Here is a 72089-nt window from a genome sequence, read left to right as displayed (position 1 = left end):
TCACAATGTCATACATAACGACTAACTTGGCAATTCACAAACAAACTACAACCACTTATCAATACGAAAAATGAAATTTCTTAACAGAATGCAATCAAATTCCAAAAAAAATATGATTGACGAGAGAATGTTGTTAATATAGTAAATTGCTAGTTAAAATCCCGAATTATTATCTATCTTAATTAACATATAATATATATAATTATTAATAATTTAAATTATACTCGGCCCACGAATAGAACAAATAGGATCTTAACAAAGACCTGAAGTATTAGTGACGATGGAATTAGCAGGCTGAAATTTAGACTATTTGGATAATAACAAACATTAAGCCAAATATATCCAACAACAAACAGAGATAAACCTCAAATTACAAAACGAAAATCTGCTGGCATAATATTAGAGCATTTGACAAATTACACACATTTATCAATATTATGATGAAATCATCACGTAAAGCACTACATATAATTTTGCACTTTTGCCTGAGGGAGAATGTACTAGCCAAGGCCGTTTTGTTCTCAAGCTTTCTTAGGTTTATAAGCATGGCTATTACCTAAATCGTTGGAGTTATACGTACACAAACGCAGGCACTCTCTTTAACAATTACATAGCATAAACTTACTTTATATACTTTTTAACGTGACATAATATGTACAGTAGGTTTTAACATAGCTAAAAACATCTTCACTAACCCAAGAATCGGACAATACGATTAGTGCCGTATTTAGTGCATTTTGAAGTAGTTTTATTTTAATTTATCTTTTAAAAATAACCTTGTTCTTTAATGTCTTCCTCAAACTTTGACGTATACCATTTGCAAATTATTTATATAAAATATTGTCTGTACAGGAAATCCTATACAATAGATAAATATATATAAAATACGTATTATGCACCAAATTGACGAAGTTTTAAACATACAAACATACAATATAGAAAAACCTTTGGATTTGCTAGTTCTCTGGTGAAGGTTAGTGCCATTAGTATTTTTATAAATCAGACTTAATATGGCAACATGTATGTCATAACGTGGGCGTATTGTTAAAATTACTTGCATTTATAAACTGTCTATAGACTGACACTTAATTAGATATTATCATGTCAAATTTAAGATGAGTTTGAGTCCTTTCTCTCTGTCACATTTATTCTCTTTATTCTTCTCTACACTCGAAGTATATGTCACGGAATGCTGCGATTATCAGGACATGTTCTGATCTAGCTAATTAAACATTTATGTGTATTACAGCTTTGGCAAACCATTGAGATTTACTTTTGAAAAATATAACTTATTCTGTAATATAACGTATTCTTATTCAATTCGAGAGGATTTTTGTTTGGTTGACGCTTATCTTTGGATACTGTGCTCAGGACGGTACTAATTAAGTTAAAGGACAGTAGGACAATGTGGTGATGAGACTTTTGACCGAGTTGGGTCTAGAAGATTGTGATTAAAAATGAGATCGGTACCCTGAACCCACTGCTCGTTATAACGAAAACATAAATGTATTGAAATAAAACTATTAGTACCGTTTGTGTTCGCACTTTACCCAAATGACGCCCATTAAAATTTAAAAACCCACTAAATGACGATGTTCATATCGATGGAGTGATGATATGTCCGTCATATATTTTTGTAAAGGATGCTAATAAAATATTGACAATATTCTTTACTTATGTAGTAATAATAGAATTTAAATATACATTATTAGATAACTGAAATATTTTAAAATGTTTGATCCCTGTGGCAGCATCTCGGTTCCCAGTTGAGCTCTGGGCCCACCTGGTACTGTGTACCTGGTCCCAACTTAAATTATTAAAGGGAATAAAATCAAAGTTACAAGAATAAAATAAAATATGTTTATTTTGGAACATAAGATTATCAAAGTATCATTTATTCCACGTCATTAAATTCGAACCTGTAGGCATCCCTACTCATATAATTTGCTAATAATCAGTAATAATAAAACAAAATTTAACCATAACTGTACGTAAAGTCGTAGAAACCTAAAATCCGAGCTTAAAACAGAAATCTCAACGGTTGAGTGAAGTTTACAAGTTTCTCGGATCATTAACTCTGAAAATATTTTGTCCAACTTTGGAATTAAACAAAATTCTATACAATAATGACTTTAGTTTCGGCTATTTTAAGGTTAATAGGATTCAAATTGGCTTGTTAGAAATACTAAAATCGACAGAGCGTTAACAAATTAATTCGGTTCCAGGGTTTTAAAATGTTTTAGAATTATATGTATTTATTTAGGAATAATGTAGTATTATAACGATGGATCAACTTTTTATGACAAACGGGGCAAACGGGCAGAAGGCTCACCTGATGTAAAGTGATACCGCCATGGATGGATTCTCGCTGCTCGAAGGTTTACAAGTGCGTTGCCAACGGTACGAACGCTCTTCTCTTGAAGGACTTTAAGTTGGAGAACCGTAATTTTTGATAAGCGTCACTATAATATGTAGACAATATAATAATGTTTATTTATAATTCAATTGAATTGATTGATTCATTATAAACATAATATTTAATTTACATATTCAAAGCTTAACTCGAAGGTCTAGCTTCTATAATCGGTATTATTATTTACCATGTCATGGACAAAAGGGCGTAACAGGAAATTATGTGTATAAGAAGGGATCTTTGCGGTTGGAACCCTAGGTGTAATAATCCATTTTTATTTCATTGTGTGCAAGTTGCTCGCAAGGTGGAAGCATCTCAACCCATTGTGAGTTTGAATCAACAATGGGTTACGCTGAGACGCCTAAAGAGATCAATCTGAAGGACCGTCCCATGTCCAGAAGAAAGCCTGTGTCCTATATTAATTTATTAATAAAAGTCTAATATAAAATGATATACTTAGGGATATCAAAAATAGCTAACGACCTATACTCAGAGCTATCTTTACCGAAGGATATTGGGCGAAAATAGTTTATTCAAGTATTCTTGGACAGCAAAAGTATTATTTCGTCCGTTCGCAATGGATCTATTATCTTTAGCAGACATCTCGGTTTCTCATTTACATAAGCCTAGCATCATCCCTCGAAGCCTTGAGGTGTTTATTTGGAAATGTTTAGCGATATAGGATTCATAAACATAAATTTCCGGCTCCAATATAAGTATTGATTATCATTTGTTTATTGATAAATTTTGCCGCATACGGATACTGGGCAAATGTGATATGGATAAAAACACAAAAATAAAATATAATTTATTCATGTCACACAATGTACACTTATCTACGTGAGTAAAAAATTAATGGTTTAAAATTTGCAAACTCTTCGCCACGTAAAAACAGCAACAATTAATTATTGTAATTAAATAAAAAAATATTAATAATACAACCAAATTTTTCATCTTTATCAGCAAGCAGCATGTTGATTCGTACTTCCTTTAATTTTCCCTGAACATCACGTATTTTTGTAATATGAAACTGATACATAAAAATTATTGAAGAAAATTATGTAAAGACGATCTTTGAGAAAAAAATCAATAAATTTGGTATTTTTGTAAATACTGTATATTTAATTATGGTAACTAATGAACGTTATATTTTATATACTTACATAATATTTAAATTAGATATAAGATTGATTTTATGATCTGTTCTCTTTGGAGTAGAGACTCCAAATGACATAGTTTGTCATTTGGAGTCCAAACTTATGTATTTGTAATTTGTGATATTTTTAAATCTAATATAAATATATAATTAGAATAACGATCAGTATTTTCTTTCCGTTCTCAGTCGTATTGGTTAAACACTTAACTACTTGAAAAATATGACCTCTAAGTTTTGTGTACTTTAACGATGTTATAATCCAAGAGTAAATTTAAGAGATAACGGGCCGTAAAAATGTATGGGATCTTGGCGAATTTCATTGTTAATCGAAGGTTAACCCAGAGGTAATCTATTCTCATTCACAGTTCATTAGGTACTCAATCACATTTAACATTAGAATCATCTATAACAGGATGGCTTTTAATCGTATTAAAGAGAGAGAGAGAGATATGTTTGGTAGAAAAGAAATTACTCGGATCCTGATGATAGCATTCCCTGACTAGCTGTAGCTAGCTATCTAGTATATATATGTAAAGGAGTGAAAACTAGGGCTGTATGTAAATACATACGTGAATAAGTATGCTATCGTAAATAAAAAACAATTTTTTATGTCAAAAACATAAAAAAATAAAATTAAGGGATGAAAAATACATATTGTTCGATTTGCAGACGTAACCGATATGCAAACAAAATTTCAAAAGAATCAGTCGACTTTACAGTATTTGTTTAGATAATAAAATCTACTTTTGCTAACATATTCACTTAAAGTAGTTTCAACTATCATACGCTAACAAGGTGAAGCTACAGAGAAAATTCATAAAATCGAATCCGAGGATAACAGAGATTGTGTGCATAACCGCTTCGATCTGTGAGAGGACGATATCGTATTGAGTGCTTTACATCATACAATTAAAATAAAGTCCTAAACGTTTTTTAAACAGAACAGAGGGCAAACGAATTATTACCAGGAGTCTGGAGAAAGCATTGTATGTGGCATAGGTTATTACGGCTCATACGGTGATGACACGAGGCAGGAGGCTTCAATCCAAACTACTCTTATGTATGGTTGTAGCGCCCAGCGATCTATGCATTGATTTAATTTGGCTACAGTAAATTACCTTTGTGTTATGCCTACAACACTAGCAGTGCCATAAATGTAGATCGACAGAAATCCTCTACATACAGAGATATTATACATGTCCTGATTAAGTGAACAATATATGATTACGAATGGTGCAATACTGGACAGAGTACAAAAATATTAAAAAACAGAAACTTAAAATAAATTATGTTAAACAAAACATTAAAAGACACCCTCGTAAGATTTGCAGAACATATTACACCTATACAAAATGATACCACTACAATATAGTCTGTAAATTACTTTGCTTGATAACTCTAGAATGGCTGGACTGATTTTTATATATTTACGATTTTTAGAATGTAGAATAATGTCACGCAATGGAAAAGGATTCACATGAATATTGATTGTTTTGATTATTTTAATAAAGTAGTAGTACCTATATTTATTTTTGTATTTAGTGTATAACTTTCATAAAATCAATCAAAATTAAGTTCAGCTGACTGTTAGGCGGCACGAAGTTCGCAAAGTAGTATATAAATAATCGTGTCGTGACATATGAAGAAGGTTCTATGAATATGAAGGCAAATTTTACGACTCAGGTAATATTGGTGAAGCCTTCTACTATCACATTTGTAGGTTTAGTGAATGCATGCGAACGATCTCATTACTTTACCATAATGCTAACAATGTTATGTCACCGATCATGTAAACGCTTTGGGTCAATCGGTTTATTGTTTTTAGTTTCTCGATAATATTGTTAGAGTAGCAGTTACAAGCACGGATAGTGACGGCAGGTGGGAAATCTTCTACAAATTCTGCGAGGCCGTCGTGCATCGTAAAGAAGAAGCGGTGAGCGCCAGAAAGGTCGATCCTGCAACCCATCCACGTTGACGTTCGTGCAACGCATAAGCGGGGAAAAACAGGAGTTCATGGTTCTAAAAAGAAGAGACGCTGACGCATCCTTGCAAGTATTGCACACAATTTACCCGCGCTCTACAAACCAGGGTGATGGCCGATGCGAGTATGGCCCTTGCGGTGTCGCGCCGCGCGGAAAACATGAATTAATTGGATTAGTATAAAAGATAGCTCTACGGATTATATTCTCAATGAGATATAATATTAGAAAAACTGCGTGCGAACAAAGTACACATGTCAGATATATAATCATTTCACACTATATGTATGTATGTATACGTGTTCATGATAATATAAATAAATAAATAATCTACGTTTACTGCACAATACGTTCTGCGACAGAATTTCCATCTAAAGTTCTAAAATGTAACTACTAAACGAATACATCAACCAATGTTGTGAATGAAATGTATGTTTTCTCGATCTACCTTTCTCACATTCTCTGATTCTGTCTCATTCGCTACTCGCTGCAACGCTGCACATCTTCGTGACGCAAAATAAACGTGCGTTATAGTAAAAATAATAACATGGTCATTACAGGTTCTATCAAAAGTTCTTTATGTTTGTTCATTGCTGTTCTAGTGACGAATGGTTATCTAAGTAGCATAGTGGTCACGACTTTTCAAAGTTAGGATTGCATCTAGATTATTATTAAACTAAATTAAGAAACATCCTAGCTCCTACATAACAATTTAATTATTAAGAAAGTCCCTGAACTATTGTATTAAGTTTTTGTTGTTGACAAAATATATGACAAATTGACAGCCATTAATGACGTCATTTACAGCACGCGATAAAAGAAATTAAGTCTTATTATTTTTAACAACCACACAAGCCGAAGGCTAAATTATTTTAGCAAGAACATTTATATACTAGTCAGCGCTCAGTAAAATATATTTGAAAACTAAACACGTTCACTATAATTTACTTAAGAAACTCTTTAATTAGAAAATACAAGAATAAAATTTGCATAAAATGAAGTGAAGAGAGCGCTTTGTATATTTGAGATCGCTTCAGTAGTGTGAACTTAATTTTTAAATGATACTTTATTAAGTTTTAGTGATTTGACACGCAAACGGCTATTGTATAATGAGATAACTATGTTTTTATAAAATAAGGCTGCTGCCTGTTTACATTATGTTTAGTGATACCGCCCAACCGCCCACGGACATTCACTATGCCAGAGGAGCCGGGGCGTTGCCGGCCTTATAAGAATCATTACGCTCTTTTTTAAACGAGCTTAAGTCGAATTGGTTCGAAAATATCTCAATAGTTAACTAGTTCCACATATCGGCGATGCGCGGCAGGGCCTTAAAACTTTTGGCATTGTCTTTGTGTTTAGCAGTGTTGGGAAAGTGGCTTCAGCATGCGACTCTCATTCCGAGGTCCTAGGTTCAATTCCCGGCTGTCCAACAATGGACCTTAATTCTATGTGCGCATTATCATTCAGCCAAAAGGTGATAAATACACAGAAATCTAACACTCAGACCTTAAAAGGTTGAAACGCGACTGATTTGTTTTATTTTTATTTTATTTTTTTTCTTAGGGTTTATTCAAGTTCACATAAAATCTTTTAAAAAATAACACCCTTGTCCGTTACGGTCCTCTCTCGCTTCACCCAGTTTAATGACAATTATGCTTTTTTTATTATGCTATTTTTGAACTTTCAAAAGGTGGTGGACTTTGTGTACGTATCTACAACAAGGACTACTCGATCCGACCTTGCGATCCACGGTTGATCTTATTCATCCTTCCACATGGCCAAACCACCAAAGTAATTCATTTCTTACCATTACTTGCTATATACGGGCATTACCATGAGTAACTAGATAATAAGTTTAAAATTAACGCGGGGAATATCACTTCAGATGTTACTAAAAACAAGAAAAAGAAGCCTAACGTTTAAATCGTTGTATTTTTTAGATAAGAATTTTTACAAATATTGGTGTCTAACTAACTCTGCGCTGTCATTTTTCTAAATGTAAGATTTAATAACTAGTCTTGTCATTCATAATTATTAATCATAATTATTACTTGTCTACGGCATTCCTTACATAATTTATAAGTGTGTCATAATGAATAAAACCAATGAATAAACAATGGTAGAAAATATGAACATGAACAGAAGTACATACATGTCTGAAAGGATAATAAATGTATTTATGTAAATAAATATATAGATAAATAAATAAATAAAATTTAAGATGACATTTGCATGCCTATTTATATGTGGCGGATTTTTGTAATTTATGTAAAGTTAATTGTATGACTATTCTAGCAAATAAACGATTTGATTTGATTAATACATTCCATTTCCTTACTACAATCGTGGTCTGTGAGACCTTTATTTAATAGTATTGGCCTGTTTCACAATGTCCGGATAAGTTCCAAATAAGCTATTTATTGCTTATTGGTAGGATAAACAGTATTTTTGCGTTTCACGACTGTCAGATAGCGCGAAATTTCTTCTGAACTTTTATCTTCCGAATAATTTATGTGTTGCATAGCTATTTGGCATTTTATCCATACATTGTGAAACAGGTCCTAAATGTCTAATGTCATGTTTTCGTAGTAACGCCACCTATTGACGCCAATATATTTTTGCAATTTGCTAGATAACTAGTGTTTTTTTGGTATCTTAACGAACATAAAGTAATAAAACGATCTGAAATAAATTTGTTAGGTTTAAGATTGTTGGATTTTAAGAGACTTGTACGCAGTTAGATAAATATAGTCGCTCTCAGAGGTGATGGCCTTTGTAATAAAAACTTATAGTCGGTATAACTGGCGGGGTCTACGCGCACTACGCAAATTGTCTTTTATATGTCTATTATATTTTAAAAATGTATAAAATACATTTATATGATAATACGAAATATTGTTTGAAAATATGTTTAAGAATTCGATGACTTTGAATTACCTTTTTAATATTACACAGTTATTTAATTTAGATTTAAACACTGGATGCTTAAATAACTATGGTAAAGAAAATGTGGTTCAGTTTCCAGTCTATAGTTAGTGCACACGCGACGGAGCTTATTTTTTTTATAGAACAGGGGGCAAACGGGCAGGAGGCTCACCTGATGTTAAGTGATACCGCCGCCCATGGTCACTCTCAATGCTAGAGGGCTTGCGAGTGCGTTGCCGGCCTTTAAAGAATTGGTCAGTCGGCAGCTGGTTCCACAAAGTGGTGATGCGCGGCAAAAACTGCCTAGAAAAACGCGCAGTTGTGGAACGGTGGACGTCGAGGTGATACGGGTGGAATTTCGTATTCTGCCTCGACGTCCGATGATGAAACTCAGCTTATAATTTTACTCCTCATCCTTGCACCAGTACGATGGAAAACCATTTCCAGTTTGTGTCAAAGTCGACGATTGTCATCCTTCTTTGACTGACATCGATTTAGCGCAAAGAGATATAATATACACATACATAGGTGATTTTTTGTTTGCGGTTTCCAATACTTAGTGACTAAGAAGGGTCTCTAAAAACTAAATGTCTACCGCCGATTGTGATATAAGTACTTCATGAAAAAAAGTTAAACACTTGTGCTTACCAAATACCAAACGAAATTTGATAAAACATTTCTTAGCATAAATACAAATTTTAGAAGAAATAAACAATAAAAATTATTTATAATTGGTTCTATTTAAGTTGAAAACGAATATAACTTGTGCTGTGGTCATGGGAGATAACTAATTAGAATTTAATTTCTAATAAGTAAGTTATAGTTGCAATAGCTAAATGTACTCCCTCTTCCCCCGGACCGCCGATAGGTGTAGACGTGTAGTGGACCCCTTGTAAAAGTTTATTTAAATATTAAATTATAAATTTGGTAACACTAAATTCAAAGAAGAAAATAGGAGCGCATAAAATCACAAGAGGTAACCGGCGTGTGAAGATACCCAACGTGTGAAGACTACGTAGACAGAGAAACGATCCTGCCACCCTGGTACCTGAGATCGGCGACAACAAACCAGCGCCTGCGCAGCGAACAAGAAGTACGGGTAACACACCTAATTATTAACTATTGGTCATACGTGACCTTGAAGGCGACCACTCACCGCTAAGCTCCACCTTTCACAAGCGCCACTGGATAATTACCTAATTAGCGACACCCCTTTCGCTAATTACCTTGTGACTAATTGGCCCGTTGTAAGATACGCATTAGTGGTTACTTTGCTGTGCATTATTCCCTGGTACAATGTCCGCAACACAGTTAAATAAGTCGTTATCTGACAGTAACATAAATGAAGCAGGTATTGAAAGTACACCACCGAATTTTATTTCCATGCGAAATAGTAGGGTCAATAAAAGGTGCAGAGTAGAAAGAGAACAGGAAATGCATACTTCACCCGCTGAACCTTCGGATTTTTCTCAATTTAAATTATACATGAAAGAATTGTTCGCGTCATTTACGAAGACTCAGCAACAAGAACTTAGAGAAATTAATAACAATCTCAAGGAAATGCAATTAACTAACAGTAACATAGAAACATCAATCACGCGTTTGTTTGCTCAACAAGAAGAGTTTCAGAAGAAGATAGAATCACTAGAGGTACAGACTAAGAAAGATAGGGAGTATATTAATATCCTAGAAGATAAAATAGAGGATCTGCAAAGGACAACTCGGAAGACATGTATTGAAATTAAAAATGTGCCAAAGAACGGAAACGAAAATAGAGACGACTTAATTAATATGGTATTGTGTCTCTCAAAATCTGTAAATTTTAATATGAGTCAGCAAGACATAAAAGATATTTACAGAATCCAGAGTAGAAAGTCTGGGGTAAATAACACCCCCATAATTGTCGAACTAGCCTCATCTATTCTTAAAATGGATTTACTTCTGAAAGTCAAGAGCTACAATATTAAAAATAAAACAAAGATACAGGCTAAACATCTCGGATTTACCAAAAATGAAGAAACCCCTGTCTTTATATCGGAACAGTTAACATCAAAAGGAGCCCGACTATTTTTCCTGGCCCGAGACCTTACAAAATCAAAAGAGTACAAATTCTGCTGGACTAAACATGGCCGAGTCTTCGTCAAGAAAGATGAAAATTCTCGGGTTATCCTCATTAACAGCGAAGCCCAGGTACACCTTTTGCTACAGGAAACGTGACTATACTGTGAAACTTCTTTTTATTTCTTACTATTCTTATCGCTTATTTTTTGTGCATGTATTAGTATTAAGAAAATAATTATTAGTCTATTCATACTTAAAGTTTTAGCATTTATAATTAACCTACATTGTTTTGATAAACCAAGTAACAGTAGTTCAAAAAGTTGTAATCTACGGTATCTAAAAGTATTATTCAGTGTAAAATCCCTTTTTTACGGACATACATACACACTTAAACACACATACACAAAATCATACACACTCTTACACAATAAGTTTAACTGTCTCAATAGCACTATATGTACTCTCAAAACATCGTTATCCTGCAACGGTACTTACATGCAATTATTCAATAGAGTAAAGGGCAAGCTACGCCATTCTGCACGCGTAACTGAATATGGATAATCATTTAAACACCTTATGGGAACTAGATAATACAGAAATTAGTAACTCAAAAATAATTGACATCGAAGAATTTAGGAACTACGTTGAGCAAAATAATTTCACTGTCTTGACACAAAATATTAGAAGTATTTACAGTAATTTTGACGACCTTCAGGTAAATTTACAGCAAATGAATCATGATGTGGATGTAATGATCCTTACAGAGTGCAGACTAAATAATAGTAAACGCTTACCACTCCTCCGTAATTACTCTTCATATCATACTACAAATCAGCTCAATCAAAATGATGGCGTTGTAGCATACATAAAAAACAACCATCTCTGTCGGGTAACAGAAGTTTCACTCTCGCACGCCTCGGCTATACAGCTAATTATCGCCGAATACGTTATTATAGGTATATATCGTTCCCCATCACACGCCTGTGCAGATAATTTCATAACTTCCCTAAATAGTTATCTCGATACTATTACTACACCTAAGAATATTATAATAACTGGGGATATAAACATCAACCTAATAGGTAGAGAGTCTGAATCCTTACAACAGCGTCACAATAGATTAAATTATTTAAACATGCTGGCAGGACATGGGCTGCTTCCCGGGCACTGTCTACCTACTAGAGAGTCGAACTGCCTCGACCATGTTTTTCTGAAATTCGATAAACTTAAGAGCTCTGCTTTTGTGGCTGTCTTGACTACAACTATCACGGACCATGCCATGGTAGTATTAAACCTAGCACAAAAAACTGTAACTAGAAACTGCCATAGGTATTCAACTTCTATTGACTTTGAAAACGCGTGTAAAGACTTATTTAACTCAGACATGTCATTTTTCAATATTTACAATGATCCGGAGACCTTGGCTAATAAATTTATCCATGAAATAAAAACCATATTACTTTGTAACACTAAAACTAAGACAATCTCTAATAGCAAGCGAATTCTTAAACCTTGGATATCACTAGGAGCCCTACGCTGTATTAAACTTCGCAATAAAATGCAACTTAAACTAAAGAAAAATCCTTTTAACGTAATCTTAAAAATAACATTTAGACGCTTTCGTAACTTCTGTTCAAACTTAATTAAAAAACTTAAACGACAATTTCATAAAACTCAAATAGCTAACTCAGTTAAAAATCCTAAACAGCTTTGGATAAAAATTAATGAAGTAACTCAATTTAAAACCCCCAAATCCTCAAATACATGTCTACTGAATATTACTCCGAATCCGCTTGACTCACTAAACCGTATCAACCAATTCTTTGTTAAAATAGGGTCAACTTTAGCTGAGGACATTTTACTTAACTTCGGTAACCCAACAACTACAGACATTTGTTCTCGGGTGTCTTCGTTTGTTCTTCTTGAGACTAGTCCTCGTGAGGTGGATGCTATACTCATGGGTCTCGATTCTGGGAGCGCACCTGGTTGGGATGGTATACCCACAAAGTTTTTGAAAATGTCCAGAGACTTTATTGTCCCGCTCATTAGCCAGCTGGCTAATTCCTGCTTCAAAACAGGAATATTTCCAGCCGTATTTAAGAGATCGTTGATTACGCCTGTGCATAAGAGTGGGGACCTGAACGACGTCAATAACTACCGTCCTATATCCGTACTGCCATGTATCTCTAAAATATTAGAAAAGTTACTGAACAATAGACTGGTCAATTACTTAAATAAATTCAAAATTTTATCCAACACACAATACGGATTTAGGAAGGGCCTGTCTACACAAGATGCCGTGACTGCACTTACTAATGACATAATTGATAATGTAGACAGAGGTATTAAATGCGTAACAATATTCTTGGACCTTAAAAAGGCATTTGATACCGTTTCCGTTCCCATTCTTCTGCGCAGGCTGGAAGCCATAGGAATTCGTGATACAGCTCTCTCCCTTTTTAGAAGTTATCTACAAGGTCGAAAACAACAAGTTAAAATTAATAATTTGATAAGTGAAGAAGAAACCGTGGAATATGGCGTCCCGCAGGGAAGCGTGCTTGGCCCGACATTGTTCCTGATATATATAAATGACCTTTGTAATATTCGGAGCAATGGCGGACGGATCTACTCATACGCGGATGATACCGCGATTGTGTACACGGGAGCAACTTGGATGGCTGTGAAATCCGCAGCTGAACTAGGTCTGGCTGAAGTAGCTGGCTGGCTTAATACCAACTTACTTTCACTTAATGTTAATAAAACAAATTTTATATGTTTTACTGCGAATCAAAGATCTCAGCCGGGTTACGACTTTGGAGTTAGGATTCATAGGTGTGGTGATCCGATTGCCCAGAATTGTAGCTGTCAGACCATAGAACGTGTCAACTCTACCAAATATCTTGGAGTTACAGTGGACCAAAGGTTATCATGGCACTTACACATCGAAACAATTATGGCCCGGGTTAGAAAACTTATTTGGATATTTAAAAACTTACGCTACGTCATGCCCGCGTCATTGCTTAATAAAGTTTATCTAGCCCTGGCTCAATCTATTATAATATACTGCATTCCCGTATGGGGAGGAGCAACTAAAACTAAGTTTTTAGATTTAGAGAGATCTCAAAGGGCCCTTATTAAAGTAATGAACTACAAACCATATAGATACTCTACCGATGACCTTTACAGAAATAGTGGTTTATTGAGCGTTAGAAAATTATACATTTTGCATATCACCCTACGTATGCACAAAACACTACCATATAGTCCAGGTAAACTAAAGAAGAGACGTAAAGATATTGTAGCATACGCCCCACGCGTGCACACAGTTTTTGCTCAACGTCAATATACTACACAGGCTGCCTACATCTATAATAAACTGAATCAGAAATTAAATATATATCCGATGTTATTATATAATTGTAAGAATACCGTAATTGGGTGGTTGAAAACTATCACATATGAAGAAACAGAATTAATTTTGACGAGAATCAGATAAACACACACACACACACACACACACACACACACGCACGCACACACACACACACACACACACACGCACACACAAACACACAAACACACACACACACACACACACAAACACACATGCACGCACTCACACGCACGCACGCAAAGACCGTGCGTTATTATTTGTTTAATTTAGTTAGTTTTTAATTCAAAAATAAATAAATAGAAAAATAATATATTTTGTAACTAAGTTTGTCAAGTCATATTTCAGTTGTTTTGGTCCAAACATTGTAATCTATAATTTAAGGGAAGTTGCGAGGTTGCTCCATCACAAGTATTATTTAACTTACTGGGGCTACCTCAATTTTACATGTATGTTAATGTTTGTGATTCAATAAAATACTTTTTTTTTTTTTTTTTTTTTTTTTACTTATCACAAATATAAAACAGGCTACCATTTACACCTGAACCATAGACAATTAAGTGCTTGGAGATACACTTTTTCAAGGTCAATCCGCTACACCACATGATACATCTAATCCACAGACTACCATGCGGTATTAACACTGATTACAAAAATCATCAATCGAGGAAAAGAGGGATTTACCAGCTGCATACAGCTATTATTTAAATAAAAAAAAATTACATAACATAATAAATATAGTATCTTTCTGAATAACTTACAATATAGTAAAAAGCTTCGCAATTTGAATTTGTTTAATTATATTAAGATGTACAGGATAATAAAAGACGAAATAATAAAAATTATTTATGGTTGAATCCGCTTTTAATATGCATCTAGCCCCAGGGCGCTTTCAATTCAATGCTAGAACCGAGTTTGTCCACAGGATTATTTAAACAGTTGGAATATAATAAATACACGATTATAATGTTAATTCAAACCACTGTTAGGATATGTTACTGACCAATATAAATAATAAAATTAGTATATTTCGCTATACCAACAACGAAACAATACAACTATACAAACGCGAAAAAATAAGCCGAAAAATAAAAGTTATAATAATTTACATTGTGTCCTAAAACAGGAGTAGCAATATGTAGGGCACATATGGATGGCCAAGGGAAGGAAGGTGAAATTGACGCCCTAAAGAATGTGAATAGAAGATAAAGAGGCACATACTCAAGAGGCATGGGTACATTTGGAAAAAAACTGGATGAGGCCTTTGAACTTAAGGAATCAATGATATTATTTTTAACAATAACAAAATATATGTAACAAATCTTAACTATAATATATTTAATATTTGTAATTATTAATTTTTCGTGTTAAAATGTTTTTAGATTTTTTACAGCTTAGAGATGATTACAGCAAGCTGCAATGTCACTTATGACTAATTTTAACTATACTTAATAAAGAGAGACTACCATATTAAAAGAGGTAATAATGAAGTTAAATGTGATCAAGTACAGTGAAACTGTTAAATAAGCTTATGATGTGATTAGTGATCATGTGTCTGTTAGCGTATATTTCCGTGTTAATTAGGTTTTCTAAGTGCAATTAAACGCATCGGAAAACGAATAAATATTTCATTTTTCTATATCCGATCCCTTAGCTCGTATATGTTTTATTTGATACCTATAAATTAATTTAATTTAAACTAACATATCAAGTACCTTTTTGAAATAAATTCAAAGATATCCAACTAATGGAATCTGTTATCATATTATGCACTGTTTCAAATACACTGTGGCCACAGTTGAATAAGCAGCTGCAACGACGAAGATATTACGATATTATTTTCAGCATTTTGATTTAACGGATCATATTCAACAGTTGAAATAAGGAAATATATAAGTTAGACATTTGGAGAACTTTCGAAATATGTTTTAAGATACATAATATTTGTAATATTACATATATATCAGGGGGCAAAAGAGTAGGCAATCGATAGGGGAAAAAGGTTTTTAGGTTATTCCGAAAGTTAAAGGGGCGAAGGTCTAGACATAATTGTATTAGAAGCACTTCAGCCAACAAAGTGGCTGGATTTTGGAGAAAACGCAGGAGTATTTGTTTGGAAAAACAAAGATTTGATAAAATCTGTTTCATAGTTTAGATAAGAGTTATTTACATTTATGCAAGTAACGACTATACTTGGAAAAAAAGTTTTAATTTTATAATAATCCTGTAGTGCGAACCCACCCTAGAGGCTACACTCATACAAAGTCGACACATCACGTTTATGAGTTCAATCACACAGTTTTAAGCGTGAATATTAAACTTTTAACAATCTAGCTAACTTTTATTTCTGCGATAGTATTTTGTTGTCACAATGTTATTCATTTACGGAATGCGATGCTATGAAGTGCTACGTGGAATTTAATGAAATTCTGTATCTATAAAAGTTAAAATGGTCCAAAATTTATAACTTTTAGCCACTTGTAGCCAATAAATTGTCAGTCAGTTTGGGCAGTAATAAATTAGCCCCTTAGTTTTTCGTACATTCATAGTAATATTTTGTTTGGGAAAAGCGATACGTTTCTTTAATAAAATTCCAGAGGCTCTTTTATCTCTGCCTTGTAATTATGGCCTACTATAAAGTTATAGATTATCTAGATTATATATAGTTGATAAAAGGGCCTGGGACTAGTGCTAGACAGACTACTTTTAATTAATTTACGATCCCTTAGATAACAATATACTTATCCCTTTCTCGTGAATCATTCTAGATTTTGATATCTTCAACGAACGGCAATCGTTGTTTTGCCATATGTATGTTTATTTATTTTATCTATATTTAGTTCACCACAATGTGGGTCAATTAAAAATCTTCACATATAATTTTTTTTTAAATAAAAAGGAAACTTAACGAAGCCAATTATTTTGAGTGTAGAACAAAGAAGAAAAAAGAAAATGTAATAACTTGACGATGAATCATTCGTCATGATCGAAATAATTTTGTGTCAAAACTCTTCTTTCAGTCACCACACTCGTGCCAAACATAATATCCATGTCAATAGTTAACTCATCAAATCTGTTCGCTGCTCTATCCTTATCTACTTTAGGTACATGTCATAGAGTCAATTTTAGAGTTTTATTATATGTACGTAGGTATATTTATGTTGCTCAACAGCTTGGTGCAATAGACATTTAAAATACATTTTTTTAAATAAAATAAAAATAACTATATACTATAATAAAAGAAAATTAAGTTATATGCATGTAATTTTGTATTCAAATTTGTGCACACCCGGGGATCGAACCTACCACCTCAAGAATGAGAGTCATGAGAGACATGTTGAAACCACTAGTTCGACGCTGCACAGACTTTGGAGAAAAACGAAATGATTTCCGTGCAAGTTTCGAGTTTTGAACAGAAAAAGATGATACGACAAAGATCTCGTAATAATAAAAGATAAAAGTTTGACATTCTTTTGCTGACTTTTTGCAGGCATTATCTAGTTCTAGAACTTTTATCTAGAACTTATCATATATCACTCATCGTTAAGGCAGCGTTCACAACAAAACGGTTTCTTTCGACTGTTTTTCTTTGCAAACTGGTTTATTTGTTTAATGATTTGGTAATCCTAGAGCTAACAAAATATTTATATATGAAAACAAACAATTACAGATGCCCGAGATGGAATTCATAATATTCACAATAACATTCAAACATAACAAAGGGAAAATCAGTAAAAAATATTCAATACTTAAGAGTATAGTAGTTAGTTAAGACTAAGTAATACCTAATTTGGGTGTGATATGTGATGGTGTCAAAGTGATGTTTTGAACGCAAAGGTGTGGGGTATGTCCATGATGCATGTGATTTTGCGCTATGGATATTCTTAGTACTCCTTTAAAATTCCACGAAATCTTAAACAAGTGAAGGCTTAAATAGTGGTCGTTATATGTGCGGGCTAAAAAATCAAATCGAATCAAATTGTTCACGTAAAGTTCATAATTTGGATTTCTTGTACACAATCACAAATTCTTTAACTGTAATAGTTAGATAAAACTTCATAATTCTTTGTTATTTAGTAAATTACATTCATCTTAAAATTACAGACGCACGGCAATAATGTTTATGTCTTTACTACTAGGAAACCTTTCCGCTACTCAACTTCAAAATTGTACAATGAAACAAAACTTTTAACTGTAAGACAATTATACTTAATAGCAACCCAAAAATCGCACTTTCTTAGGCCTACGCTTTTTGTCCTTCCGGGGCCCTCTCATCTTTAACCACTTCAATTAAAAACAAAATTATCAATTCAAAAATCGCACTACTTACATTTACTAAAATATTTAAACAATATCTTGTTAGCATGTTCTAATATGATACAGAAAATATTCTTATTGTACAAAAATAGTTTAAATATCATATATGTAAAGGAAGGGACTGGCTGCCCATAATACAGGGAATTCTACTTGTCTACTGAGTCAACTACGGATTCTATTGTGTCAAATAAAGTTTTATTCTTTCTAAAATACTTGTAAGGCTGCGATTAATATTGGTAGCTCACAAATACAGAAACACCAAAGGTCTGTACTAATGTCGACGCGCTGATTAAGGGCGAATGGGCATAATATGTTTCACAGATAATTTGACGTTGTTAACAAGTGGTTGAGCCTTCTGTTCCTGAAATATCATTGATTTTGATCCTCAGTCTCGTTTTTAAACACCGAAATATGTTATCAGGTAAGTTAAATTTTTGCTTTCAAACCTGTAAATACCTATACACATGTGAAAATTGCCTACAATATTGCAGCGACAATGTGGAAACAGTAGTTCACCGATGATTACCAAACCAATTTTACTTAGGGTCCATCAGTTAAGTGGTAGTTGAGAGGCCGGCAACGAGCGAGCCCTCGGGCATTGAGAGAGTCTATGGGCGGCGATATCATTTAATATCATATGAGCCTCCGGCCTCATGATACATAAATGAAATCTGCTCTTTAAATAATATATTTGAAAGTAAAAGCCTAGGATGTTTTTCATATAAGTATTTATTGGCCCAATGAAAGAAAAGTCTATAAGATAAGATTACACCTTACATATAAGGTCCCAGATTTTAGAACAAATATCTGCAGTGGGATCGGCGCACCACAGCTCAACTATTCACGTAAGTTGAGCGTGAAATATCCGAGTTTTAACTAAGTTTGTAACTGCTTAGGACGTTGCTGAACGATGCATGAAACTAGACTAGATTCTGCAGATTGTTTACTTTTGTTTGCTTTTAATATTGAGTGCAGATTTCTCTAGGGAATTATGAAACCGCCAAGAGATGGAGCTGTTTATGTATACTGATTTGATAGTACATAAGATGATAACCCATGTTAGAACCCAAACTGACCATTAAGTCTTCACTAAAAAACTTGTTTTCCTTACAAACTTAAATAACGGGCAGAGAACAAAGGCTAAATTTATATATTTTACTAGCTGACCTGGCAAACGTCGTTTTGCCATGTATACCATTAATAATCAAAAATAGGGGTTGATCGTAGAAGGGTGAAAATTAGGGGTTATATGTTTTTTAATCTAAAATTGAAAAAAAAGTTTAGGGGTGGATTACCCTTAACATTTAGGAGGATGAAAAATAGATGTTGTCCGATTCTCAGACCTACCCAATATGCACACAAAATTTCATGAGAATCGGGAAAGCCGTTTCGGAGGAGTTTAACCACAAACACCGCGACACGAGAATTTTATATAATATATAAGATATATTTATCTGTTATAATGTTCAATATAAGTCGGTAAAGAACTATTAACATTTTTGAGGCATTACCCTCACGAGATGTCGAGACCCAACTTTGTTCCTGGATCATAATAAATCTTTTGGTTGGTTAGCGGTTTTATTTGAGAAATTAATGGCTGAGGAAACTTGTCCTATTTATAAAAATTATGTAATTTTCCTAAATAAAGAATCAATTTTACGTCAGATTTTTATTTTACCCAGCTCGGCCTTTTATTATTACAACTTCTATGACGCTGGCGTCCATGCGTTGCGTCATCTCTCTCCCTAAAATATGGCGAGGGGGTCGATGTCTTACTCATCAACGGTAGCACCCGTTTTTGGTGACTGATTGGACTTCAATTTGTGTGTGCGGTAATATTAGTAATTTCAAATATGTATGTGAGTGGTGTTTCCACAAGAATGTGTGTTCTCCTATTTTACCATTCCTCCTGTAGATGAAGTACAAATCTTTGTATCAATCTCCTTGCAAAAAATGTTTAAACCAAAAAACTTGGCGATTAAAAAGAGGGGTGCAGGATTAATTGACAGTAAATAAAAAAAACCCTGTTTTTTCTTTTCGTCTCATTATAAAACATATTTTTCTATCACATAGTTTATTAACTTCTCCAAAACTAAGTGATAGAAAATGGCTGCCATTTAACATTTACAAATTCAAAATTACCAAATTTCTAAGTGTATATTTATTTCCTCTCAAAACTAAATACTACGCTTTAAGTGCGTTAAACAAGAAATTAACTTCAATTCTACATTTCAACACAAAACTTTAATTTTTTTTCACAAAAATCTAAGCTATTTTAATATACTTTAGTATATATGTAGTTTTTGTGGACTTTTTTGCCTTTTTTGGCTGTGATGATCAAAATTCCCAAAATTCGATCTAAGAGTGTGTGTTCTGTTTTGGAATTATTGTTTAATATACTTTCGTAACGTTCTGACAATGTGAACTTATAGGTAAGTCTATAAAATACCACATCGCTGTACCTATAGTATAATGGGTCATCCAGAAATATAATGGTCCAATAAAATCGCCCAGCCGTCAGATCGCAGTGTCTCACGCGCCTCGTAAAAATAACACGATTTATAGACCCTACAATGTGCATTATCTATGTTGCATTCTATTGAAACTTAGACGGCTTCATCTAAAGTTAAAATTTACCTTTAGAATATTATATTTATACTACATACTAAAAAATACTATGACGTCATTGTATTCAAACTATATAGAGTAGCAAAGATTCATCTTCTACCACATTCACCACGGAGAGTTTTCAGAGGAGTTGTTCGGTTTAATACCAGCAGCTGAGTTTCATTATCAGACGTCAAGGCAATAAAATACCATCGGTATCACTTCTAATTTCTGATTTTGCCACGCACTTTGTGGAACCAGCTGTACTCTGAACTATTTCCGAACCAATTTGACTTAGGGTCTTTCAAATTAGGGTACATACTTATTCCTTAAAGAGCCTTGTAGTATTGAGAGTGTCTATGGGAGGCGGTATCATTTTCACCAGGTGAGCCTCCAGCCCGTTTGCCCCCTGTTCTATAAAATAAAGTTGATTTTTTAAAGACGCCTGTAAATACTACTGGAATATGCTTTCTTGTTATATTTTCAAATAACAGTTGGAGTAAATAAAGCAAATAAAACTGGCCCGAAGTAAGAACCTAAAATTGACCATGAGAAATAATTACGAGGTTATTTATCAAAACCTCTGTACCTCAACGCTCGTAATAAAAATTTATAGGCAATTTGTGGGAAAAAATACAGCCCGACACAGTCTTTTGTGTTTTACTAATGAAAGAAATTTTCTTCAAGACTGTTCTTGGCACTGCTTGTATCCGGTTTTCTTTGTGAATATTTATTTTTTATCAGTTGGTTTTGGCTTCAGCTTTAAAGGCATCTTTCTTTAATAAAAAACATTCTTTAGCATACGCTATAACGCTATTTTTGACATGGTTCAGTATATTCAGCTCAAGATAATGTTCGGGTTAAAACATGTCACTGTGCCATATAAGAAGGTCACGTATTACTGAACAGTGGTGGTCAGAAATCTAATTATAACCTGTGATCTAAACGGAAATCGAACCAGATACCTGATACTGAGTAGTGTTCAAGACAGTTTTTGCCGCCCATCACCGGAATGCCAAACCAGCCGTCCAACCAGCTCCACTGAAGTATCTGAAGTTTTTCCGATCCAATTCAACTTTAAGGAAAGAGCGTAACAATTCTTAAAAGGCCGGCAACGCACTCGCGAGCCCTCTGGCATTAAGAGTGTCCATGGGAGGCCGTATCACATAAGATTAGGTGCGCCTCCAGCCCGTTAGTTCTGTTTTATAAATAAAATTAGTCAAACATGTATAAAAAATGTTAAATCTAATTACATTAAGTTATACGTATAGATGATTTTATAAATGGTACACAAAAATTCAAAAGTAATGAATACATATGCCACTTAAAGCGTTGTGCTAAAATATCAACTACATACACTTTGGTAAACGTCTGAACGGGAGTTAATTATTTAAACTAATAAGCCAGATCAGAGCAATACCAGCTGATCAAGAATTGATGAATATTACATGTATGCAAATCCAAATAATGGAAGATAGTCAGGATTTACATTTACGCTTCTTGGTAGTCGTATAGTGATCATTTGTCATTGTAATAGGCATTATTCAGAGGCACGATCTGCCTCTAGCTTCACACACGTCGTCGACTTTTTAGTTCAAGGCAAGGCAAGGCAATCCAAAAAAAAAGTTTACTGTTTACCATAATGTTTTCCTTCACCGTTCGAGCGTATGTTAATAAACATAGAAAGAAAGTCCATTGGTGCATAACGGGGGTCGAACCTACGAGCAAGGATGAGCCAACACTGACAATTAAAAGGGTGTTTAACTTTAAATCTGGATCAAACATAACCTAAACGTAGGTCGTGTCCCAGCATCCGAATAAACTCCACGTTAGCACGCAATTTTCTATAATTCTATAGTTTTTGGTTGGGTTAACAAGAACAGACAAAAGACAGGATAACTAAAAAGTAATGTTAAAACGGAACATACGACGAACCGTTGAACTGCTTCCACATATTTATTTATTTATTTATCCTTTATCACCTTATACAAAAACACAAATAACAAAAATAAAAAAACAGTTACAAAAGTTATAAGGCAAAAGGCACATACACCATATGCGTCGATGAAAAGGTAATCTTAATAAGTATGGTAATGGAAGGCAATAATAACTCAAATTCTATAAAATAATTATTTTTCAAGTGAAACTTCTTGAGGCTCATAAGGTTATTTGTTTACGGATGAAACGTCACGAAGATGTGCAGAGTTTTTGTCGAAGAAAAGGGAAAGAGCGATTAAGAACGATTGAGAGAGAGTGAGAAAGGGAGATCGAGAAAAAATATGGTAGTATACACGCTATGGTTGATGCATTCGTTAAGTAGTAACATATTAGAACTTTAAATGGCAATTCAGTTGCCTAACGTCCGGTGCAGTAAACGCAAATTTTGTATTTATTTAGGTATATTATCATTAGCACGTATACAGTGTGTAAACAGTGTGAATATGTATTTACTCCTACAAATACATGGAGTGATCATATACTGGTACACGATCATCTATTGGGGCTTTTACCTTAGTAATAATTAATTTATAAAGAAGTTTCACTTCTGACATTTGTACTTTATTCACACACTTTTTTAAATTAGTTAGTTGTTATGTTAATTTTACGTGCCGGTAGTATATTTATTTACGCAAAAAACACTTGTTAAATACATTATGAACACTATACACGTAGTTACGTGTACGAACGCTTGATTATACGCAGAATAATTGAAAAATGCTTCAAGAAACAACAGGAAGAGGAAAATGTGACGCAATAGTCCTCGCTATCACGAAATACCTAATTAGAAATGTAATTAACTATCAGTGAATGAATATAGGTCTATTGAAGCAGAATAGGTCAATTGTCATACCAGGAATCTTTTAAGTGGGTAATTGTGCTGGAATATACAAACAAAAAAAAATCCTTTATTAAGTTGCTGGTCTTAAATATACATTTTATATATACAGAAAAATAAAAGAAAAATCAGAACTTGTCAATGAGAAATTAATGAATTAATATAATAAGACACATAAAGATGCTCAAACTGGCGGCATTACGGCTGTCTCGAGCTTGATTTAGCTTGCCTTCGTAGCTGAATCAAGCTCGAGCTAGCTAGAGGTATTGCAGTTGTCTGCAATAGCTACATATTGGAAGAGGCTTCACCCTTTGAGGGGTTCTCGCAATCCAACTAGAAAATATATATTATTTAATAAAGATCAAAAATTGTATAAGTTATTTTCATTTAAAATTTAAATAAGTAATAATAAGTTTTTTGTATGTGGTGTGTTCGCTATGTCTGTAGGTGTTTTGTTTGTGTGCCTTTAAATCAAACATTACTTACAGTTATGACACAGACACCAGGATATTTGGAGAAATATGAATATTGTTTCTTTAATTATGTTAGTTTCCCGAGTTAAAGATTTATTAATTAACAGATATAATCAGATAGCATACGTAACGTAACGTAACTTCTTAACCCAGCCTTATTACGAAGATGTACTTATGAGCGCGGTATTTCTTATCAAGGTTCTTCAAAATTTGATCTCAAAATGTAAGGATCCTACTTAGTTCTAATTCAGAGGCAGGTGTTGATAATTTGAAGTTAACAAAGTTAGGTTCTCAAGTTTATTAAAGCGTCATGTTTATGTTTATAAATTTTGGAGAATATTATTATTTTAGCTAGGTTGCCCTACATAATAATTAACTTTTTAATAAAGAATATGGCTTACAAAGTTGTTTGTATTGTGTATCTTATTAGTAACTTTAAGAAATGTATTAAAGAAAAGCTGTGTAAAAAGGCTTACTATAAAGTAAGTGATTATCTAGTTGATAAATGGGCCTGGGACTAGTGCTGGGCAGGCTACTTCTAATTAATTTGCTATATTTGTTTTAAGTATTGTAGAATTGTTGATGATTTGCTTTTTTTAAAAAGAGTACCGAGAGTTTTTTACGCCGGCTTTTTCTCTCGGCCAACACCCTCTGTCTTCTTTGCCGTTGAGTAGGGATGCCAAGAGGCTCGAATTTAATGACGTGATACCATGATGATATTCTTATGTTCCAAAATAAACGTATTTTATGTTTTTATTTTATTTTAAAGATAGTGAACCTGAACTTGGATCTAAAGCAAGTTGGTACATATATTTTTCTTAAATTTACCTTTAATATCTGGTCTTCGATTCTTTGTGCACCTGTTCCGTATCATCATTTCGAATAGGTGCAGGTGATCAACCTTCTGTATCGACTCTTTGGGTGGCATGCTTGGTTTCCTCAAGACGTTCTTTTTTGCGTTTATGTAAAGCCGAGCATGGAACCTACGACTTCAGGGATAACAGTTGCACGCTGAAGCAATCAATTATTCAATTAATGAATTAATGAAAATTTTACTTAGTACTAGCGGATCCGACAGACGTTGTCCTGTCTATACGTCTTTAATTTGAAAATTTCAAACTTTTTTTCAGAAGCTAAAACATTCTGGACCATTTTGATGAAAATTATTATTCAAATGTTATGACAATATCTAACGATCCAGCACATGGTCTACAATAACACAATGACAACAAAACTTTTTTTTAATTTGATCGCAGCGCTAACTGTCGGGACAGACTAAAATTAAAATTCGAATATTATTTAAAATTTGACAGTGCGATGGTAGCGCCGTCTGTCGGATCCAATGTAAAACATTCCAAAATCAAGAACTACTAATTAATTAAAAAAACCACGAACACACACAAAAAATTTCATCAAAATTGGTCCAGTCGTTTAGGAGGAGTTCAGTCACATACACACGCACACAAGAAATATATATATATTAAGATTGTCTTTTATTAACATAGTTTTTACACATTTAAATAAAACACTTTTTTACTGGATTGAAGCTATGTATATCTTCATGTTTTTTTTTAAATTTAAAATTATGTTTAAATAATTATAAGTTTACAATAATAAATAGTAGCTTCAATCCAGTAAAAAAGTGTTTTCTTTAAAAAATTTACTTACTCTTAGTACATAATGCAATATTTAAAATGCCCTAACTATTTTGTATCTAGTAATTGTTTAAATGGATACGTGCAGCAAACCGTTCGTTACATTTGGCAACGGTACTGCAATAACGAAAAAAACTGTAACTTTTCTTGCTTTGTAAAATACAAGCTTTTGTTCGGCTCTGCACTGGTAATGGGCTGAATTTAAAACAATTCCTTTGTTTTATTGTGCTAAAGTACAGATATTCCATTTTACAAATAGGTTTTTATGCCTATAGTTAATACATAATATAAATGATTTAAAAATTACACGCTACAGAGAATCGTTGGCCTAATGGGCTTGCTATCCACATGGACAACACGTAAAAACATCGCAAGGAAACCCAGGTAGTTCCAAAAACAGTGTGTTTCACACACTATTAAGAAACATGTACAGAAACCTGAGGCTTTAAAAGGCGAAAGAGCCACTAGTTGTTTGCTGTAATGTTGTAACAATATGTTTCCCAGTCTTACTGCTACCAGATACAGCTTGTAGTGACACCTACAATGCGGGCACTATTGATACTCTGAATAAATATTGAAGTGAGCTATTGGGCTTTTCAGGCCAGTGGTTTGACTGCTCGTGTATTTCTGTAGATTGAGATGGACATTACACCCTCTTCCAGAGGAAAAGAATTGTAAGATTCAGCCCAACCAACACCTTTTATTTTATGTGGATAAAAAATCGATAATGACTTTTAATGATTACAAGTGTTAGCAACACCTATCAACTATTTATTCAGATAATATTACAATAATGCTATGTCAAGATATTTTTATGATCACTTGATAACTATCGTCTATAAGCAGTTGCTTATAAAAAAAACAAGTGCCTACCCGCATCTCTTATGTGCTCAATTTACACTTGTAGGCACGAAGATATAATTCAGAAAGAAGCCAGCCTGTCTTAAACACAAAAGTTGAATGGGAAAGAAATATAAAATATTGATCAATGAAATAAGAAAAATCGAAGGCACTTATTCTACTTGTTTTAGTATTGTCATGCCATAATATTTTTTTCATAAATAATATGAATACAGAAATACAATAGTGACATATTTTTATTACAAGTTCTCCAATAAATGTTATAAATCTTAAGGGTGAAAGCCTTAAGTTTTGTCGTAAAAACAGATAGAACCTTAAAATTCCGTTACGCGGATAATAAAGTAAATCCTACAACGCATAAAATCCTTGTGACCTGTTTTGTGGGTGTTTTTGACACGTAATTCGACTTAGGTGAGATTTGTTTTTTGAATTTCGATATCTTTCGTTAGCTTCAAACGTTACAATGTTCTTTAGCATACATTAACATAGTAACAAACAATAATAATACATTGATAAATAGAAAATAAAGATAATTTCGGACTTCGAGGCGGAATACGAAATTCCACCCGTATCACCTCGATCCGCCGTTCCACAACTGCGCGCTTTTCTAGGCAGATTTTGCCGCGCACCACCACTTTGTGGAACCAGCTGCCCACTGAAGTATTTCCGAACCAATTCGAATTAGGGTCTATCAAGAAAAGAGCGTACAAATTCTTAAAAGGCCGGCAACGCACTCGCGAGCCCTCTAGCATCGAGAGTGTCCATGGGCGGCGGTATCAATTAACATCAGGTGAGCCTTCTGCCCGTTTGCTCCCTGTTCTATAAAAAAAATGCTACCTGTGGCGTACCCTTAATGCTGAAATTTCTTGCTGTATAGCGATACTTATTCTGTATAGCGATATTTACAAAAGCAGCAGACCTGGAGTCACCAGTATTGTTTCCCAGGCGTTAACTTCAATCTTTAATTAGTGCCTGTACACTTTAGCCTCGCGGCTGATCAGTCTTTTTTTCAAATATTATTTAAGACATAATAACTTACACAACATAAACATTTATTTCGTTGTTTGATAATTTATATAAGGTCATGATTATATGGCTGATTGTTCATTCAAAAATTACTTTCTATTGACTGATTCTTGAAAAGGATAATAGAAAGAAAGCAAAAACCTACTTTACTCAAGAATCCGAAAAAATCGTTAGTGAAACCTTCCTTGGAATGGTGAACTCAAGACACATTCAGGTTTGCTAGAACACTTCTATTATTCATCCCAAGTATACCACCATATTGCTTTCATGACCACCGCCTCCTTCTTCCACACTCCGTTTCACGTGTTATACCACCTCGAATTGTTTTAACAGCATATTACTCGTTTCTCAAAGGCCGACAAAGCACCGACTAAAGTTGGTTTCCATGGGCTGCGATGACTGCACTTTTTGGGCGTCCCGTAAGTTAGAAAAGGAGCCTGCGAGCCTTCTGACAACAAGAGTGTCCAGTGTCACTTAACATTACATGAGCCCTCTGGCCGTTTGCCTCATTACGTAAAAAAGAAGCACGATAGAGGGGCTGTCCAATAAAAAAAATATTTTAAAATCCTCGTTTACAAGTTTTAAATATATAGTACTCGCGTACATCAAATATTAAATCGAGATAGTTGTAGACAAAATCTAGTTAAAAATAAACCCACAGGGTGCAGTTAATGCTTTCGTGGAACCAGATGAAAGTTTAATTAGGTTTACATCTAGTTTTAGCAGCGCATGTTTCTAATCAAAGTGTCTTGAATACACATTACCTTGGGATTACATATTGTTACCACAATTCAGAACTCGCTGTTAAATTCCCTACAGCTATTTAGGAAAATTTGTGCCTGGTTCTCATATTTATAAAAAAACTATATTAAGTTTATGTTACTATGTGTGTGTGTATTTAATATTAGTACGACGAAGTGAAGACCTCCTCCGAATTCTTCCATTTATTGCTTCGCTACCAACCAGGTTTCGGGTGGTCGTCCTGAAAAAATTATACCGGGATATTAATATGGTGATTTTCTTTACAGAAAAGCATGCCCGTTTGGCATGAAGCTGATTGATGATCCATGAACTTTGACATTGCTGTAAAGAACAAGGATTTTTTGATTTGGAGGCTTGTATATAGCTACTGTAAGTTATCAAAATGCATTACAAAGTGCTACTAAAAAGCTTGATTTGTTACTAACTTTATTTCATGACAAATGTATATTTAAATATGAAAAGGAATCTCAAGCAATAAGCGTAAATCCTCTTCATTCAGATAAGCAAGGGTCCTGGCGGTACTATTCTCTAGTTATGAGAAATGCCTCTTTGAAACCGCTTCAAAGTTGAACCCCTAAGGAGGGATATTTTTACAAGGATGAAATGGCAAAGGTAAATTCAAAACGGAGCTACGTTCAAATTCATGTACGTGGCGTAGGGTTGACAATGCAATTTGGAAGAGTTGGTATAATTTTGTTTTAATAATTTAATAATTAATATATAATTGATTAATTTAATTACAAGGGTTGCTGACGTCCGTGCGAGAAGGGTGACGCTTTATCTGAATTTACAGCTCGTAATCCTCTTGTCTAATAAGCCAATGTCTTGTATTACACAACCATCAAATAATTATAAAATCCCGTTTTATTTAAACTCATCACAAATTCACAAATGAATTTTTTTATTTTTCTTATTGTCCTATATATAACTCAGCTACCTGCAGTACCATCGGTCGGAACCCCTTCAAAGGTAAAGGTTCCTCCAGGGTTTTGCAACTGACTCTGTCTATGGTTCTCTTTCTTCATTCGCTTCCTGCTACCGCTCCTATTTCCTCTATTTACCTTCTTTCCCCTCTTCTCCTTCTTCCCTTAATCCTTTCCATACATATTATAATTGTCTTTTAAGTCCACTTTTTATCTAAACTATTAAATTGAACATGATAAAAAAATTATGAGCTATCTATCGAGTTAATACTATTAATTAATAATTTAACAATAAAATTTTGAAATAATGTTTTAAGAAGGTCCATATGTTTATGATTTTATTTGATATAAAATACAATACTTTATTATATTTCTGCTTTATATCATAATAAAGGATTCTATGTTAAGTAGGAGTGATTTGTATGCTACCTATTAAATCATCGTTTTTACCAGCTACGTTCAGGCTAGTACCAGCCCTGACATCGGATTTAATCCTCATACGGATATTTCACGGATATTTATACCTAATGCGGAAGTAGACAATTTTATTTTCAATCTACTGAATCTGCTATTCAAGAGCTTTGAAAAATTTAAATATTTTAAACTTAAACAAATCGTTTCATACAAATCCGTCCAAAGTACCTTTTACCCAGTTTTAGAGCATTTCAATATCTTACCTGCTTCCATCTTTCACTATCCATGGTGGTGCTGTGAAACAACTGTCCACGCGATCCAAACATGGGTTTTTGGATGCTAAATATTTTATATCACTTCCTTTGGTAAGCGAAACTATCTATACTAATATTATAAAAAGGATAGATTTGTATGTTTGTAACGAAATGGTTTAAAAAGTACTGGACTGATTTTAAAAATTCTTTCACCATTTGAATGCTATATTGTGACTGATTAATATAGGCAAGAAAAATAAGGATCTCCTCTATAATTACAATGTGTTTAAGGTGTAATAAATATGATTATAAAATATTAAAAAAAAACATATAATAAATATCTACAATAAATGTTTAAAAAAATGCGAAGCCGGGACGGGTATATCATAATATTTTCAATATTTTCTATTAGTTATTCATTGGAAACGAAATATTATAATTAATGTTAATCTACAGAAATCCAATAACACTTGACCGTATTTATTTTAAAGCAATTTGAATCACTTTCCTAGCCGCTTGATCTATTCGCGTTGCGTCATGACAAGACGAAATTCCACTCGAACGAGCTGCCAGCCGATGTATTCGAGAGCCAATTCGACTTAGAGCCCTTGAAGAAAAGCACAACACACACACGACGCATAGATTATAATCATTTGTTCCCAAATACAGTTCCTAGTCATTAATTAGCTAGTTAGTATTCTAGTAATTAATAGTTAGTTTAAATGTATTTTTACCCACATATGTATAAAAGACTAGCTGAACTGGCAAACGTCGTTTTGCCATGTATATCATTTATGGTTATTGTGCCTCACTCGACATAGATAGGTATAGTGTGTCGCGGACTTTTTTGTAGATATTTATAAGATCTACAATTACTTAGAACATTTTATGGTTTTATCTTTAATATTTAGGCAGGGTACGCAAAATAATTAACTTTTTTGGTTGATTTTTTACACCTTGTGTCCGAAAAACCCTAATATCTTACGGAACCCTATTTTTGTTCAAAATTAAATAAAACCTATATTACACGTGGATAATGTAGCTTTCGAATGGTGAAAGAATTTTTTAAATCGGTCCAGTAGTTTATGAGCCCATTCATTACAAACAAACAAAGTTTTCTTCTTTATAATATTAGTGTAGATAAATAGCTGCTTGAACACTTATTTATGATGTGATTATTGAAGCGCAGTTATTAAAATTAATAACATGAAAATGTATTTTCTTTTTCATAAAAACCAAATAATTTGATTGCTCTTGATATTTGGTAGTGAGCTGATAAATTAAAAAAAGCGTTGCTAAACACGTACGTAATACAAATTCGGCGAAAAAGTTGTTTTAAATAATTTAGTCATCATCATTATGAAGGCCGTAGCCTCCTCTCGTATTCGCCGTCGCAATTCATTTTTTGAGTTTGAGTCCATCCATCCCCCCAACGCAGCCTTGGTCTACCGAGTTTTCTCTTGCCACCAGGTGTTCAGTAAGCCTGTTGTATTTTATGAATAAGACGATGTTGGCAGCGTCAACGATGTGACGATGGTCATATATTTTATCATGTAACGCCAATTACTTTGTCGCAAACAGGTCCAAAGACTCTCCGAAGAAAAAAAAATAAAATAAAGACAACAAACTCGTCTTACTTGCAAAGAGCTTTTGTTTCTGAAACATAAGGGAGCATTTTATTTTTTAAGAAATAAAGTCTCTCTGAACAATTATGTGTATGCTATAATAAAAAACGGAAAATATATAAATAAAAAAATTACGTCTGTAGCAGCACCCTTACTTCTAGCATAGCGAAATTAATTAAGTAATTTAAGTTTTTGATTAGCATTTGTGTACGCAGACGCCCAATATCCGTCCACTCCTACATAAATACACTTTTTTTTTTTTATTCTCCTTTATATTATTACTACCTGTCTAATAACCACAAATGTTAATTTACATTTAAATTATATTTGGCTTCGCGGTAACATCTGGTGTTTATTTATGGAAAACTTAGTCATTATTAATTAGGATTTTGTTAATCAATTGGCTCCCGTTGTACTAATAAAAGCAAATATTTGTCACAAAACAGTGCTACCACTACATGAGTTTATTATTGTCAAAAATATTACACAAATATTTCTAACCGATAGCAAGTTTAAAAAAAAAGATTTTAAACCTACCGTGGATTAAATGAAAACAGTTTCAATTACAGATTATTAAGAGGAATTTTGAAGTAAAAATAAATTAATAAAGATATTTGTACGTGAAATTTGAGCAGCGGTCTGTAAGCGTTATTATGTCAAATAGCAAAACGAATGTACGGAATGCCCTCGATGCGTCAAAAAGTTAGATTTTCATGTCTACCTAACGAAACTATCGTTCCGTATCTTGATAGGCCTGAAACTTTAATTTGAACCAAATTTGAGTGAATGAAAAGGCCGTGACTATCTCGTTCGTTATTTGTGAACAATGAACCGTGGACGGGGTGAATGAAGCGTTGAGTGTCGCTCATTTTCATTCGATGCATTCTCAGAAGTTCTTTGACATGCGTTTATTTGGTTCTTTTAAAGTTAACTGGGCTGCATTACAAGCTTTTTGTTCAAAATGTATCAATTAATCAAACATAATCAACATTAACATTTAGAGTAGAAATTTTTAATATCGAGAAATGTTCGGTCTTAACCCAGGTCGTAGGTTCACATCCCGGCCATCAAATTACCTTTTCTATATGCTCACACTAGTAAAGTAAAGATAAACATTGACAACAATATAGAAGCCTGATTACCTACTTGTCTAAGACAAACGCACTCGCAATGACGTCACCTAAAATCAGATGGGTCATCTCCTGTCCTGTCCCTTCTGCGACGAGATTCCAATCATATCCCCAAGCATACGCTTGATTGGAACCCGCAAGGAAGGTGTGGCGGCTGCAGCCGTCCCAAGTAACCCTCCAAAGTTGCAGATGTGGCATACTTGACTTGGAGCGAGGAGAACTACGATGCCGAACGCGATAGAGACTCGCTGCCTCATCTTGGTGTTAAACAATATTAAATCAAGTATGTCATATAATTAACTTAAATAAAAAGACGATTTCACGTTGATCCTACTTCCTTTAAATTGCTTAAATTCATCAAATAAATGCATAAATTGTTCTATCATCTAAAAATAAATCAGTTGCGATAAAACCTTTTAGTGCTTTAATATCTGTATCTGTTTCATGATTATTAAATTTGTCAATTTAATAGGCAAGTTGGTGCCCACGCCGTCGACTTTTTGGGTCTAAGGCTAGCCGGTTTCCTAACAATATTTTCCTTCACCTTTCGAGTGATGTGCACATAGACAGTCCATTGTTGCACAGTCGGATATCGAACCTATGTCCTCAGGGAGGTGAGTCGCACGCATAAGCCACTAGGCCAACTCTGTTCTGTTCTATCATCTGATTTACCTTATGAGGGGCATTTCCAAAAGCCCTTTCGCAAATTTGAAAGCCAGGCAATTTTAGTTTAGAAAGCATACAACGACTATGTTAAGACATTGCCTTTAACATCTTGTTTTATTTAGTATCCAATGTGACACTAATCTTTAAACCAAGAGACAAGTCAAGAAATGGCTTCGCAAGTTCTCAACTATTGCACTTATTGGCACTCCAATTTTCTATTTCACGTGAAACATTTTGTGATAGAAACTTTAATTGAAGTATTTTCTAACTTAAATACCGAAAAGAGACTGTAAGCGGTCTTATTAAACACTTTCTAATGTTAAATATCGTTTTAGTAATTTAAAATTATGACTTTGTGCAGACCAATTAGAGATTTCTCCAGTGAATAATTCAGAAGTTGTACACATACACCCAACTGCACAATTTGTTACACGAAACAAAATCAACCCATCAAAATATGAGCAAAATACTGTATGTAAATTTGCACAACGGAAAAGTCTATAATAAGAAAAACAAATGTGTGAAAGCGTTGGGTGAGAAAATTGCAATTTCGATACAGCCTTCGTACTTTACATGCGAATCGCGTAAACTAGGTTTATACAACGACGTTATTTTGTATGAATTGAAATGTTACCGTCATTGTCTTGATATGTCTTTTAGGCTTCAAAGTAGGCTTTATATTATGACTTAGTTAAAGTCTTATGTCTCCCAAGTGGTGCCAGGGCACTTACGTAGAAAGCCAACCTGTTTCGGGGCACGTCACCCTTTGCCTTGAGGATTCTAGCCATGGTTTGTGTGGCAATTTGACATGGGTCCGTGGCGACTAATCCGATGTTAAGTGATGCCGCCATGGACACACACTGCCAGAATGCTCGCAATGGCGCAGCCTTTTGAGAATTGGTACGCTCTTTTTTATGACATTAAGAGGAATTGATTCGGAAATTCAGTTGGAGCTACCCACTCTAGGTTCCACATAGTGGTGGTATGCGGGAAAAACTGCCTTAAAAAACGCTCAATTGATAAATGATATTTGAAAAATTGATAAAAAATGAACAGAAATTCATTAATGAACAAAGAGATGAGTATAAAACGCGCCAAGGTATCATCTAAAATGTTTTGAAGCTAAAATATTGTAAATAATAATTCTAAATGAAGGCAATTTAAGGCTTAACATTGATTTCCCTGGATAGCACATTTCATTAGGTAAAAAGTACCCTTGGAGCTCCAAATGTATTGCAATAAATACGAGATGAAATCATCCTTTAAACGTTGTTATGTTTTTACCTTTGTCTGATGCATTTTGATGTTTAATCTTAAGTCTTATGAATATACTTTCGCCCGGCAACGCATGGGCTGCGGTATCAGGTGAGCCCCTGCCCGTTTGCCCCCTGTTCTATAAAAAAAATATATATTTATTATATTGAATATTGTATTTACAATATTCCCAACCTACATAGTAATAATAAATAGTAAAAAATAAAACTAATTTAAAAATTAATTTCTTACTGTATTGCGATACTTATGCTTTGAGTGGGGAAAGCACCAGGTCACTGATACTGTCAGGCGCCAACTTAAATCTTTAATTAGCACCTGTGCGCTTGAACCCACCACGACCCAAGAGTCTCAACTCCATAGAAAACAAAATCAATATTTGAGTTGTTTATTATTTTCCGCCTGCTCTGCGGCCTTGTTTGTTTGTTCCCTTTTTTAAATCTTTTTATTATAATGTATCATGTATTCCGTTTGTGGCTATGTTCTCGGTGTATTTGTTTGTTATTATATGTATTTTGTGTTAGCTGTAGGAGTACAATATAAATAAATAAATAAATTATTTTCTGAAATCCTTTTGAACAGATTTTCAGTGGTTACCTCATTTTGGACGCTCTAAAAACGTTTCATATTAAAACTGTTGTCTACTGATCTAATTGCTTTTATAAAATATTCATTGAATATGTCTATTTTACATTGGCTTTAACGATGTTTCTACTTGCCGATTAGATTGCGAAATAATCATGACACAAATTCAGAACTCTGAGGCCGAGACCTAAAATGATTGTAGCCCCACTTGTTCATAGGGCCTTAAATAACTATGTAAGTGGAATGCGACACTATTAATTCTATTAACCGTCCCACTTGTCAATGTTATTGGATCTTTGGCGCCACACAATGAAATATAAAGAATTACATTCCATTTTAAACAAAATATAAATTACTACAAAATACTAAAAGGCATTAAATTGCAAATTTATTACATTAATAAGTGATTAGACGTTTTGGTAGCTGTATCAGTAATCGTGATCTGAAATTGAAAATCTATCCAATCTATTGAAATGTTATCATATTAACGCCATCCAAACATCGATTTGTGTAAAAAAATGGCATTTATTACCGTTGGATAAAGTATATTTAAGTAAACTAGACCATATTTGCTTTTCTTGTTCAACGATTCTGAATTCCTTACAATTTAATTTTTTTAGCTTTATACTTTATTATCTATTCTTTAGTAAAAAATCTATCTTTAATAATAATATTAAGATTTAATGTGTTAACTAGCTTATCCCTTTGTTTCCTTTTAATGTCTTTGTTGATATTAGTATAGTTTCCCAGAGAGTTAAACCTACTACTTTCCTTAAAAAAACAATATATTTAAATTTATATTTTGTGAGGAGATACGATTTAATTATTTAATCAATAACTTTTAGAGATGTTAATTATATTTTTTTTAAATCTCCTAATTTTATGCACAGTTTTCATTTATAATAAAATTTTATACGTCCAATTCTCAGAATACTTATTTTAATTATTACGCGTTTTTAAATTACATCAGTGTTGGCCTAGTGGTATGTGCTTGTGTCACACAACCCCTAGGATATGCCGTTATATCCTGTTACTAGAGATTTATCTTTGTATCTCAGAGAATAAGGAATAAAATCTGTAAGGAAAGTCGAGACTCAAAATTAAGGACTTGTCAGGCACAAATGGGTGATCACGTAACTGATCTTCAGAAAAACAAAATAAAATCATATAAGTAACTACTAGATCTTACTTTACTTTGTTTTATCGTGGTTATGCCAGGTTATGTCATTGATAAATCTCGAGACTTGAAAAGTTTGGAGGATTCTTGTATCTTGACATAGTTTTATTGATTTTTGATCATGCAAGTACTGAAGGGATAAATAATCACACACAATAAGATTCCAAGTTTCCAATAGTCACTCGAAAAACCTTAAAATATGTCGCGTTAATAATTTCTTTCAAACAATGTTATACGTACATTGCTTGTTTTAAAATACAAATAAAACCATCTTGTTTCAGTAAAGTTCTAATATGTAATTCAAACTTATTTAAAGTAACAACACTTCTATTACCATAGATAGCAGAAATTGTTTTTGTAACTTTTATCAGGGGCGGCCGAATATATTCATGCAATTTTTGGCTCCATTATAAAGTCGGCAACTGTTAGCACTTAATTTTATCTGATTTGCCCTCTGTTCAATAAAACTAATAAGCATCATCTACATAATATAATTAGAAAAAAATTTCGTATCAAAGCCATTTTACTTATTTTCATTTTTCAATACTATCTAATTAATTTCGGATCGGGCGTATCCAATTAAGGGCTTTTTGGGCTGCCCAGGGCCCCAATCTCCTCTGAAAACAATATGTGATATGTTGAATTAAAAAAAAATTTGAAATTAAAAAAAAACCAGTTGTAAGATTGTTATCCCTGATTTGAATCAACCTGAACGGAATGGCAAATTCCCTTCGCTTGTTTTCGGTGTATTTTTTCGCGATTTCGTCTTTTACAGGGGAATTCCTCTGGCTTCGCCCAAAGTCCCTTAAATTCACGATCCGCCCATGACTATTGTGTATTCCAAAGTTAATTAAAGCTGTAGTGAACTTAGTCAAAGACTAATTACTTAAAATTGTGCTATACAGATATTTTGACAGAAAATTAATAAGTATATTGTATTTTTGTATCGTTTTGTAAAACAATTTTGGGAAGCAACACTAGATAATGTATTAAGATACTTTAAGTCTAACTTAAAAGTATAGGAAAAATTGAAACGGTAATTTCAAAATCATTTATTTATAAATTTTAAAGCGTCTTTTTAATATAAACTTATTTACATTCTAAATATAATATGTACATTCGAAAAGAGAGTATTTAAATTATACTGATTTCAAAATGTTACTATAATTTGACATACAAAATAAAATTTAGGAGTAAATCACATATCAAATCTTGGGACTTACTAACTACAACAATGTCTACAACGCAGTGAATTCCGATGAAAAGTTATCTCTTAGTGATTCCTTGAGATCCCCTGGATTCGCTCCAGGTAAGGACCACGTAGAACTGCCGGTAGCTGTTACTCTTGGACCCATATTATCGTATGTTGGCCGTAAAAGACAAGTCCTACTCCTTTTTGGAAGAGTTGAACCTCCGCCTAACAAATCTGGAATCTTATCTCCATGCCCTTTCACCTGTACCGATATGAGGATGTTTCCATAGGGTGCCGGTAAAGAGAATTCCGCAGGGGGAGGAGGATAGCCTCCAGAAGGTCCTTCAATCGTTATATGAACGGGTTCCATACAATTTTCGCTTGAGACTGACCGCTCGAACATTTCAAACCCGTATGATCCCATTTCTGTACTGGTTCGCTCGCAACTCGCTGCAAATGACGTATCAATGAGGTTCTTCTCTTGGTCTGTGAAGCTTCTACTTGGTGGCACTCTTCGGCGTGTTTTCCAACAAATACACGTAGCTACTATCCCAGTTCCAGCCATTGCCAACATAGATCCAGCAGCTATAAAAATGTTGGAATAGTCCGGCGCACTCCGGGCAGTCGCCATTCTAGCTTTAGGCAAAAATATTGTCAAATACGCGTTAGCCTCACCCACTACGCTTTTTGCGGTGCACTTCCACTCTCCAGCGAATTCACTCGTAATGTTAGTTATAGTTACATTCACCCACTGTGCACTTTTATTTACAAAATCGTCTTTATACTCGTTGAAGTGCCTGAAGCGGTATCTATAAATCGTTATTTCACTATTTCTGTTGGAGTTATTCGTGATTTCTTCTAGATGAAACGTCCATGACACCGTCGGCATAGGATCACCTCTGATCAAACAACCGAAGTAGATGTCTGCGCCTAGTTCTGTTCTTATGACGGAGGGACTGGTTACGGCGGTCGGCGGACAAGCCATGTCTTCACTATCCAAATCTCTCCATGTAATTTGGGATTTACTACGTGGTCCTACACAGACTAATTCTTCATTGCCTACGTTACTATTAAGATACCATTCGTGAAAGTTTCTCAGCCGACAATCGCAATACCAAGGATTATCCGCAAGAGTGAGTGTCTTCAAAACGGGAAGATTAAACGTATCAGGATGGAGATACGACAAATGGTTTTGGTGCACGTATATAGTTTCGAGAGCCCGCAGATTCACGAAGGCAGAGGGGTGCACTTTCCTCAGCCGACAACGTGAAAGTTCTAATTTCTTCAAATGTCGTAGAGCGGGGAATTGCCCCGCAACTAATTGACTCAAAGGGTTGTCATTTAGGACCAAGAGCCTTAAACGGTCGTTCCCTTTGAAAGTGTCAGGAGAAAGTTGAGTCAGTTCGTTGGATGAAAGGTCTAATTCTATTAAAATACGGAGCTCTCTGAAAGCATTGTGGTGCAAGAAATGCAAATGTGTGGCACTTAAGTTTAGCCGCTGCAAGTTCAGTAATTCCGTGGCGACAAAGGCGTCCTCGTACAGTTCTCTCAGAATGTTTCCGTGAAGATCGAGAACTTGGACGTCGGTGGCTAATCGAGGTATTTGAGTTAGGCCGGCGTTTACACAGGAAGCGGTCTTTTTGCCGGAAGACCATTTGCAGTGGCATTCTGTTATGTATGCACAGTTCAGCCAGTCGCTTTCTGATGCTTGGATAAGCAGAGTTAAAAGAAAGCACGAAAGTGCATTAATTCCCATTTGATATCCACTTCCCTTATTATTTACCTGGAACAAAAGATTATATGTAAGTAACAATGTAACAACTGCTCTGTTAGTACACTTCAAATGGACATAAAAACAGATTTACGACGTCACAATATTGATTTCTAGCGAAAGTTGAAATTAATAAAAATCTATGATTTTCTAAAACATCACTTATATTGCGATAATTTGTTCTTGTGCCACATGTTTGTAATTTACAGGCCATTAATCAAAGTTATGTCAAGATCAAGCATACCGATACGAATTAATTAACTTGTAACTTGTCAGGTTTCTCAACTATTGATTTAACAGAAAAATGTATTACATAAAAAAGGGAAAATTCTATCTACGCATTCTGTCAAAGTTAGTATTGTGTTAATACCTATGTATTTACTATTGTTGCTATAATATAATATAGGTAACCTAATATAAGGTTAAAGATATTAAATATTTGACAAATATAACTCTAGAGAAAGATGTTCCTTAAGTATAACTGTAGTTTGTTAAAAATGTTGTTGTATTTTGACATGCAATATGGAATTTTATAGGATAGGGCAAAATCCTTTATATACGCCAAACATATAAAAATAACGACACGTATTTGAAAGGTAGAAAGTGTATTTAGCTCATTAATATTTCTATAAGCGGTTCATTGTTGATGTTTCTTGGACTTTTTTTGCATTACTACAAATTCAAAAATTAATTTATTCATGTATGAAACATATTGTACACTTATAAAAGTCAAATAAATATACATTGAATGCTTCTTATTTTACATTTACTGCCAGTTCTCAAATCAAGTGTCAAATCAATAGTTGCTGGAAACAAATATTTTTTTGTTTTATTTATCATCATACAGCTAACATAAATTATATACAATAAACTAGACAAAGCAATATAGACAACGATGGAATAATTAATATTCAAGTACATTTTATGTACATAATACCTAATTCGGCTGTGTGATGGTGTGGAAGTGAGGTTATGTACAATGCTGGTTATTCAATGATATTCATACAAGGAGTATTAAGAATATAGCATATATATAATAAGCATATTCTACGATAACTTACACTAGTCAACGCCTAATAGTGGTCGTTGTATGTATAACTGTTTCTATGTAAAATATTGTAACAGAAATAAATAATATTCATTTCTGTTACAATATTTTACATGCACTCGCGAGCCCTCTAGCATATAGAGTGTCCATGAGCGGCGCATCACTTAACATCAGGTGAGCCTCCTGCACGTTTGTCCCCTGTTCTATAAAAAAAAATTATAAAGCCCCAGATGTAATGTATGATTGATGACTGAAGGATTATGGGTCGTTTATCAAAGAAACGATAGTAATTAGCACAAATATAACTTTTATTTGGTAATCAGATGAATGACAGCAAGAACACTTAGTTACAATCAACCTTCATATAAAGTGTTGCCACCTAGTTAAATTTTCAAAAACTATTTTACTTAAATTGCTCAATACTCCCACTAAAATTTAAACTAGGTACAAATATAAAAAAATAAACTCCTACTGAAATTAGAGTTGTGAAAAGAAAAACAAAATGTGATCTCTTAAATAGATAAAAGCTTGAGTTGGTAACGCTTTAGTTAACATATCTGCTAATTGACTGTTACTAGGAATATAATTTAGTTTAATTACACCCAACTCAACCTTTTCCCTTATAAAATTAAATTTCACATCTATGTGTTTGGTTTTCTTATGATAAACAGGATTGCTAATTAACTTAATTGCACTCTGATTATCAACATACAATGGAACAGATGTAATATTTTCACCTAAATCTAATAATAATTGCTGTAACCATAATATCTCTTTTGCAGCTTCACAAGCAGCTACAAATTCTGCTTCAGTTGTGGAGAGAGCAGTAGTCTTCTGTTTCTGGCTACACCATGTTATAGGTCCCCCATTCATATTAAAAATATAACCTGTAGTAGACTTACGCGTATCTACAGTCCCCTGTTCTATAAAAAAAAATTATAAAGCCCCAGATGTAATGTATGATTGATGACTGAAGGATTATGGGTCGTTTATCAAAGAAACGATAGTAATTAGCACAAATATAACTTTTATTTGGTAATCAGATGAATGACAGCAAGAACACTTAGTTACAATCAACCTTCATATAAAGTGTTGCCACCTAGTTAAATTTTCAAAAACTATTTTACTTAAATTGCTCAATACTCCCACTAAAATTTAAACTAGGTACAAATATAAAAAAAATAAACTCCTACTGAAATTAGAGTTGTGAAAAGAAAAACAAAATGTGATCTCTTAAATAGATAAAAGCTTGAGTTGGTAACGCTTTAGTTAACATATCTGCTAATTGACTGTTACTAGGAATATAATTTAGTTTAATTACACCCAACTCAACCTTTTCCCTTATAAAATTAAATTTCACATCTATGTGTTTGGTTTTCTTATGATAAACAGGATTGCTAATTAACTTAATTGCACTCTGATTATCAACATACAATGGAACAGATGTAATATTTTCACCTAAATCTAATAATAATTGCTGTAACCATAATATCTCTTTTGCAGCTTCACAAGCAGCTACAAATTCTGCTTCAGTTGTGGAGAGAGCAGTAGTCTTCTGTTTCTGGCTACACCATGTTATAGGTCCCCCATTCATATTAAAAATATAACCTGTAGTAGACTTACGCGTATCTACATCACCTGCAAAATCTGAATCCGAATAGCCAGTGAGATCACTACTTTCTCCATAACATATACATAAATCTTTAGTATTTATTAGGTATCTAATAACACGTTTAATGGCATTTACATGTTGTTGACTTGGATCGTTTACATATCTACTCAAAACATTTACAGCAAAAGAAATGTCAGGCCTTGAAACAGAGCTCAAAAATAACAAGGACCCTATAGCTTCTCTGTATGGAAAATTAATAATATTTTCATCCATTTTCTTTGAAATAACAACATTTACATCTGCAGGGGTACTGGCAGGATTTGAATCACTCATACAAAACTTCTCTATTAATTTTTCAATGTAATCTCTTTGATAAATACAGATACAATTATTTACTCTCTCTATTTCCATTCCCACAAAATATTTCAATTTTAATTCTTTTATTTTAAATGTTTGTTTCAAATATTCTATAACTCTTTTAATCATTGAGGAACTGGAAGAGACTACAAGTGCATCATCAACATAAATTATTATGAATACTTTCACCCCATTGAAAATACCTACATAAACACAACTGTCAGCCTGAGATTGCACAAAACCATATTTTATTAAAAACTCAGTGAATCTTCTATTCCAACAACGAGACGCCTGTTTAAGTCCATACAGTGATTTATTAAGTTTTAGGATACAATCATTTTTAAATGAAATTCCTTCTGGTACTTCTATAAAAATATTCTCTTCCAAATACCCGTTCAAAAAAGCAGTCTTTACATCAAACTGTTGAATTTCTAAATTATATTTAGCTGCAATAGAAAGGATAATTCTTATAGAGTCATATCTCGTTGTTGGAGAGAATATTTCTTGATAGTCAATATCTTTTATTTGATTAAATCCGCGTGCACATAAACGAGCTTTAAACCGTTTTACCTGATCATTTTCATCCTTTTTTATAGCAAAAACCCACTTTGTAGTAAGCGTACGTTGACCAGACCTCTCTACTGGAGTCCAAGTATTATTCTCTTCATGTGCAAGCAATTCTTCATCAATAGCTTTCAACCAGTCGTTTCTTTGTGGACTTTTCATTGCTTCAGCATACGTTTGTGGCAGTGACAGTTCAATTAGGTTTGCTTCAAAACGTCTATTAATCCTTGGTCTCAAATTTATGTTGCTTTGAATTAAATCATCATCTAATTCTTGAGAAGGTTCATATGTAGGGTCATTACTATTACAACTCAACATGGTATCTTCATTCTCTGATGATGAAGTTTCCACAAGAGTATCCTCTACATTTGTTTCTTGCATTTGATTTTGTTGTCCTAATGTCTTCACTTCATCGTCAATGTATATTTGTGTAATATTCTTCCTTATCTCTGGAACATTATGTTCTTCAAAAATTACATTTCTTGATATTTTAACCTTTTTGGTTTCTGGATTGAACATCCTGTAATTGTTATTATCATACCCAATTAGTATCATTTTCTCACTCTTTTTGTCAAGTTTAGTTCTTAGCTGATTAGGAATATGGACATATCCAATACTTCCAAACACCTTCACATGGCCTATATGAGGTTTGATGCCGTTCCATAATTCAAATGGTGTTTTCTTAGGAGTTTGGCTGGAGGAAGTCCGGTTTAATAAATATACTGCACAATTCACAGCCTCAGCCCATAATTCCAGTGACACATCCCTTGCGTACAACATTGAACGTGCACTCTCCACAATGGTACGGTTCTCTCTTTCAGCACGCCCATTTTGTTCTGGTGTATATGGCGCAGTACACTCATGAATTATACCTTCTTTGCTGAGATAGTCATTGAAGGTTTTATTCACATACTCTCTTCCATTATCAGTATGCAATATTCTGACACTATGCATGTACTTATTTTTGATCAAAGCATTGTATTTCATGAATATGTCCATCACATCACTTTTATGTTTGACAAAATATACATGCCTGTAACTTGTAGCAGCATCCTTAAATAATATAAAGTATCTCATACCTTGGATAGATGTATGACTCATAGGTCCACAGACATCACTATATACAAGGTCACCTGGCTGTAGTTCTCCTCGTATAGATTTGTGAAATGGAAATCTGCACTGCTTTCCATATGCACATGCTTCACAAACAAAATCAGTTTTATCACTGTTATTCAGTTTCAAGCCTTCTACCACATTATCAGCACTCATACTCTTGATTTGTTTTAGGTTAACATGTCCCAGTCTTTCATGCCACATTTTAATGTTATTTTGATCACTTTGAACTAAGTTACATGTATCTGAGACCACAGCTTTAATTTTCAATTCGTATAAATTATTTTCTGTTATTGTTGCACACATTACCAAGTCATTTCCTTTGTAAATGAATGCACCAGAGTCTTTCTTGATAATGATATATGATTTACGCATTATCACACCTTCTGAGAACAGATTTCGTCGCAAATTCGGAACATACAATACATCATGTAGTTCACTGTTCTCCCACTGTCCATTGACACATCTCTTTATTAACACCTTGCCAATGCCAGCCACTTCCACTGATTGTTTGTTTCCTAATGTCAATGATTTCTGGTTACATTCCAATAGTTCTACAAAGAACTCCTTTCTATAGGTCATATGTGCAGAGGCACCACTGTCTAAAATCCACACATTGTCTTCAGCTTCATGGAATTTGGTTTCTACATTAAACGCTAACAAGTCTGCACCTTCCTGTTGAGGTTTTCTATACTTGGATTTCTTTGGAGCACGACATTCTCGAGAAAAATGTCCTCGTTTCCCACAATTATAACATTCAAATCTGTGTTTACTGTTTTTATTTTGATTTGAATTACTAGCATTTCTATTCAGCTCACTTTGTTTTGGGCTATTTTTACATCCTTTCTTAGCCACAAGAAGAGCGGTTTCTTGTTCTTCTTCACACTGTAAACTAGCTTCTTCATCTAACAAACGAGCAGTGAGATTGACAAGAGTCTGTTGCTCTGGATCCAAAGACATCCACGCTTGACGGAGTGATCTATACTTATGAGGCAGTGTTCCAAGTATTTTTGTTATCACAGCCATTTCACTAATACTTTCGCCACTTTCTTTTAACTGCTTGGCCAATGATTCCACTTTAGAAATGTGTTGAGCTACACTGTCATTTGTAGACATTTTATACTGATAAAACTTTTCATGGATCAACATTTTACATAATTCACTCTTCTGTTCGTATATTGATTCAAGTTTTGTCATTATTTCCTTAGCAGTTTCACAATTTTCTATTAAAGTTATTTGTTTAAAGTCCATCGAAGATGTTATAATAAACATGGCCATGCCATCATTCTTTGTCCATTCAACATTATTTCCAGCCGGTTTAGGCACTGAAATATCAATCCCTTTTTCTTTTAGGGCACACTTTATCTGGAATTTCCATTGCCTAAAGTTATTTCCATCAAATTTTTCTAAGTTTATTGACCGCATTGAATCCATTTTGAGGTTATTTTGTCAATTTCTTCACAATACGATTGTAACTTTTTCTTTGCTATTTTTCTTAAAACTTTCAATTGCAGAATCTACTGGGCCCATAACCTGAAGGATTATGGGTCGTTTATCAAAGAAACGATAGTAATTAGCACAAATATAACTTTTATTTGGTAATCAGATGAATGACAGCAAGAACACTTAGTTACAATCAACCTTCATATAAAGTGTTGCCACCTAGTTAAATTTTCAAAAACTATTTTACTTAAATTGCTCAATAATGACTCGTATACGATAATGTAAATCACCAAAAAAATCATTATGTTTTTCCAAGGCGCGGTTGTTAAAGATAAACAACGGGTTTTGGCCACACATAATATTTTGAATCTAAAGTTATATTCAATGATTCTTAAATAGTAATATATTTTGTTATATATATGAATCAATATTAAGATCGGGCTATGAGTGTTTTGGCAGAGCAGTGGTGGCGTAGTGGAGCATGCGACTCTGATCCTTGAGGTAGTATTAAACAAATACAGAAATCCTACTACTAATAAAATATATATCTTTTAATGGCGTTGGTCGCTAACCCATGGCCAACCTTCCCACTACTAAATCCTTCGAAGTAAATATTTTCACTGCCGGGAAATTCCGAGTTAGCCGCTTCTCTATAAAGTTTTCCCAGCATTAGATTATGCAGAACGCTCCTTTATGCGTTGTTGTGAAGTTATAAAGCTTAATAGACTTGGGGCTGTTTTGATATTATATGCAATTGTATATTTGATAAAATAACCATTCTTTCGAGTTTCGAGTTATATCTATACTAATATATGAGTAAGTATGTAATGAGTTAAAAGTATTAAATATTTGACAACTGTCAATAAGGATATTAATAGATCGGCCGAACAATACAAAAGGATACTTTAGTATCACGTCAACCACCCAACGGCCTTTTGGAAACGAGGGAGTGCGTGTTTCGGTGGAGAAGGGCGACACTTTCCGCAGTTTGATAGTTTACGAGATACGGAGAGAAAACAAATGATTGGATTTGTATTCTCTACTTGCTAGTTGCGGAAAAATCATGAAATCAAAGTTATAAAATCTGATATATGAGATGATTTGAGTTGGGTGAAAAAAAATTACTGTACAAACTCTCAATGTAACAAAAATAATTCAGTTACGCCTCTTTGATTTTCAATTTCTCTATGTTGTTAATCATTAAATGTAAGATCTTCAAAGCATTTATATTATTTAATTCCTTTATAATTCTTCCTTAAAAATTCAAATGACAACACAAAACTTACGAGCCTACCTCTCAATGTTACAAATTAAATTAAATATTTAACAGATAATTAACAATCTAAAGAACCTAAGCCTAGAATGTGACAAATTCTTTATAAATCATTATAAGAAGTAAAAAGTTATAAAAAGAAGTGGAACGTGTGACTCATAGAAGTATGCGTCGAACCAGTTATCTTGCATTACCTAAAATACATATGGACTACGGCAAAAAAATGTTAACCTACGAAGGCGGACAGCAGTATAATAAACTACCCACAAATATAAAACATATTACTTCTTTCATTCAAATCGATTCTAAGTGAATATGTCAGACACACTAAACTTATTTTATATAGTCGTGGAAACTCAGGGAAGGCCGCAAACAAACATATACTATTCTAGGAGCATTGCACATGCTAATGAGGTTTTTCAGACACGAAGGCTTGAATTTATTTTAAAATAAACAAGGCCAAGCGTTGTAGCACCTATTTTTTTATTTAATAACTTATGCAAAATCTCTTTGCCAGCCAAGTATTACTAGACAGCAAGTGCTTCTAATTATCCACGGACAACGTACCGCTATTTTACGAGAGATACCTGTCCACAACTTATGAAATTAGCTCAATAAGGCTGTTTATCAACGAACTATATTTCAAAGCAAAAGTTATAGACGACGTAAAAACTTGCTATTTATTATAGGAGGACAAACGAGCCTACGGGACGTCGATGATCGTCGGTTTTCAACGCCCATGGACAATCATTTTGCCGATGTGTTATCGGCCTTTGAATACTCTTTTTAAATTCCACAGACACGAACATGTTTTGATAAATTTATAATGTTTATAAAAGGAATGACAAATACTATTGAAAAAGAGGATAAGTCTTGAATTATTAAAGCAAATGGTTGCCACACTTTTATACCAACACGCACATTTTTTACCGCGTAAAGCACGCGAAACGTCGGAAAATTTTAAAGTTATGTTCATAAAAGACAATACTATAATATAACCTCAAAATATCACCGTTTTTTATAAGAATACAATATTTTATCCTAATTCATATATTATTAAATTAAGATGCTCTATGCATATTTTAAGTCATAACATAATCTTTTCTTACTACGACTACTGAGTAAAACGACAGTTATATTAAAAACTGAATGTTGACAAGTTTGTTTATCAAAAACCGTTTGTGTCTCAACGCCCTGTTATGTCGACGGCTTATGAAATTAGTTTGTGTTGCTAAGCACTGGTGTTTCGCTGAAACTAGATAGCTTTTAAGTCTTGGCTGCGATATTTTATATTATGTATCCACCTGTTTCATATTACACAAGTACATAATAAGTTTACGCCGTTCAGAAAGAATTTTAATTGAGAAATACAATTCTCACCATTAAGACTTTGTCTTTGTCTTTGCTTTGCGTGAGTACACATGAATAAAAAAAATTAAATCAAAAGAAAATTAAATAGGTTTGGTCCCTGTGTACCTTAAAGTTTAAGGTTTCTTTCGTTTAAGGCTGAAACGATGGCAGCATTCCCTTACTGTATTAAGGTACTTATTCGTTGAGCGAAGAATGCACCATGTTTGACGTCACCAGTACTGTCCAGGTGTACCAGGTGAGAAATCGAACTCTACGACCCAAGAGTCTCTACGCAACAGGGAACGAAATCGAAGTTGGAGGAAATACTCCTATAATTGAGCCATTTATTATGATTCCATCTTAGTATTTATGGCTGTAAGTCACCTAATATATTTTTTGGGTATATTTGTAAGATCTGACTATTTTCATGTAAAATAAATTTAAATGTGTATGATCTGGGAATCCTTTTAAGTAAAACATACCTGTGATCTAGTTCCCACTTCTTCCATAACAAAACTTCCAAAACTATAGTTAATTCCATCACCATGTTACGATTTTTTATTTATTTATTTATTAAAACCGTTTATAAGAACTTCTCCCAATACTTTTAAACTAAAAGCATTATCCAACACGTAACACTTGGCATTACAGTGAGTGTACAGGTGCGAGTGAGTGTAATTTTTTTATAGAACAGAGGGCAAACGGGCAGGAAGCTCACCTGATGTTAAGCGATACCTCCGCCCATGGACACTCTCAATGCCAGAGGGCTCGCGAGTGCGTTGCCGGCCTTTTAAGAATTGGTACGCTCTTTTCTTGATGGACCCTAAGTAATGTGTGTGAACGTGTATTTTTTTATAAGTGATAAGGATTTGGACGCTTTTATCATATTATTAAAAAAATCGAGTCCGCTAGTATTTGCAAAGATTTTTGTTTTTATTTATAAAAACAAACAAGTTTAGATACAGTTTAACAATAAATTCCATATGTACAAGCGTTGCATTCTTAATGACTGTGTTGGCTCCACACCAAACAGTTTTAGATAATTTACGCTACCAAACATTATTTACAATTCCATGTTTTGTCAATACTAATATTATAAAGATGTAAGATTTTTGAATGTATCTAATTGCATCCGGATTGTTTAATGGAGGACTATACCAAACAGTGTAACATAAAGTATTTTAAACAAAGTGTAGTTAGTTCCAGAATTCCCTAGTTCGCAAAAGAATGAAGAAAGGGGGAAGGAATCAAGATTTGTTTATACTCAAATACTAAAACAGCCGGAGGACCTGCTAAAATACATACATATGAGAGATATAAGGATAACAAGCCCAAACTGGTGACCAGTCGCTAGTTGCCTATAAAGGCCGTAGATGTGTTCCAAATTTAAAAACAGCGGAACATTAATAACTGGGCAATGGTAATTAAACTTTCAACTAGGTACGTAAACAATGCACTACCATCTTTTAAGCTCATAAACAAAATTAATAGCTCTAGTTAGTACGAAAATAAATAGTTATTTACGTGCTTACTTGTTGGGCGTTTAAAAGGCTTCTTTGAGTATTTTATACGAGAGAATTTCTTGTGAAAATTCACACATCTTTCAGTTAGGTTTTGTTATTTTAAAAGAATTTTATGGAGTATGCATACAAAATGCATTTAGTTTAGAGATGAGTTCTAGAATTTTAAAATGATTTTAACTAAAACTTTATTATTTACAACAAGCTGACCCGGCGAACTTTGTTCCGCCTTAATGGCAATAAATAAGCAGTTTTTTTTTATTGGAAAAAAATACAAAAAAATTAAATACCTACATTAATCATTCATTATTATTTCTGTATTTTAGTACATAGGTTGCATATTTGCTCTCGTGATTGAGAAGCACGAACTCGAGCCATACCTACTATCGCGGCGCTGTTCACGTGCAATTTGTTGTTCTTCTTCAGTCCTTTCATTTGCAGTATTTCGAATTCTTCTTGCATTACGGCTTTGTCGGGAAAGATTCGATCGTCTTTGAAAACTCAAATTTTCAACCATACCGATTTTTATAGTTCACTGTTTATACGAATGGGCAATGGCACTATCATTACATTATAATTGTTAATTATTTATTTAATAGAAATAATTTGAATATTGATTTCTTACAAATATCAAATTGTCATTACATAGCTGTCATTATACGTCAATAGCTATCATTGCGTTTTCTTATTTCAAGTCTGATTCCTTTTTGTTATACCACGTTTTATAGTGACTGACGTTTCATGTCAAGTCACACGGGAACGCTGTCGAACGGGATAAAAAGTATCCTATGTCCGTCTCCTGGCTCTAAGCTACCTCCATACCAATTTTCAGCCAAATCTGTTCTGCCGTTCTTGAGTTATAAGTGGTGTAACTAACACGACTTTCTTTTATATATTTACAATAATGGACTCTATAATGATAATTTAAACAGAAAAAAAGGTTATTTTCTTTTTTGATTCCCTTTGTGTATTAGACAATTATTTTCGAACATTTGAATTTTATAATTAAACTACTGTTACTGAAGAATACTTTCCGTTTCAGCATCATTTTAAGAGATTCCTTAAGACAACTAAATTACCTATTTATAACCGCTAGTGATTTTTTTTAAGTCGTTAAAGGTGTAAGGAGGAAAAGCGTTTGGCGAATAATTTACGTTTTTTGGTTAACGTAACTTGAGTAATGAAAATTTTGAGAGATAAAACTCGTCATAATATATAATAATGCCTCTTTAACAAAGAAAAGATACACAATTGAATTGTAAATAGTATTTGCAAAGAGTACATTAAAAATAGGACGAGCCAGAGACGACAAAAATATTGTCTTAAGAGTACGACTGTGGGATAATTATAATATAAATTAAAAGAATAAGTATTTTTCAAAGGATGCTTTACAAGGATAAATTAAAATAGCAAGGCTTGGCTAGTTTTCTCGTGGGGTCAACGAACCAGATGATCCGTGCTCTGCGCTCACGTGCGACGCTTGGCGCGTCGCCAGCCGCACTGCAACATTTTGATGTTGCTTCACACTTAATCACTGTCGGAGGGTAGTTTACCTTTTTTAAACGATTTAACCGTGCAAAATTAGTATTTCCCACATTGTTTTATTATTTGAATTAGTGTCAATTTCATCTACATTTATTATTATTTATATCTTCGGTTAAGATTCTCGCATTTATATTAATTCGGTTTATATTGTTTCATAGAATTGAATAAAAGGTTTATCTTATAGTTAGATCTCTTCTCCTGTTTATATATATATATATATATAATATATATAAACTTTTTTGATAATGATTAACGACCTTCCGAGCTGTATTAAATATTCCAAAGTGCTATTATTTGCCGACGACGTTAAGATTTTTAAAAAGATTAAGACTGACAATGACTGTCTATGTATGCAACGTGATTTGGATGAACTGCTACATTGGAGTGAATTAAATAACCTCCATCTCAACTATGACAAATGTGAAGTGATAACCTTTAGTGCCTCTCTGAATAAAATACTCTGCGACTATAGCATAGGATCTGAAGTTATTAGGCGCGTAGACAGAGTCCGCGATTTGGGTGTTTTGTTTGTTTCTGACCTTTCATTTGCTGAGCATATTCGGATGATAACGGATGCTGCATTTAGAAGGTTGGGGTTTGTCCTGAGAAATTCAGTTGGTCTATCGGACACTGCCACTAGGGTACTATATTCATCTTTGGTAAGGCCAATTCTTGAAACCAGTTGCGTCATATGGTCCCCTTATGAAAAGTATTATGGGGATATGGTTGAAAGGGTGCAAAAGAAGTTCCTTAGAAACCTGTACAAACGAAGGTACAATTTTTTTCCTTACCTCTACCCTACTAAGTTCCTGATGGGGGTATTGGGGTACAATTCGTTAGAGCTTCGTAGGGATTTGGCTGTGGTAAGGTTTGGTCTAAACGTTATTAAAAACGAAACGGAAAGCGCATACTTGATGGGGGAAATCATCAGACTGTACGTTCCGGACAATTATTACCGCTGCCGGAGGCATAACCTCTTTGCTGTGCGTTCGGCTCGCACTGTCCAGCGTCAACAAGCTCTCATTCCTCGACTACTCTCGATGCTAAATGGGTTTCTCGACTCTTCACCGGAGAGTGACCTATTTGGTGAGCGTATGGCGGCAGTGTACTCTGATTTGAGGGTATACTTGGAGAGTATTAGGGGTTAGAATAAACTGTGTTTTATGTTATTTTAATTAATTTTGTATTGTATATATTATAGTCTATTTTATTGTGAGTTTAGCCATGTCTGTAATTAATAAATAAATAAATAAATAAATATATATATATAAACCTAGTTAAATATTAAATATATTTTTCTCTGTGTAGGTGTTTCTTTTTTGTATTGTTCCATGTTAGGGTTGCCTGGAAGAAATCGCTTGTTAGCGATCAGGCCACCCGGACCTAATAACTTATGTAACCTGCTTTTTTGTGTTTTTTTTATATAAAATAATTTTGTTTATTATGATCACGAAGTGTAAATAAATATATGGATTTATTTAAGGAACTAAATAATATTTGATTTAAAAATTTACAAATTCTAGTAAAGCTTAAAATCATTCTTCATTTAAAAAGTAAATTCACGTAAAATTTTTCGTTTCTTTGATATTCACAGTACACATTCCGTCGATTCAGGAGTCAAAAGATACCGATCCCCGCTTTTTTGGCACAAAGCCCAAAGATTAACCTCAAAATCTGGAAGACGTGGAAGTTTGTAGTTCAAGATTTATATCACACAGACGCCAGGTAACTTTTGTTGTGCGCCAAAAATTTAATTTCATATTGATGTTCCTACATTATGTATGCACAGATTTGAAACATAACACACATAATTTAAACAAAATACAATAAATAGTTGTTTTCATTTCGTCTACAAGCGAAATTGTGATATTATCCTTCGGTACCTTGAGGTCGATAAATAAAGTATGCTGCTTTATCGTGCTTACTTTGACGTTCCTCACAGCACGAACCTTGCAAAAATCTCCATACTCCAACTTCAAGTCAAGGCAGATTAAGCTATTGCAGAATATGCTTAAAAGGATATCCATAGCCCCCAATCACCTGCTACATGAGCACACTCGACATACACATTCTTGTGTATATCCACTTTTAAACCATCACACAGCACACACAACCTAATTCGATTGTATTTAATTATTTTGATTGATTTTAATGTTTGTATTTTTTATAAATCATCGTTGGCTATATATATCGTTTGTATAATTGTTTTCTGTTTTATATAATTTATGGTAGCAGTAGGAATGCAAAATAAAAATTAAAAATTAAACAGGAACAATTAATTCCTTATTTCATTGCCATCTGCATGGAACACAGGCCGCTGAATTCAAATCAAAACATGCTACCCCGTACGATGTTTTTGCGTACATTATTAAAAGCGTACGTATCAATAAAAAAAATACATTGATGCCATGATTCGAACGTCATGATAGAGATTGACGTGAATAACCACTGGGCCAATGACTCTAAGTCTATTAATCAAAGAAGAACAGTGGGATAATGTGGGTAAGGGTTAAATATTTAGTTCTGTATTAATTAAGGACGTTTTTAGGCACCGCAAGCGTACCACATGATTAAACAATCATGGATATTCGTAAATCTTCGTTTTGCATTATTTTGAATTATTTTCTAATTTAAGACTTATTTAAATTATTTCTTCTGAGTTGTGGTTAACTGTTTGTACCGCATTCAAAATATGGAGGAGGCCCTATTTGTCTATTTGTCTATACGACAAATACTCATATTGAGAAATGTAAACGAGCCAATCGTTGTACGGTCATTAATAAAGCATAAATAATAATAATAATTCATAAAAGTTGCGTCTTATCGAATCGGTGACAATCAATTTGATATCTTTTTCGAACAATTCATCAAATTCGTTGTTATAATATATATAGCATATTATAATGAACACTTAATGATATTTAATTTAACAATAGAAATAGAAACGTTAATTTTCATAGTAAAGGCTCAGTTAACTAGAAACAATATTGGGTAACATTAGGCTGACGATAATAATTAATTAGAACTGTCAGTATAAATTTTACGTAGCCTTTAAAATAAGTAATTTTTAAATTTTGATATATTTATTTTCATCTAAATGATTATTGCAGCCTGTTTCGGATTCTTATGGTCAGAAATTTATTTTTAAAATATCCTGGTAATAACTTTAGCTTAAGGTTAACCATTGGTAATAAAGCATTATAATGGCGATGAATTTCTGAATTAGGTCCAGTACTTTTGAGTTTATTCCGTAAAAATATATAAAGATACGAATATTTACACTCTAACTAAGTTGGTTTGAAGCCCTGCTATGGGCCCTGGGTTTTTATATCATTTATTTAATTTAAATAACATTTATAAGAAAGTGTTTTAAAACTGACTTGCAGGTTGGAGAACTGGCAATGAATACAAATTTAATATTTTATAAATGATATTAAAACTATTTATTTCATTTGATTGGCTTAATATATTGTAAGGGAATACTATAATAATTAGGAGTATTATTATTATACCTTATTTATTGTGAATTAGAATTACACATCAATTCTGTCGAGCGTTCGGTTTGTCTTGCTAAGAATGGATGAAACAAGCCTTAGATTTAAATTCTTTAAAGGATATACACGAGTTATCATATTATTAACATAACTTTTTAAATAGCTCGCCGTTTCCCAAAGCTATCGTGGTCAAATATTTACCCAATACATACAATCATTTAAAAATTGATATTAGCTAAGTCTATTTATTATATATTTTTATTTTACTATATTTTGCTTTTATAAAAATGTGATGAAAAAATAAAAATTTGCGTTTTTATTCATTTAAGAACTGTATTAACTAAAGTTTTATATAAAGTTTAATGTATAAAATGAATATAGGCATTTACTCTATCGGTGTATTTCGATTATTTTTTGTTGAGGAAAACACCAGCTCTGGGGTCATCCGTACTATCTAATAGAAGCCAACTTAAGTCTTGAATCAGGGGTTGTGCACTTGAAATCCCCTTCCATTTTTACTTATTACTATTACTTTATAGGTAAAGAATATTGTAGATGTAAACTTATATAATTTGAATAGAAAATAACATCAAGTTTCAACTATAAGTGGATCCAAATTCTTTCCTCTTTGTAATTCAATACTGATCGGATAATACAAAGCTTTGAAAAATCCTTTGTTACGCAAAAATACCTAGAGTCTTCCAATAGAATTCTAGATCGCGACTAAGCCGGTTTAGTGCTTAGGTCTATCCGAAAAGTAAATATAGGCCATTTACACAAATTCAATTTACTAGAGCGCTCTAACACGACAAAATTAAGTTGATTTAAAAGACGAAGAAGCTCCTATTAATATTGTTACTTATATGTTATAATAGGCAATCGGGGAGAAGGCTAATCTGATGTTAATGATGTGATACTCCCGCCCATAGCCAGAAGTCTCGCATAGGTGAATTTATTATGCTAATACTTTACTTGCGATATTGATTACATGTTCTGAAGAATAGCTTCACGATAGTATCGTCTTTTATTATATAAAATAGCTTTTACAGATTTAAAGAAAACACTTTTTCAACGGCTTGAAGTTATGAATTATTATAAATTTATAATTATTTTACATACTTTTTTTTCCGACGTTTCGCGTGCTTGGTCACTGTGACTTAAGACAAAGGGGTGTTGAATGTCAAAAGGTATTTTTTTATGATACAGGAGCCAGACGAGCAGAAGGCTCACCTTTCCTTCAAGAAAAGAGCGTACAAATTCTTAAAAGGCCGGTAACGCACTCGCGAGCCCTCTAGCATCGAGAGTGTCCTTGGGCGGCGGTATCACTTAACATCAGATGAGCCTCCTGCCCGTTTGCCCCCTGTACTAATAAATTAAAACCTGATGTTAAGTGACACTGCTGGCAAACGCGCTGCCGGCCTTTTAAGAATCGGTACGCTCTTTCTTAAAGACCCTGAGTCGAATTGGTTCGGAAATACTTCAGTAGGCAGGTGTTTCCACATCGTGGTGGTGCGTGGTAGAAATTGCCTCAAGAATCGCTTAGTTGTGGAACGACGGACATCAAGGTGATACGGATGGTATTTTGTATTCTGCCTTGACGTCCGACGATCACGAAAGTTAGAAGATAGAAAAAGTTATCTGTATTTATTTTCCCGGAGTTGATATCGACTAAGGTTTTCCTTCGATTTCGCCGAGCGAATCTTAAATGCATACATAGATAGTCCATTGTCGCACAGCCGGGGATCGAATCTACGACCTCAGGAATGTAAGTTCCACGCGAAAGCCACTAGGCCAACTGCGCCGGTAGTGTCTAATAGATTAAATACTATCTATGGGTGTAAAAATTATTGAAGTCTTCTAGTTATATAAGTATACTTATTCCGATTTATAATTCCGTAGAATTCTGACAGCAATCATTTTTTGACATGTCAGGGATGGCAAATGTCACGGCACTTTTTCAATTTCAATACGAGTGTTATTTTATTTGTTGGTGAATGTATCCATTTTATTAAATGCGGTGCTCTACATTTAAAGTGGTTTAACGTCGAGTGATAATTACGTTTTCATCACAAACAGTAAAAAACGCAAAAATAAGATAACATTTTATTTTAATAAAAAAGGTTTTCTAAACCTGGAATGAATAGGCAGTGATGCCAGTTAAACAAACAAATAAAGTAATTAAAGTTAATTCGATATATTGTTCAGGATATTGAAATATTTGTTATTTTTGTATTAGCTCGCTTGAGTAAGTTAATATTTAGATTTACCTTTTTGTAGATAAAACCTAAAAATACATAGCATTTTATATTGATTCCATTTTTAAAGAGAGGTGTTTTTTTAGTAGCAAAACTTAAGAAATATTATTCTACAGAATAAAAAATCTTAAAACAGTATCTATAGTCTGTTTATTCCGTGTTAAGTGTGTTACACAATAATATTAACTACTTATCATTGAACAAATTTGACTTAACAATATGATAGTACTAAGTTAATCTATCAAACGTTAGATTTCTAAAGATACTCAAGAGTGAATTTCTTCAAAATGGCTAAACATTGAAACTGTTAATGTCCCCGTTCAAACTTCTAACAGTGATATTATAAAATAATGTGTTGGAAATTTTAACTGTGACCAGAACAGAATATTGATTTTTAATAAAGGTCATATAGGTATTCAAAATTTTATTATAAAAGGACTAAAATTTTCTTCCATAAAGGAAATACACTATATTTTTTTGTTATATAAATAAATTGCACACTTGCTACGCGAGCGATGCAATTGAGGTCATGTCGTTATGAAAAATATACAGCAAAGACACTGCAGCAGACAGTTTTACGTCCGAACCCAATAATTAATCCTCAATCTCAGATTGAAATTAATCTAGTATCAGACAGTGACAGTCGATCGATCTCCCATCTACATCCCAATACCAAACCCTACTTAGATAATCCATTTTTGGCAACGGATAGAATGCAATCTCTTCCCTCTTTACACTCATATTTGATAATGAATATAAACAAAATAAAGTAAAGAAAACCGTACAAATAATATTAAAATATACATGTATATCTTTAAATCATATCAAATAGCTTTTTAATTGTTTTAAAACCTGGTGTATGTTAAAATCTTAAGATAGGATATTGCCACAGTTGAACTGTCATTTTCATATAAAGGTTTATCCACATACACCGATCCGGCCTACCATGGATAGCTTGTATCGACAGATGGCTATTACAATCCGTCGATTGTTTTTGGCATACTTTTAACAATATTTGGATTAAGATGTCTATCTCAGATGGTCAAAAAAGGATAGATATAGGTTATTGGGTTTGGGAGTTAAACTAATAAAACTTTATAATAAAAGAAGTGTTTAGTGATTCAGAGAGCATGTTTATTGCTATTTATTTAAGCACTCCTGTATTAACCCTCAGTAGATATTTTTTTTTTACTGGGGGGCAAACTGTCAGGAGGCTCACCTGCTGTTAAGTGATTTATATCCATAGACGCTCTTAATGCCAGAGGACTTGTACGTTGCCGGCCATTTAAGAATTAGTGCGCCCTTGGAAAGTACTCTAATCAAATTCGAATTAGTTCAGAAATATTTTAGTGGGCAGCTGGTTTCACATAGAGTTGGTGAGCGGCAAAAAAAGTTGAAAGTATTTTTTCATACTGGGGTTGCCTAGAAAAAATCGCTTATTAGCCTGCCTGTTGCCTAATAAAATCACAGTGTGTTTTGTATGTGTGTTTATGGTAAGGAAGTGTTAATAAATTAATGCTTATTGAAGGGGTTGCAACTACCTTGCTTTACATGTAATCACAATTCAAAAATAACGTAAAGAATACGAAGAATACACTATGATATCGTAGTAAGACACAAACTATTAAAAAAAAATTAATTTACAAAGAAGTTTCACTTTTTTTATTGAGGCTTTTACATTAGTAATTTACTGATGTAAAAGCCCCAATAGATGATATATACCTGTATATAATCCCTCCATGTATTTATATATACAAATAAAAACGGTGTGAATATAGATATCTATATTTGCAACTTGTGTTTACTGCACAAGACATTATGCGACAGAATTGCCATAAGTTCTGATATGTTATTACTAAACCAATAACGTGTATCTTTTCTCGATCTGCCTTCCCTAAAGAAGTTTCACTTCAAAAATCATCAGTCAATAAAGTTTCTTTAAATATTACTAGGTTAATGTTGAATAAGACTTTTTATTATTTATTCGACATACAATGTCGTATTGTTCTGGGGATTTCTTTGTTTCATAAGCATCATTTTAAAAGAGTTATAAAATGCAATGTAAGTGTTTGATATTCTATCTGCACAGTATTTTTATTTTCTATATTTTCAGTTTTGGTATATATAAATTATAAATATTATTTTTTCTGATATGTATTTGAGAAAATAAGAGAACAAGACTTAACTTTAAATTCATTATTGTAGTATTATTATAGTGGATTAATTATTGGGTTTGGGCGTTAAGAGATAGAGAGACATGGTACTTACTCATAGAAATGCTAAGTTGATTTTATTGGCATACGACGCCCATGAAGAGTAGTCATCGCAACCCATGGACAGCCTATTTTTAATGGGTGAGTTGCTGGCCCTTGAGGACGGAGACCACTCTAACTTTGAATAGTTGGAGTATCTTTCATGGAAGGTCTGTGAGTCGAATCCAGAGTTTGCTACTTCGCGAAAAAGGACTTTTTGAAACGGACGAATTTAGTGTTTCCACAACTTTAATTAAATACACTCATAAACATCTTCATAAAGTCAGAATTGGGTTTACCTATTGTGACTCCTAACGATATGTAAAAGGTTTCTTGTAAGCAAAAGAAAAATTCTAGAAAAATTCGGCGCATGTGTTGAATTCCCTATCTGAATACAAATGAGTTTTAGCATATTTATGTGATAAGCAATGCCTAGGCTAAGTTTTTCAAGTTTATGTGACTCATAAGAATATCTTAGAAAAATCCTTATTTTTTTTTCTGAAGTCAAGATTATGTAAGACTAGTGACCCGCCCCAGCTTCGCACGGGTGCAATGCTGATGAAAAGCAGGTTTTTATTATATATTGTTATTTCTGTCGCTGGAAAGCTCCGATAATATACGCGTTCGATCGCTGCTAAATAAGCTGTGGGCTGTATAGATCCATATTAAATGAACAATGTATTCAAGGTATTTAATTGGTTAAGGATTAATGCTGTATTGGTTAAAATCGCTTCGAAATTAGCTTCGAAATTAGCCATTATTTGTCGTAAAAAGTAAATGACAAAAAAAAGTTATTGTGGGTTATCCATAAGAGATAGACATATACTATCATGGACTTTTCTGTAGACCTTTTCAATATGTACAATACTTAGTACATGATTTTGATAAAACTCGAAGGGTTCAGCCTGCGTTTGCAATGTAGGCGGAAAAAATGTAATTATTTACGACATCACATTAGAAACCTTAAATATAACAGTTCTTCTCTACTAATGGATGTTATTATACATATAAACCTTCCTCTTGAATCACTCTATCTATTAAAATAACCGCATCAAAATCCGTTGCGTAGTTTCAAAGATTTAAGCATACAAAGGGACATAGGGACAGAGAAAGCGACTTTGTTTTATACTATGTAGTGATTTATTAAAATATTTTTGAACATAAGTTATAATTAGGTACTTTAAATATGCAATGGTTTACATAAACACCTTTACTAGTATTATAAATAGTTACATTTTTCGTTTAAGTAACGATAAAACCCATAAACCAGAATCTTATTCTTAACCATAGAATAATCTATATTAAAATTATATTAAAAGCGATATATATGTGATTTAAGAGAGTGTATAAGTGAAATATAAATTTAAAAACAAAAAGAAGCATTTCTCAATTTGTTAACTCCCTAAAACAGACTCTTTTTCTTCACATACAAATTGATTACAAAGTAATTAATATGCAGCAAATTGTAGCCAATTGTTACCGATCGGAATTGTTAAACCTCTATATATACAGTATTTAAAATCAATTAGCATATAATACTACGTTGAAAATATACTTACGATTTACATAGAAAATGCACAAACACAACACAATCGTTATGGACTAGTTGCACGATCAGTCGACCGATTGGTCGAGGCGGCGTGTGTCAGGCCCGCCGGTCCCCGCGTTTCTGCTTCCTAACACCGTTTGTAATATTGTGAAGATATGAGAAACCTTTTTTTAATTTAAAACTTTAAGCAATTATGTCTACGCATCGTAGATACTGCTACGTACATGTTACGAAATATGTAGTTTGCTACGATGTAATTAAACTATTCGTAGCCATAATTATAATCAAAACGACAGTTTGATCTTTATATTTCGGCCTATCTGTTACATCTCCTATCTAATAGGCCAATCATTTTTTTTAAATATATAAAAAAGTAAGATAAAATTTCAATTTAGACTTTATTTGACTCTATTACTAATGTGTAGTAAGTACTCATGTAAACAACTTCTTAAGTTTAAGTTATAATTAAACGTATGTAAAATTTGAATTTCTCAATTTTGAACAAGAGTATATTATCTTAAACGGTAATCTATTTGTTGAAATACATCGCGTACCAAAGGTTGCCACACCCTTCACGCATTTCATGACCTATTACAGTTATTATTCTTTCCACGTATTATGCTAATGTTCGCTTTATTATCGAAAAACCTTACAGAAACAGAATATTCAATCACGTTGCTTTAATTTTAATAAGGGTGGAACATTCTTCTGTTTCGCGTTAGTTAAATGTACATGTTATATAAATTAAATATAGTATTCAGAGAATTCTGTACTAGAATAATTTGAAGTAATAAAATGTTAAATGTTTAATACGTTATAATATAGGATAGTTGGAGATTACTTCAGCGGCTGACAGGCACCGTCGTTTGTTTTTGGGTAAAAGACGAGCCAGTTTCATTTCATACAGTGTTAAATATACAAAATTCAAATTCAACAATTTTCTAAAATTCTCAGTATCTATGTATGAATATAAGAATAAATAAATAAATGTGTGTGTAAATGTCAGTGGATTATGTTGAAAATTCATGGGCAGCGAGCCCTCTGGCGTTGAATGTCCATGGGCAGCGGTATCACTTAATATCAAGTGAGCCTCATGACCGTTTGCCCACTGTTCTATAAAAAAAAACTATCTGTTAGATATTTAAATCTCTAAGGAATAACGTTGTTTAGCATTGAAGTAGCAAGAAAATATTGTTTATTTTATTAATTAATATTATTTAAAATACAGCAGTGTGGACCCAGTGGCGTCAGGGTGCAACTCTCATCCCTAAGGTCGTAGGTTCGATCCCCGACTGTGCACTAATGGACTTATTTTCTATGTAAGCATTCAATAAATCATCGTGAAGAAAGCGACATGTCTTCGACCCAACAAGTCGACGGCGTGTGTCCGGTACTGGAGGCTGATCACCTATTAGATTTAAAAAAAAATGATTAAACATTAAATTATAATCAAGAACGTTTCAATAAATAATAATTTGAATTAAACAACAATAACAACTAACTTTTTATCCTATTCCTGAGTTGATTTTTGTTTATTTAAATCAGTTTGTAGATATTGCAGTAAAGTCAAGAAAAAGACAATTGCAATGTCACAATTATTGGCAATTTTTATTTTTTAATCCCACACACAGGTTGTTATGTTTACACATTAATGTCAAATGAATAATTTAATTTCCAGAAATAAGTAAAGATAATAGAATAGACATTTTTTTATATTGTGTAAATCAACTTAAATCTTTTTTTGTACGTTTCCTGGAAGAACATCAAAACACTTATTCTTACAAGAACATTTGTTTACTGACTACAAATTGTTTATAAACACTCTTTTAAGGGCATTTACTTTCATCTTTTAAATGTCAGTCATCAGAATTTATTACGGACTGCTTGACTACTTATGAAAAACACTGTTGTTTTATAATATTTCATTATTTACGGAATACATAAAACATTTAAATATAAATATACTAAATAAATGTAAATATTTTATTTAGTATATTTTTCGAGCCAACTAGGTAACTACTGTGATTTTTTGTTAATTAGATAAGGTAAGCAAGATGCCATACATAGTACATATATTTATATAGACAAAACTAAAACGGGAACAAAAAAATAGTTTTTTTTGTTCCCGTTTTAGTTTAGTAACTAAAAAAGTACACATACAAAAGAAAAAGTGCACATGAATCACGATAATTTTGGTTATCGTTATAGTACGAAGCCTATATGATAATCTTGAAACAATTTTTGTTTAAACATGTGTCTTCTCTAAGACATCATGGAACATTACAATCTTGCCTAACCTAATACTAATAAGTAATTTAAGTCTAACCTAATTTGCTAAAAAGGATTTTTATCCTAACGTAGTGTCCAAAAATACTACTTACAGTCTCTACTAAAGGGAAGACACTTTGTTCTTGTGTTCTATTTTATCACTCACTGTTTAACACTTAATACTAAAGTGCACTAACACTGACTTTTGTCCTTTTTGTCTTCTCACTAGGCCCGTGGTGTAAAGGAGTGGCATAGATTTGACATACACGTGATGGTGAAGCCTTGAAAATAGGCTCCACCATCATAAACTAAACGTCACCATCAAGTAAATGTCGTGATAGCATTCAGTATTCAACATCCCTGTTAACGGGGATTAGTGCAACAGACTGGTTCTGGTCCTTGCAAACAACCCTGGCCTTCCCCTAGGAAGAAACCGAGTTATCGGAGAACATGTGGGTTGCCCACCAACCCAACCCTCGAAAGACTTTCAGTATATAGCAGTACAACTGTAAGTCTCGTCTTGTTTCAATTTATAGTACTCGACCATTCCTAAGATGAATAATGTTGTAAATCAAAGGATGTTACAGCCATACAGCCTCTCTTATAGGTATCGTGTAATTTAGGCGGCGACGGTATGAGCATAGACGGCTTGGAGCCCAAACAACAAACATTGGTTGGAAGGAAATCAATTTAAACTTCAATCGCATGAATTAATTGACGTTTTATCGATATCATTTCACGATTATGTATATTATCTTTAAAACTTTGTCATATTTCAACTTCGATCTAGAAACCGCCAGTCAGTTTGCAAAATTTTAGCATCTCAAACAAACTATTGTTTAACAAACTGAGATTACCCAAGTTAGCATTTGCAATCTAATTACCTTGTAACACAGAAAATGTTCAAAATTTACATTTTTATGCTAGAATTAGCGCAATTTTCACTACATTCAACGCGAGTCCCGAAGGTGCATAGTATAGTGAATTTTTAAAACTTATTCTGAACGTAACTTTTGGTAGCGTGTGGTGTTAAATTAATATCGTTTTTGTACTTTTTATACCAGTAATGTAAAAAAATAGTATATAAGTATTACATAAATTAATTTGGCAACACTTCTTATAGGGCTATAAACACTTACTTTTTAAACTGTGTCACGTAGTTCTTCTAATAAAACAACAACTAAATTACTGTTTATTTATATAACAACAGTATAGCTACTGCATTCATAAGGGTCGTGCGTTCAAATCTCGGTGTTGATAGATTTTCTATCGGAAATTAGCTCTGGTACAGAGAAAGAAACCTCGCGCACATAAAACAAAAAAGTCAAAATGGTTTATTCATATAGGTAACACAATGTACACTTATGAACGTCGGAAAAAAGAAATACATATTAAATGTTTCATATTTTGGATTTACTTCCAGTTCAAATCACGGGCTTACGGAAGAGAAGAACTGGTAATAAACTCTCCACCATATTCTACCACTACTCTCATACTTACCGGAAATGACGTGATATTCGCAGAAGGCAGACTATAACTGTTCTTGGCTGACTGATATTTGGACTAACTTAGGGTGCTACGAAATGACCATTGGAAAATGATTAAGTTATTTTAAAAGGCAGGTAACACCCACGCGAATCTTTTGGAAGTAGGTTCGTCGATTTGACTTAATTCAAGATGGCTTTCTCTATACAAAAACTTATCATCAAAATCAAGTCAATTGTCTATACTTATCCAATACTTAAATATAATGTACAATTCTGCGAGTTTTGGGAGCTTCTTAATTAACTTTGTTAATGATATAAGTTTCCGATTTAACTTTGGTCGTTTTTGTTTTAATTGTTTAATTGAAAATTATTTAACTACCCTCAGACTGCGATTTCGGCTCCTATCTTCATTTGTTCGTTTAATTAAGTTTTTATCCGCGTTTTCCGTAGATATGTCATATACGCCTTGACAGAGTTTAGTAAGTAATTTATCTATTAAAATTTAGTGTCTACAGGGTTTAAAAAAACCGGCTGTGTTGAAACTGTACTTACGTAATGACCATGAACAGAAACTACGAAGGATATGGCGAGTGACCCGATAAAAATCTACGGTGTGTAACCTACTTATAATACTAATATTTTTATTTTTATAAAATAAGAGAGCAAACGAGTCTACGGGAGGCCCAAAAAGAATCATCGCAGCCTAGGACATCCATTTTAGCGGTTGAGACAAAGGAGTATACACTTTCTTTGAACAATTGCAAGTCGTATCTCCCAGAGGTTTAGGCGCCACGTTTATGTAATACATTTTATTTTTCTAAATTTTTATGTTACAGAGGAAATTGATCTACTTAAATTGTTAGCTGTATTCGCAGTTTTCCCCTCAGCGTGACCTATGAAGGCTAATTAAAAGTTAACAAGGCATTATCAGATTTATTAATTGTTGACCTTTCGCTTGACCTTTAAGAAGCCCTATTACAGTATTAACGACAGGCGATATTCTCTTAAGAAGGTAATTTTCTATCTATTATAATTCTGTTGTTTTTATTACAAGCCTGATAAATGAAAATTGGGGTCATTCGTAATGATTTTTCTCAAAATATTGATTTAAAATAAATCTCTCAACATACATACATATTAATATAGATAAAGTCGAATTAGAGTTTTTACAGAGTATGGAAAACACCTTCTTTTTAAGAACAGGGGCAAATGGGCATGAGGATGGTGTTTATTGATAACACCACCAATGGAAACTGGCTTCCAGAAGGATCGCCAAAGCGTCGCTGGCCTTTCAACTTATTTAAAATTAAACTTGCGAACTGGTGGTAAATGTAAAATTTACGATTAATTTAATTTGTTTTTCTTGACGTTCATAAGTGTACATGTTTACCTAAATGAATAAAGATATTTTGATTTTATTTGATTAAAATGGTATATATCTATCAACATATGTAACTAAAATTTTAGAGAAGATAAGATTTGTTGCGAAGTATTTCATTATATACAATTTTTTTAGATATATAGAACAGGGGCAAACGGGCAGGAGGCTTACCTGATGTTAAGTGACGCTGCTGGTATTAATTCGAAAAACTCCTCTGAACACTCTCCGTAATAAATGCGGTAGAAGATGCAGAGTGACCACATCTCTATGCATCGCCATGAGATCTAGCCGCTCGGAACGGGATTGAAATTAGCTTGGTTAATTGGCTTGAGGAATTAGTTTGGCTTTTGAAGTATAACGAATTTGGGGATGAAGGGTGGATCCTATCTATGGCTGAGAAGTTATATGTCTATATCTTATCGTATGGAATTGTCATCATATTGATTGTGGGTGTCGCCACAAATTCAATGGACGGCCTCGCTCGCTTAATCACCAGCCAAAGATAAGAAAGTAAAATTAGTAAATAAAATATATCAGTTAAAATAGTAGGATTAATTGAACGAAAACTTAATCTAATTTATGATATTGATTCATGTCTTGCAATTAAAATTAACTGTTATAAGAGAACAAATATAGTGAAATTATTCTAGTATTAGAAATTAAATATTGTAAGATTATTGTAAGATTATTGAGCCTTTGTGACGCCCACTAAGCCCACTAATGACGAAGTCAATATCAATGGATAGACGAAATTTCTGAAACATAAATTATACAATACAAAGATTTGACTTACTGATTATTATAAATATTTATGGTGTTTTTTTTAAACAGCGGACAGACAGGCATGTGGCTTACGGCCAAAAAATACCTTTCTTTGAAAGACCCGAAATCGAATTGGTTCCGAAATACAAATATACAAAATTCAATGCAATCCAAAAATTCTCGCTCCAACACTGAACCATTCGACCTAACACCGCCATATCTCAGTTTGAGTGTGAATAACATTTGCGAAATGCAATAACAGCACTCAGTTAGCGTGCGTAGAATGTATTTGATGACCGCTTCTAATAGTGGTTATTAAATTGTTTCTTATGATGTTAACAATTTCTTTATGCATATTTTGTTTTACAGCCTAGCGAAAGTATTAAAATTTACTTAAGCCATTAGCTGTCTCCCGCATTTTGGTTTACATACTTAAGAAACACAAAAATGTATTGTTTAAAACAGCACAAACATGTGTTGAGTATTTTTTGAGTTCCTAGTCTTTTTGTGGTAGGAGCAGTGTTGGCCCTGAGATTGAGTCTTGATCCCGGGCTGTGCAGCAATGGGCTTTCTGTCTATATGCGCATTTAACATTCGCTCGAACAGTCAAGGAAAACATCGTAAGGAAACTAGTCTTAGACCCAAAAAAATAAAAAGTGTGTGTGTCGTGTGCCTTAAACACCTTGCCTGTGATCTGATGATACAGCAGATACAGAAATCTGAGGCCCAGACCTAAAAAGGTTTATTTGATTATTTTTAAGAAAAATATTGTAGAGAAGGTCACAAAAAATCATGCAATTGCTTCACAATATACGAAGCAGCGGACGAAACTAGTTAAACTATAAAACAAAGCTTTCAAGCTTTTTCGTGTCAAGCGTTAACGAAAGCACACGAGAACTTTTTAAATGGAATTTTATGAGAATTGTTTTCGGTGAATTAATTCTACATAATGAAATACTGCAGTACGTGTGAGAATAAACTGCTAGAACGCTTTTTATAGATAATTAAGTCCAATAAAGAAAAATCTGTTCCGTCGTTCAACAACTAAGCGCTTGTTAACCACTATATAGAACCAGCTAGCCACTTAAGCATTTTTTTTATTTGTTTATTTTATAGAACAGGGGGCAAACGAGCAGGAGACTCACCTGATGTTTAGTGGTTTCCGACCCAATTCGACTTAAGGTCTTTATAGCAAGGAGCTTACCAATTAAAAGGCCGGCAACGCACTCGCTCATCCTCTTAATATCAGGTAATCCTCCTGCCCGTTTGCGTTTGTTACAAAAAAAACTGATATTTGTGATTAAACATACTTTAATATTGAATTTACCAGATGGGGCACAGACATTTTATGTGCCTGACACCCTTTGTCAATCTTTAGGTAGCATGGATAAGTACTTATGTCGTTTGCCAACTAAAACTAATTGCGCTCACAGATACTTCATTGCATTACCCTCCTACTACCGGGAAATATACCTAAACATAGGAATTGCCAATTGTTTATTCAAGCGTTTAATCGACATTAAACACACGTTCTATTTATACTCCCGTGTGTTTTCACTTCAAATAAATTCTTTGTTTTATTAGTTCTGTCTACTGTGCCCTGATTTTTGTTCGAGCGACATACTACAATTTCTATTGTCAATCTTTTATATATTTGAGCCTTTCGCGCGAACGTAGTATATTGTCAACAAGTACTATTTATGACGACGTAAATTTTTGGGTTGCATTTTCGTATGGCGATAGCTTTTCGTTGTGCGAGGAAAGAACCGGCTTTGGGGTCACCGATACTATCTACCAGGCGCCAATTTAAATCTTCAATTAGCGTCTGTGCGCTTGACCCAGACTGCTTCAGAGGGAACGAAATCAAAGTTGAAGGAAAGCCTCTTATATTTGAGCCGTTTAATTATTAGAAATGTATTTCAGCCTAATAGGCTTATAAAATAAGTTAAAAGCATTTTGTCGAAATTATTGATAGCACTAAATTGTAACAAAAATTCCATTTAAAATCTATTTTAATGATGTTTATCATACGAAAGCCGGTGAGGTATTTTTTTAAATCACGACATTATGGGCTATTATTGGGTAACGTAATTAATTAACATATTAACCAACTGTTCATTCGAACATTGACCAACTGACACAGCTATTGGCTATGCTATATTTCAATTGCTGAAGATGCGATACACCGACAGTCCACAATAATAATATTATGTATGTGAGAATAGGTAACAAGTATTTATATTGCTTTATAACCATAAATCAGGATTGAATATTGTTCTGTCTTATTCATTTCTCGCTTCCTCTCAAAGTGGCTAAGATTCATTCAAACCTTGAATTATCATGTTGAGCCTGCCCGATAGCTTGGAGATAACGCCACCACCTTCCCTGGGGTGGTGTCTTTAACCTAGGGTTCCGTCTAACTATCGAATCACAGGCCATTTCAACCAGTCCAAATAACCTGTGTTTTTCTTTGGGTTTCTTGTAGATTTGGCTGTGTTTGATGTGGTATTTTTGTTTTAAAAAAACGTCTGCATATTGCTATTAAGTATAAGTTTCTAACAGTTAAAATGTTGTGTCGTTGTACAATATTGAGTTGAGTAGTGAAATGGGTTTTCCTATAGGAATGGTAACTTGGGTGCGCTCAATTTTCAACATTGAAGACATTGCCGCTCCACCCCATACCGATATGCAGTAAGATAATATCGGCAGGCACAATGCAGGATACACAATTACACAATCTTGATTGTGTCTGGATCAGAAAGTTTTCTAAGGAGTCTTAAAAAGCCCGCACCGCGAGTGTCCATGGGCGGCGCTATCAATCAACTTCAGATGAGCCTTCTGTAACATAAAAAACATATACCAAAACCTTAAAATAGCTTACATAAGTCGGACACAACGGTATACAAATAGAAAAACAAAACTTAAAGATGCTGTAATTTACGCAGAAAATCTTTGTTTTCCCAAAATCCCGTTTATTATCTGAATATTAATTACTTCTTAAAAGGAATTAATGAGCCTCACAATTTTAAATTAAGGCTCTCATAGATATAAGGAAAATTTTCGTTTAGGCAACAATATTTGTATTTATTTTACGCCTTTTTTTAATAGAACAGGGGTCAAACGGGCTGGAGACTCACCTGATGTTAAGTGATACCGCCGCCCATGGACACTCTCAATGCCAGAGGGCATTGCGAGTGCGTTTCCGGCCTTTAAAAAATTGGTACTCTAATCTCTAGGGTCATAGGCTCGAACCCCGTCTGTGGACCAATAGACACCATTGGAAATTCTGTAAATGTTTGTACATACTCGCTTGTACGATGTGAACAAAATATCGTGAGGAAACCGGCATGACTTAGACCCAAAAAGACAACGGTGTGGCGTTCAAACACAAATTACCTGCATATAAAAAAATATTATGTTCTTAGCTACAGAAATCTGAGGCTACCACAACTCCTAAAATTGGTACGTTCTTCAAGAAAAGAGCGTACCAATTCTTAAAAGGCCGGCAACGCACTTGCGAGCCCTCTGGCAGTGAGAGTGTCCATGGGCGGCGGTATCACTTAACATCAGGTGAGCCTGTTCTATAAAAAAAACCCCATATCAGGTGCTTTTTTTCTATAATATTTATAATATTAACCCGGGTATATATTTTTATCACAAGTTTCAAGGTGAGCTAAACGAACAATCCCTGAAAACTGAAGAGACTAAATTTCGGCGTTCAAAGGGCTAAAATTTATTCAACGATTTTTATATTAAATTTGTTTCTTTTTCTAGCGATTTCTTAGTGATGTAAATAATGAATTTAACACAACAAATGTTGTAATCCATTGTTTGTAAAGAAAGTTCATTCAGATTAATAATAATATATCCTTTATATTCCGAAACTCTGTGTTCTGTGATCTTTAATATAATTTCACTACAGTCACATATCTCAGAGTTCGGTGTGCCTCATGGCAAAGGCTTTCTCTAACCCTTTCCATTGTTATCTATCCTTTGATACTCTTCTCCAGTTGTGCTTACTGTTTATTTGAATTTGTCCTTCGTTCTTTTGCGTTTTTTGTCTCTAGGGTACCGACAAAACATATTTTATATATCTATCATTGCTCAATACCAAATATTAAGAACTCCTGAATCATTCAGATTGATTAAATATTAAAAAATGCAAATTATTAATTATAAAGTCATAATAATAAATAAAGTTAGTTACAATTATTGCAAAAAAATATCACTCTACATACTAGATAGAAATTCTAAAATTTTAATCACCTAATTAAATTTAATTAGCACTATATCCCCTGTATAGTTAAATAATGTAAGTAACATTTTCCTAAGAAAAATCATATTATTGCAACTTATTGAAGTATGAACGAATTATTTAAAGACTATTACTGAAAATCTTTTTCGACCCATAGACCCAATTTATTAAATCAAGTAAAGTGACCCAATAAGGTTGAGTAAAAAAGCTGATTCCAGCGAACGTGTGCTCACGACACCGAACGTGACAACCGAGAGCTCTGACACTTTGTGTCATTCCAATTTAATGGATATTTTGAGTGTCAGGAATGTATTTCCTAACTCCAGATTTCGATAATTAAATGTCAGTGCTATCTGAGAAATCTAAACATTGCTGAATCACGCAGGCTACGTAACAAAAGATTAGATAAACATGATTCACTCCCAATTGCACTTTATATAAAAACTAATTTAACGAAAATATATTTAATTATATTGGTACATATACACTTATATACCTCAGCATAATGCTGAGCCAGGGCCATTTACAGCCACAGCACACACGCAACATGCTTGAGACGGACCGAAGGGGAAAGGGAAAAAAATAATATACCTCTCTTTATATCCTTTATTTAATTTTTTCTCTTTGATTACTGCTGTGTTGTGTATTTATGTGTGTGTGTTTTGTTTGTAATAAATAATATGTCTATGTCTATGTCTATGTCTACTTATTCTCTATTATTATATTAATATCTATTATTATATGATCGTCAGTATTAAAAAAAGATCAAAATTTACATTTATCTCGATAACGATGATCGATACGTGAAAAATGTATAGGACCTTAATTGTAGATCGTGCAAAGATCTACAAAAAAAGTATTCTTCGAAAATTTTCGTATCTCAACGGGGAACCAAGTTATTATGAAAAAACTGAATTTAACCCTTTTTTCAAGATGGCGGAAATTGCACAAGGTTATTTTGGTCGACAATTTGAACTTAAGCTTTTCTAGCCGCCCCCACGTAATATCCAAAATTTGGCTTACTCGGTTCATTTTCTTTTCCAAATGTATATAATGACTGGAGTATTTACAATTATAAAAATCCACA

General features: G+C 33.4%; 1 protein-coding gene across 1 annotated transcript; it reads right to left on the bottom strand.

Moving 5' to 3' along the window:
* Positions 1 to 37659: 37659 nt before the first annotated feature.
* LOC111001665 (leucine-rich repeat-containing protein 24) lies at positions 37660 to 60964 on the bottom strand. The gene is made up of 2 exons (XM_022271650.2): positions 60860 to 60964; positions 37660 to 39486 (listed from the first exon to the last, which is right to left on the bottom strand). The coding sequence occupies exon 2, from the start codon at positions 39457 to 39459 to the stop codon at positions 37750 to 37752; it is 1710 nt and encodes a 569-aa protein (XP_022127342.2). The 5' UTR covers positions 39460 to 39486; positions 60860 to 60964; the 3' UTR covers positions 37660 to 37749.
* Between the last annotated feature and the right edge of the window lie 11125 nt (positions 60965 to 72089).

The sequence above is a fragment of the Pieris rapae genome, chromosome 23, assembly GCF_905147795.1.
Source record: "Pieris rapae chromosome 23, ilPieRapa1.1, whole genome shotgun sequence".
In the NCBI taxonomy this organism is placed as follows: domain Eukaryota; kingdom Metazoa; phylum Arthropoda; class Insecta; order Lepidoptera; family Pieridae; genus Pieris; species Pieris rapae.
Note: the sequence above shows the minus strand (reverse complement) of the source record. Positions and strands in the feature narration are given on the sequence as shown.

Coding starts and splice junctions, on each gene's coding strand:
- LOC111001665 (XM_022271650.2), bottom strand. CDS start 39,459: ATGGGAATTAATGCACTTTCGTGCTTTCTTTTAACTCTGCTTATCCAA.